Source organism: Labrus mixtus, chromosome 17 (genome assembly GCF_963584025.1).
Source record: "Labrus mixtus chromosome 17, fLabMix1.1, whole genome shotgun sequence".
Classification (NCBI taxonomy): domain Eukaryota; kingdom Metazoa; phylum Chordata; class Actinopteri; order Labriformes; family Labridae; genus Labrus; species Labrus mixtus.
This window is the reverse complement of record NC_083628.1, coordinates 22,995,952-23,056,899: the sequence shown is the minus strand read 5'-3', so window position 1 is coordinate 23,056,899 and position 60,948 is coordinate 22,995,952. Positions and strand designations below refer to the sequence as shown.

General features: G+C 41.7%; 2 protein-coding genes across 5 annotated transcripts; one reads left to right on the top strand and one right to left on the bottom strand.

Moving 5' to 3' along the window:
- The first annotated feature begins 4,069 nt into the window (after positions 1 to 4,069).
- On the top strand, positions 4,070 to 24,403 carry gsna (gelsolin a). 2 transcript variants are annotated; one of them, XM_061061775.1, is made up of 17 exons: positions 4,070 to 4,228; positions 12,972 to 13,172; positions 14,729 to 14,883; positions 15,928 to 16,089; positions 16,235 to 16,384; positions 16,461 to 16,550; positions 16,716 to 16,848; positions 17,677 to 17,981; positions 18,383 to 18,516; positions 19,575 to 19,665; positions 19,873 to 19,899; positions 21,097 to 21,267; positions 21,385 to 21,559; positions 22,181 to 22,302; positions 22,384 to 22,461; positions 22,556 to 22,616; positions 23,488 to 24,403. In XM_061061775.1, the coding sequence occupies exons 2-17, from the start codon at positions 12,977 to 12,979 to the stop codon at positions 23,655 to 23,657; spliced, it is 2,220 nt and encodes a 739-aa protein (XP_060917758.1). In that variant the 5' UTR covers positions 4,070 to 4,228; positions 12,972 to 12,976; the 3' UTR covers positions 23,658 to 24,403. The 2 variants fall into 2 exon arrangements, with proteins under 2 accessions (XP_060917758.1, XP_060917759.1); XM_061061776.1 differs by lacking the exon at positions 19,873 to 19,899.
- A 678-nt stretch (positions 24,404 to 25,081) lies between these two features.
- stom (stomatin) lies at positions 25,082 to 35,321 on the bottom strand. 3 transcript variants are annotated; one of them, XM_061061778.1, is made up of 8 exons: positions 35,167 to 35,282; positions 34,277 to 34,300; positions 33,786 to 33,895; positions 33,390 to 33,462; positions 30,531 to 30,613; positions 30,163 to 30,366; positions 27,394 to 27,528; positions 25,082 to 27,295 (listed from the first exon to the last, which is right to left on the bottom strand). In XM_061061778.1, exons 1-8 carry the CDS (start codon positions 35,225 to 35,227, stop codon positions 27,107 to 27,109), a joined length of 879 nt encoding a protein of 292 aa, XP_060917761.1. In that variant the 5' UTR covers positions 35,228 to 35,282; the 3' UTR covers positions 25,082 to 27,106. The 3 variants fall into 3 exon arrangements, with proteins under 3 accessions (XP_060917761.1, XP_060917762.1, XP_060917760.1); XM_061061779.1 differs by lacking the exon at positions 34,277 to 34,300 and having other exon boundaries at positions 35,167 to 35,321; XM_061061777.1 differs by lacking the exon at positions 34,277 to 34,300 and having other exon boundaries at positions 35,143 to 35,281.
- Positions 35,322 to 60,948: the final 25,627 nt, after the last annotated feature.

Here is a 60,948-nt window from a genome sequence, read left to right as displayed (position 1 = left end):
GTATATATATATATATATATATATATATATACTGCTATTAAGTGGCCTCTCTTTTACACTATGTGGTAGGTTAGGTCACCTGTTGGGCTTCATTTAATTTTTATGAGGAGCCAGGTCGCTTGTTTTGGGCTTGTTTCCGTAGAGCTGGTTGCTTGTTTCTCTCACGAGATCTGGCAACACTGCCTTGAAGCACACAGAGCCGACTAGAACAGCATGAGGAGAAGAACGTGAATGAAGAAGAATGGATATAAGAAAGTTTTTCAAGAAAGTAAGTATTCATCACTGCTGGTAGTAACAATTAGTTAGGTCCAGCCCCCAGCTAACAGCAGAAAGTCCCATGTAATTAATGAACCAAGTGCTCCCTGTTTGACAGATAAAAACCTAGCTTGCACACCAGTGGCGTCATTAGGCCTATTTTAGGGGGGCTGAAGCCTTAATTCAATTCATTGTGTTTCAATGTATCTTGAAGGATCAGGCAGAAGGAGATGCTGAGGGAGAAAAAGATCAACAGGCAAGGTCAAGTCAGAGAGAGCAAGGGGGATCCAGAGATGGATCAAGAGGCAGAGGAAGATCAAGTTATCACAGAGAGAGAAGGAGAGCAAACAGAGCAAGAGAGTGAAAATGATGAAGCAGCTGCAGCTACTCACTCCACTACAGGGTTTGATTTAGGTGACAAAGACACAGGGCCCAGACAGATAAAGCTGAAGAGCTACCCACAAGATAGTTTTGGTACGCAGAAGCGAGCATTTCCCCACAGCTGGTTTGAAAAGCACAACTGGTTAGAATATTCAGTCAACCAGAATACAGCTTTCTGCTTCCCATGTAGAGTGTTTGGCAAAAACATCAAACATGATAGTTTGGTCAGTAGTGGTTGCAAGAACTGGAAGAAAGCTTTAGTCATCTTTGGCAAGCATGAGATGGCACAAACACATAAGGACAGTGTCGTTGCATGGAAAAGCTACCAGGCAACTAGCAAACAGGGAAATGTTGCACAGATGATAGCATCTGCAAATGTGAGTGAGATAGTAGAGAGAAGAGAGTATCTCATGTGAATTGTTTGCAGTCACTTCTATGTTAGGGAGACAGGAACTCCCTTTTCGTGGCCATGATGAAGACAGCACAAACAGAGGGGATTTTCTTGCGTGCATGGAGCTTTTGAAGGAATTTGATCCTTTTCTTCAAAAACATAACCCCCCATCAAATGCTCATTATATCTCACCAACATCCCAGAATGAGATGATTGACTGTTGTGCCCAGGAAGTTATTAGTGTCATTGTGTCTGAAATGACAAAGTCCAAAATCTATGCCATCATGGCAGATGAGGCAAGGGATGAAAAATCAGAGCAGTTAGCTGTTTGTGTCAGAGGGGGCAGTGAAAGAACGTTTCCTAGCACTTGCAGAGATAAAGTCATTTGATGCCCAGTCCATTGCAAATGAGCTGCAGCAGCAGATCCAAAACAATGGTCTTGCAGAGCTTAAGTGTGTAGCACAAACATATGATGGTGCAGCTGTCATGAGTGGGTCCACTGGAGGTGTACAAGCACATTTTAGAAGGCTCCATCCTGAAGCTATCTATGTGCATTGTTATGCTCATGAACTTAACCTGGTGTTGTGCCATACTTGCAAGGCCATCCCAGAGGCTGTGTGTGTACTCCTTCTTCAGCACCTCCCTAGTGAATCATCATAAATTCATGGAGGCTCAGACAAGGCTTGGATTGACAACAATTGAGCTTGTGCAACTTTCAAACACTCGCTGGGCATGTCAGTTGCGATCAATCAGTGCAGTTCTTGAGACATTGTCTGCCATTTTGGAGTGCCTTTCTGCCATTGGATCCCCCATAGCTGTTGGTCTCAGAGCAAAGCTCTATAAGTTCTCAGCAGTCTATGCACTACTGATGTTTCAGTCACTTCTGTCTGTAACCGAAGGACTCCACAAGCTCCTTCAGAAAGAGACTTTAGACCTGGCAGAGGCTTTGATCTGCAAACAAGCAGTGTGTGACACACACAGATGCATTTGCCACGGAGCTGTATGAGAGAACCAAAGCCCTGTGCCACACCCACAGTATCCCTGAACCAGGTGCCAAGACAAGGAATAAACAGAGGAAAATGGAGGATTTTGTGCTGGAGGCAACTGCAGGTTCACGTACTGAATTGAACAATTCAGACACATTGTAAAGAGAGTTACTTTTCCCTTGTGTGGATAGGATGGTTGGCGAGCTTGAGCAAAGATTTTGCAGTGTAGATGCAGGGCTACTAAAAGGCATCCAGGCATGCAGTCCTAAATGTGAGAACTTCTTGAGTGAATCACACTTGAATGAACTTGCAAAACACTACAGCATTGACCTGAAAACAGAGGAGGTTCTGGTGGCCAGAAAGAAACGAGTAATCTGACACCGCACGCGTTGCCGCAATGATTGACATCACGCAGTATTTGACCAATCAGCGGTCAGATGCGCCGACAGGCAGTTGGATGCAGGTGGAGAGATGGCCTCCAAACGGCAGTATGAGTCGGGAGCAAGCAAAAGAAAGAAAAAGTCAAAACAAGAGGAGGCTCGTGTTTCACTTGAAGGTATGTTGTTGAAATAAAAAAGAAAAACTTTGTGGCATAAACACCCGAGCTGCTAGCCTGCTAATCATGAGACAGAAGAGAGGATAATTCTGTCTAGATGTGGACTGGAGATTAAATGTTCCAGCGGCCCTGATTATCATTTATTGAATGTCTTGTTAACTGCATTAATTCACCTCTGTTGAAAAAGGAGTGGTTAATTGACCAGTTGGTGGTCGTATGTTGGCTCAGGTTTATAGCCTATCATTCATGCTATCAATAGAAGTTTTGGGCTATTTTTATGGAGGCAAAATGTTGCCATCTCTTGGTGAATTTAATTCATAACAGTCATATAAGATTAGATAAAATAAGATAAATTAAGATAATCCTTTATTTGACCCACAATGGAGACATTTAAAGCGTTGCAGCAGCAAAAAGCAGTGTAGGAATATAGAACCTAAATACAAAATGTAAAAATAAGTATATAAAAATATTTAAATATAGAAATATCATCAAATCAAATCATAATGAATATTATTATTAGTTGTAGTAGTATTTGCATTAATTGCATTTTAATCTTTGTGAGGCTAGTATTTACATTAATTTCATTGTGTAATTTACCATTAAGACCAAAACAAATCTTAATAATCTGCTTGTATGATGGATTTCTTGTCATAACAGGGTCAATGCTGAAGTTTGTTACTAAGGGTGACACGGAGCCAGCGCCCAGTACGTCACAAGGGCCATCAAGCAACATCGCTTCAGCTACAGACACTACTATCACTACTCCAAGTGCACAACCAGTTGATCCTGCTCTGTGGCCAGCACACCAGACGTGTGCATCTGTAAAAGGCTTGTTCCATTGTTGATAGAGGCTGTTCATTTGATTTGTTCCTACTAATAAAGATTGTAAACCTAAATGGCAATTCGTGATACAGTCATTTTGTAATGGGGGGGGGGGGGATTCCTCAAAATAAAATTCTGCTTAGGGCCCCAATTTGGCCAGGGGCGGCCCTGTGTAGGCCTATAGGTCAGCCTTATTAGCATGTGGTGGTAGGCCTACAGTAAGACCAGGCAGGGGCAGTGTTGTACAGATGCAAACTGTGTGTTTGGAGGTGGAGGCCGGAAGTGCAGACGTAATCCTGGCAGTAGTCACAAACATATCCCTGAATGAAAGAAACCAATTTATTCAAACACTTGAGCTTTAAATTAAAACTAAATATCTAACTTTTGGCAGTAATTACTAATTTACATCATTATCAATGCACAATTTTAATAAAAACACACTTTGAAATTGAATATATAGCCAACACAAGCACCAGAAATAAAAGGCCTAAAATCAAACTATAACCTTTATAACACATTTCAAATACCTAAAACAGTTTCCCTAAAGTAGTCTGAGCGGTCATTTGAAGAGGCCGATGAGAGACAGAGAGAGAGAGATCAGTGTGCATGTGTGTGCGCAGATTTGCCATGCCTCTGCAGGCGGTGCAGCAGCCGGACCAGGGGTGTGTCATAACGGGGAGTGTCCCGGTTTACCAGCATATACAGCGGCTCCGAGCTCCCCCGCCCCGCCGACTCGACACCTCTCTACTCCCGCTGCAGCTTGAAGCACTCACCGCGGCTCAGTCAGGTCCAAACCGGTCCGTCTCTCCGTCCGTCTCTCCGACCACAACCGTTCAGGTACGTCAAAACCTACTGTCTTTCAGTGAATCAGCACAGCACAGATTACATCATGGTAATCTGATGCCTCAATTAAAGCTGCAGACGGAATGAACCGTTACTTTCCACTCTAACTGAAACTGATTTATAGCCTAAGAAGAGGCAGTGTGAACAAAGAGAAATGTATTTCGCTCTTTTCTGCATATAAAATTATTTTAGACTCCTTGAACCCCAAAAGTTATTTTGAAAACCATTCAAGGAAGTGTAAACCATTCTTTTTTTGTCAAAAGTGCAAGGCAGCCACTGCCATATATGGACACGCAGTGAAAACCCACTAACCCAGGATGATGACTCAAGATACTGTTTGGTTCCACTTTAACCAAATTAACCCATAATCCTTTAAAAAGAAGATGAAAAAATACATTTTTTAATTTCCTCTAACAGTAATAAATTGGGGAATTAACTGAGCTTGGCAGCTGTATACTCTATTTAAAGACATCCATGGTTTCCATAGTAACATACAACCAAATAGTGGGGCTGTTCAGTGAGGAAGTTGGTCACAACATCCTGAGAGTGTTGCAGCAGCTGTGATGTGAGTGCCAGACTCTGTAGTTTCAGTCTGTGTGATGAGAAAGAGGTTTGTTAGCCAATCAGAAAGCGCTTTGTCAGGTCCACACTTAGCTGTTGCACAGACAGAGATTAGATTAAGGGATGTCTGTGTGGATGCCACTGACTGTGCCTACCCCCTCTTCAGATTTAGATATAAGCCCCAAACAACTGTGTGCATGCTTTCTGTCCCCTGTGCATGCAAGAGGGCAGGACAGCTGAACTGCTGTGGATGTTTGTAGCCATGTTTATAACCAAAGTGAAGTTGAAGTGAACACTGAAGTGTTTTTCGAAGGGGACAGTTTAAAGCCTGACATTAAATCACATCTGGTGGTCCGTCCATACAACAAAAAATTAACAGCATAGGTCTTTAAACTGTAAACATGTTTTGGTCTCCTTACAAGCTGACCCTTGGGTCAATGCCTGTACCACGTCGTTCTCAGTAGCAACATCACAGGTGGCAGCACATTGTTATAAGACAGCTGAAGGAGGGTAGGTGGGTTTGTCATGACTTGGGCTGACCATTGTTTCAGTATTTAAAATCACTGAGCTACACTGCAGCAGTGTAGCTATTAGCTTAACAAAATAGAGCAGATGACACACTTGCTAACACAGATGGCCAGTGTGACCGCGCCCTTAAGTTATACATACTTTAGAGGACATTTAAAATAATTCTCAAGAAGTGTTTTGGCCTGCAAGTTATAAAGTCAATGCTTCTTAAAAAAAAATAGACTATGGCAACAATGGTTTCTATAAACAATGAAGTAGTTTTACTTGTTGAAATGAAGCCAAACCATAACTACCAGTGTGACGGATCATCTGAGTCATTTTTTTTAGTGAGAAGCCTCGTGGCTGGGTGAGGCATTAAAAAAGACCTTCTTCTTCAAACCTTAATATGTCCCGCATGAGACAGTGACCATAAAAATCTTTCCAAAACATACATTTGAAGGGATGAAGTAAGCAATCAGTTGTGACAACCATTTGTTGGAGTGGGAAATATTGACAGACTGTTTTTCAGGAGGAAAGTTGAGAGATTTTCCATAAGCTTCATTGACTACAGTGTTATTGAAGTGGAAGGGGAAAAAAGGCCCACCCCTTTAAAGCACACGTTGGGCCTTTTAGCTGCTTTGCATTCAGACCTTTATCAGCACACATTCAAGTTTTATTACATGTAAAATATACAAATGTCTGTTTAATAGATTGGATTGTTCTGTCAATCCCAAAGATGTTATTTTGTTAAAAGTATCAGATTAGATGCTTGTTTTTTTTTTTTTAAATCCGGCATGTGACAGAGTACTCTGCACCTGGCTGTACTTTCAGGTAGATTGTACCTTTAACAACCCTCCCATATCCTGTAATAACCATCTATATATCCTAGTGGTTATTCACAAAGTCATAAACATCCATTTTGAATGTCGTGGTGTTACACTGTGCAAACAGACAACAGGGAAGCAGAGTGCTTATTAAGGAGTGTTCAGTTTGTGTAGTCTGGTATCTGTTCTGAGCCAGCTGAGGGGGCAGCTGTACGGCCCCTCGAGAGACAGAAGGCCACATGCACGGAGAAAATTAGTCATCAAGAAATCCCCCTTCCTGGGGGAGGAATCACTTGTGTGAGGAAAACTCAGCAGGATCCCGAGATAACAAGATTTCACAGATTAAACTATTAAAGGCTTGTTTTCCAAAGAAGCACACCAGCAGACAAATCACAAGAGTCATCATATGAATCCACACATCTCTCTGCACAGTGGATCCAGTTTAAACATCCCTAAAGCGAAGGCACACACAAAAGAGAGAGAGAGGGAGGGAGGGAGAGGAGCAAAACATGGGGGAGGGGATCACATAGCTGAGGCTGGAATGACACACTACCTCCATGTTTGTTTGGGGCAAAAAAAGGTTCAAAGAATGTGCAGGGGGGCTACACACAATGTTTCAGAATACCTCTGGAGTCTGCAGAGTTTTGGGGTGCCCTGCAGACTCCATCTGTTTTTCCCAGCATGCCTGTGATGAAGCACTGACCACTCATCATGTGACCTGTTCTATTTAAACACATAGATATATGTGTGTGTTGAGTCAAACAAACTGCCCTTCCTTGAGTCACTTCATCCAAGTTTGAGCTTCCTGAAGCCGTTCTGGATTTATTTCAGTCGGCTGTTGCCCTTCATTCAAGAAAACTTTGCTCAAAACATTTCAATCTGTGCAAAACAAACCATCACATTCTCCCCTCCCTCTCTCTTTTTGTCATAGTGGAAAATACATTTTTAACACCGACTTAGATATTTTCAAAGTGTGAGCTGATTCAGATGCTGTCTCTCCTCTCTAATGTTTTTGTCTTTATTAAGTCACAGACAGTACAAGCAGCTAACAGTGGGATAAAGCAGCTTTGATGTGCACATACAGACACGGCGTTTCTCTCCATCAGAGAGAAAGATCACAGTCAAAGTCAGTCATATTTATTTAGTGCCACAGAAACAAAGATCCTCAGATTGAGAAGTCGCACAAAAGTGATATTTTCAATGGAGAACTGCTTCAGAGGAAAGGTATTCAGCTGGTGCTGGATGAAAAGATTTCTTGAACTTTTCAGATTTTTTTTTAAAAGCAGCTCTATTTTCAGGCAAACAGAGAGCGAGTTTTTTCAACATTTATCATGGGGATTGAATTGGTAACATTTTGTTATGAAACTTACACTACAAGCAATGATGTCAAACTTTACTTCAAGTGAAGTGAAAACCGAGGTAACAGCTTTTCCTGTTGCTCTCGATGTGTCACAAAGAGCATCAGCACAGTTTATTAAAATGTCTTTAGTTACCTCAGAATCAAATTTGACTTTCTCTGCTCTGAATCAGTCAGAGGACTCGTGTGCTCAGCTCAGCTCTCTGTATGCAAGCTGCTTTCACATTGCTGGGCGTGTCACTTTAAGTTAATGAATGGCTGTATATCAACTCAAGCAGAAGTTACTGATTTATCATCAGTTGGAACATAAAGTTATTGCATTATGATCTTTCTATTATTCTCTCAGTGCAGTCATTTAAGATGGTTGCAAAGATGTTTAAACTATTTAAAGCATCTGTGGTACTTATAGAGATGAGGATTTGTCACCAAATGTAATCATGGGATGCTGCTGGCTGTGGTCACTTGCTATACTTATTCCATTTTATAGAAACATTTCTTGAAGGGATCGTTCTAAACCTCCAGCTGGCTCACTGGCCCGGATGCATTATTGCCACAGTCTGGACCAGCAGGTCAGTTATAATGTCGAGTCCTGCACAAGGGAGGTTTGATCGATTCTTCAGCTGACTGCAGGTTTCACTGGCCCACTCTAAACGGGGGTTCTAGAAACTGAAATAGTTCATAGTTCCTGCAGTGCAAAATCAATAAAAATTGGGGAGGGCTCCAACAGCTCCTAGAACTTTTAAAAGTTCCTGCAATCCAAAAACGCCTAATGACAAGGGTTGGGCCAGAGATCTTTAAAACACTGAACTTAATGTCCACTGCTGCTCACGTCTCTGTTTTAAGTGTGGTGACTGGCCTGGCTTTTAAAAAATAAAGACGGAAGGGGGAACAGCAAGCCTTATATGTCCACAGACTAAAACTGTGCCAGCAAGCAGCACCTCTAAAGGGCTAACGCTCCTGACACATTTCATCTTGTTTGTACAGTCTGTGACAGAAACGTGGTTTAACGTGTTTTTCTGTGATTTCTATGAGTTGAACTGGCAACTTCACTGCATCAACAAGACACTGAAAAGTCAGGATGCCAGACTACCGTTGATCAAAAAATGCTTACAATACAGTTACCATGTAAACTTGTGGTTTTTACAGGACTCGGTGTAAATGAATGAAAATAACAAAACATGTGTGTTTGCTTAAGCAAAGGCACTTTTTTGTTTGGCAAACTGTTTTCACTGCCTTGAGTCTAAAGGCTAAGCTAAGCTAGTTGGTTCTTGGCTCTAGCTTCATGTCATAGAGTGACATCAAATTTCTCATCCAAGTCTTGAAAAACCAATATGCACAATTTTGAAAAAATCTCCAACTAGCTAAATAACAAAAGCAGATAACTTGTAACTTCGTCCTGTGTTGTTTGTAGTCTCAGTGACGTCACCTATTAGTTCCTGAAGTGGTGTTTTGAAGCCCATCGACAACACTGGAAAGCTAACTTTTGATTTGTCTAGAAACAGGCAAAGAGGTACAACGCGCCCACCTGCCAATCAAATGAGCCAAGTCTTAATTTAAGCAAATGTGTGCATAACTTTACATACAAAAAAAGTACAGTTTTTACAAGGTATAAAATTAGCTATTGAGACCAAACCCTTTTTTGAACCAGGTTTTATACATGTTTATCTTTGCTGTAAAAACTTTGTAATATGGGAACTAAAGGAGAGTCCTTGGCTTTTGCTGTTAGCCTCAAGTACACACTCAAAAAACTGCATTTTTTTTACTATAGTACAGTATAAGCCTCATATTGTAACACAAGATTGCAGCTTGGTCAAGATTAGAAATCAACTCCTCTGTTTTTCCAGTCAATATACTATCCTGCCTCTGCTAAGGTGGTGTAGCATTGTATTTTCTACTTTTAAACAGAGTGAAAAACAGATGACGACACGTTATCTTGACAATCCAACCTTTGTCTGATGAACAGGAACCAAGAAGAACTCTTGCTGGTTGCCTTTTAATTGACATGGCTATTTAGGAAAAGAAGAAGTCAGGTTGATTCAAACAGTGATGCACATCTAAAATGCTGGATTGTTCTCAGCACTAGATCACATAAAAGAAAACTGATCCACATTAAAAACTGTTTCTCAGTCACTGCTGTCAAATAAGCATGTGATTCCCTCCATTATTTCAATAACTGTAATGGCCAATATTCAAAGTTTCCAAATTTCATTATGTCCATGTCCCGAGATGTGAGAGCTTAGTGTTTCTTAGTGAATAATCATTTCAACCAATTTGGATTGATACCATTGTTTTCATGTTCGACTAATTAGGGGGTCAACATTGTTTATTCTTGCCTTGTGTTTGAAGGGTTAGTATAAATCTCCCTGTGTGGCCACAGACACTTTCGATCTGCTGTCTGACTTTTCTGGCATTCAAGTGTCTCCATGCTGGAAACTCCACCAGGCAACTTTAGAGCCACTGTAGGAAAATTAAAGCGTTCAGCATCCTCCTTCAAGCTATAATGACCCCAGTGGAATTGTGCAGCAGCCCCATTTTCCTTCGTCTGGCCAAACATGGAGGCAGACTCTACAAAGTCATGGTCGTTCAGATGGAGCATGACCTGGTTTGACTCTGTGGTACCCAGCTGTTTGACTACATATTTCTGTTATGACTGTTCACTGTTAAGGAGCTTTAAACCCATGTTGTTCTCTAAAGTTTAACACCTAACCCTAACCCAAATATCTATCCCAAAGTTCATCACATCAAAATCCTGCAACATGTGTCAACAAGTGTCCCATTCAAAGAGCTGGATGTTGACTGAAAGTGTTTGTTACCAGAATGACCCTCCGACTTTCCATGCTGAAACACTCCAGAGCTACATAAGAGTGCACTGAGTGTGTTACATAAGAGGAGAGCAGAAATTGAGGGGAAAAAGGATCCCCACATTTGTTGGCCTGGTTACATGAATCCTGAGCCACTTCCCTCTCTCAGGGTCAGGATCAGATTCCTGCCATGTTTGTGGGCAGACTGCTGCCTAAAAGAATGGACGAATCTCGCTCCAACGTGGACCGTTAGTCATGCAAACTGAGAGGCAGCGGGTTCAAGCAGCATTCCTGTGGAAAACTGGAATCTGTGCTCATTTTGACCTGAATGACCTACAGTTCTTTTTTTCTTAGATTTCACACTTCAAAACCTGAACTTTACATTTATTGAAAGCTATTTTGGTCGAGAATGTTGCTGGCTTCCATGTGTTTTAGGTAACACATAGTGGTTAAATAAATTAGGAAAATAAAGAAGTAATGCTCCGTGATAAGAAGGGCCCGACCGATAAGGTATTCTGGGGGATGATACCGATATTAGGGCTATAAAAAATAACGATACAGATGTATCGGCCGAAATCTTTCTTAGATATATCTACGATCTTAGAGATGAATAGATAAAGATACACACACACATTTAGTGTGTTGATAGCTTAAACAACGACAGCTACCACTGCCATCAGTGTGTGAATGGGTAGGTGTGACATGCAGTGTAAAATAGCTTTGAGGGCGCAGTCACACTGGCAATCCGTACCGTGCTCCCCAGTCCCCCGCTGGCCTTGACAGCCTGCGACCACACTGCTCCAAAACAAACCGGGCCTTAGCACGGTTACCTCTTGTACATAACTTCGTAATACAGCACATGCACGCTTTATGTTATTATGAAGTGTTCTCAGTTTACAAACAGACGGACTCGAGAAATAAAAAAAGGGACGCGCAGTCGAGTCCGCGTCTGCACATCGGAGAACAACACAGAGAACATGACAGCTACTTTACTGACTTTGTGTCTTATTTTCAGTCATTTTAATCAGACACAGCCATAAATAAATTTAAAAAATAAAAGAGACGTGTGGCCAAGTAGTCAGCAGACTAGAAAAGTGCTATATAAGCTCAAGTCCATTTACCATTACCCATATCAGAGATCAAATTAGCTGATACCGATATTCAGGTGCAATATGATCGGCCGGCCGATGAATCGATCGTGCTCTAATGATAAGTCCTAGAAGTCCCTAAAGAGAGGTCAGGCTCTAATCTGAGAACAACTCTTCACTTCAGAGAAACTCTGTGTACTCTCTTTGCAGTGTTTACTGTTGGAGCCATAATTAGGCGGTGTGGGTCAGAGCTCAATAGAGACTCCTGTTCAGTAGGTCTACACTAAACAGTCCTAAAGGTTTATTAACAAACAAAGCTATGTTTACATTTAATACCCACTGTAAACCAGAGACTGTAGTATTCATTCAGTTTTTGATTCTTTAAAAAGGTCTTTCTCAACAGATGATTTCATAGTTTGAAAACCTTTTCTACAGAGAGCTTCCAGACTCGTTGAAAACAGTTTATACCAGGATGCTTAACTTAACTACCATCTTAAAAATCTTAAACATCCACACATGCTGCTGAGAGGCCAGCCGGCACAGACGCCCACTTGAATCTCTTAAACGGGCGCCACATGTCTCAATGCCCTCAGATACGGCTCCAGGGTATGGAATGTGTTTGCATGAATGTTTGGGTGAGAGTACCTAACTTGTACTTGTCTTCTGCTGATGTGTCCATTAGGGCTGTGCAATAAATATGTGTTCAATGACAGCACTGAGATTTGTAAAGTAGTGGATATTGATCTGCTAGGTTTCTATCAGTTTAAAGGAGCGATCCATCAGTTTTACAAATTACTCGACCTGTGACGACAGTTAGTCTTCTGTGGCTCAGATGGAGGCTGAGTTTCATGAGTATCTTAGATGGGACTTGGATTTTAAATCCTAATAGAACAATACCTGAATTCACACTGGTCTGAGAAAAGGCACAGGCACATTGCATTATGGGAAGTGTAGGATTCACTGTCTAGACAACTTTGACAACAAGTGAAGTTCAAACCTGACTGAATTATGTCCAGACAATCAAATCTGTTTATTTTATCTCTAAATATTTTCTTAACTACTATACTACACCACCATAATATAATAAATAGAGTTACAAATAGCAGGGGAAACCAATTAATACATAAAATATTTGTTATTGTAGCGTTGATTGCATGCATAGTTATGATCATTTAAAAAAGGGAGAGAGAGAAATGAGAAAACATGTCAAGTTTCCTGCCTGTCTATTCATCTAATATTGCACATAGTGTTTTTTATTTTGCCACCATCACAGGCAGTTATGACAACGTCTGAATCATGTCTGCCAGGACTTCCTTTTCCTGCTCAACAGGGGAAAACACCCTGAACACAAGGCATCATGAGTGACTCACCCTGCTCACCGTTAATATCTAACTTTATCCTTAAACATTATCTTTGTATCCATGGCAACAACTCAGCCTTCAGGGCAGTGGCTTTTTATTTTCCAGAGCAAAACATCTGTCAAAAAAAGAGCATCCCAGTCTAACTTTTTACAGGATAATGCAAAGAGTTTTCACTCCATGACCATTTGTTTGTGAAGTACGAAAGCTCTACATATCAGGTGTTTGATTTTTCCTGCAGGAAGGATGGCAGCCCACCACCCAGAGTTTGAGCGGGCTGGACAGAATACAGGTCTCCAGATATGGAGGGTGGAGAACTTCGACCTGGTGCCCGTCCCAGAGAAACTGTACGGGGGATTTTACACGGGGGACGCTTACCTTGTCCTCAACACCATCAAGCAACGCTCAGGGAACCTGCAGTACGACCTCCACTTCTGGCTGGGTGAGTACAGCGAGTCTCTTATAACACAGAAATAATGTACAGGTAAATGGAATGTTCACTTTAGGATCAACACAACTCTTTAAAAGGGCGAGGATTGAAGTCCAAATTTCAGCATTTTTTCCAATTTTTTCCCTGAAACAGTAAAAAAAAAAAAAAAAAAAGAAAGAAAAGAAAAGAAAAATAGAATGAAAGAAGGAAAAAAAGGAATAAAGAGGAAAAAGAGGAAAGAAAAAAAGCAAGCATACACTTGAATTACACACACACACACAAGCAGGGCCCCTCAACACCCTCAACATACAAAATTGCTAAACGTTATTATTACTCCCTGCTTGCCTGTTTTGTCTCTGTCTATGCTGTGCTGTATCGTCGTGTCTCCCCTGTCTCCTACATACTATTGCTCTTGTCATGTCCCTCACTTGTCTTGTATTGTTCTGCATCACCTAATAAAAAAGAAAAAGAAAAAAAGAAACAATAAAAAACACAAAAAGGAAATGGACAATCTAACTCAGAGCAAAGACGTGTAAAGTTTGAAGGCATCACATTAAAATGATGACAAAAAAAGTTATCCAATGCAGCATAATTAAAGTTCAAAAGCAACAAGAGCAAAACATTCTCAGGATCCATTTTTGCTTTTTTATGATGTTTCCATCATGGACATGTGGCCAAACCTAGAATAACAGTCATCTCAGTTTTCCCGTGCACCTACAGTAAAAACCAGTTTAGCCAAACTGTACCTTTGAAGAAAGTAATTTCACTTGACAGCGTTGCTGCTGATGACAAATTGAATGTGACATATGTAACCTAGGAGGAGGTAGACTGAAGAACATGTTGACAAAAGCAAAAATAACTCTGCTGTGTGCACCGCACTTCTACTGTTGTGTTTTTTTTTCCAACTGTGTTGCATCATGCCTCTTCTGCTTACTGCCTTCATAGTGGTCAGAAGTGCAGTTATGACTTTGTATGAGCTTTCTGAAGCTTGAATGAGTGACATGGATACAGTGGAAGGTACTTTTGGTGATCACTCCTCAATAAAAGGCTATTTTGACCTAGGGTACCAAACATTTTCTAATAAATTCACAATGTTTTCTAAAGTTTGACTGTCCTTTATTTTGGTGAATTAACTTCAACCATAAAATCATAGCTGACACAGATGTAAAAGATGGGTACTGACAGAAGGCTCAGTATTTGACTCTTGACTGGCTAATTATGACGGACTTAGCAAACAGAGAGATGTTCAGATTCTTATTGATTTCAAATGCATTAGGTCAGCTTGATTGATCATGGAAATAGCATCAGCATGATCTGATGTAACCCTCTCACACTCTACTGAACTGCTCTGTGGGTCAGGATGTTAAATAACATCTCATGTTGAAATGGTGTGCTGTGATTGGACCCCCTGCTGCGTCCACATATCGACCTCCTGGCTCACAAAGTCTGCAGAGAGGGAATCCCACAAACACAATATGTGCCACCCTGTGCAGGTCTACAGTTCGGCTGCTGCAGCAGAGTAAGGACCAGGATTTAAATGGAGCACGTCTGTGGTTTCTTCCTCGTAGGTGATTCCTGCAGCCAGGATGAGAGTGGCTCAGCGGCCATCTTTACAGTCCAAATGGACGACTTCCTGGGAGGAAAACCCATCCAGTACCGTGAGGTGCAGGGACATGAGTCCAAAACATTTCTCGGCTACTTCAAGTCTGGAATCAAGTACATGGTGAGATGTCATGCTTATAGCTACAAACTGTACTCTGTAACAACTAATAGACACGTTTGTTAAAGGGATTTGTGTAGAGCATTTAAAACTTGGGCTCCTGTTTGAATAATGTTATGTAGGGCCCTCGATGATTGCAAAACTTATTAACAGTTTTAAGGTTAGATATACTTTTATTTCACCTCTTAATATACATTTTTTAAAGATTTATTTTGGGGCTTTTCATGTCTTGAGACAGGACAGTGGGTAGAGTCAGAAATCGGGGAGAGACTGGGGTGCTGGTGGCGCAGTGGTTAGTGTATGGAGGCTGTAGTCCTCCAAGCGGGCGGCACCGGTTTCAAATCCAACCTGTGGCTCCTTTCCTGCACGTCATTTCCCTCTCTCGCTCTCTCTCCCTGATTTCTGACTCTGAAAAAAATCTTTAGAAATAGTGGAGAGAGAGAGAGAGAGGGGAATGACTCCTCCCAGTTGGGGGTGGCTGGAAAATATCTAAAGGGAGGCATCCAGAAAGCATCCTAATCAGATGCCCATTATTTATTTCCTATCTTCAAAATGTTACATCCACTTATTTATGACTTCTAAGTATTTATTTTTTAAACCAAGTATTTGAATTACAAAAGTTTCCAATTGAAATCTTTCATAATTTTCTTATTTTAATGTACAGCTAAATCAAAAATAGCATGTATTTGTAACTTGAATTTTGTCATTCAGTATCCTGATTAAACATCCAGTCTGTTATGATGCAGTTAGTTTGTCAATGAAGTTACTGAATTTCACAGAATCCATTTATTTTACTTTATAAAAAGTGTAATTAGAGAAGGGTTTAACAGCACAAAAGAAACAGGCTTTGTTCATATTTTACATAGCAAAGATTTACCAAAGAAGTGCTTGATCCACGTGTACAGTACAGAATCAGCAGAGATTAGAGGTATCGCTTTGTCCACAGGGGGCGCCAAAACACACACAAACCAAAAGCTCCTCACAGGAACTCTAATGAAATTTTGTCTAATGCAAAAAAGTCAAAACTTTTTTTATCTTATCTTCCAGAAAGGGGGCGTTGCTTCTGGGTTCAAACACGTCGTCACCAATGAGGTGGTTGTGCAGCGGGTGTTCCAGGTCAAAGGTCGCCGTGTTGTCCGGGCAACAGAGGTGCCTGTCAGCTGGGACAGCTTCAACCAGGGAGACTGCTTCATCCTGGACCTGGGAGATGTGAGTCAGACTCAAAGGATTAGCTACAGGAATTATGGGAAACATGGTCTTCATTTTTTGTGCAACACAAAATCTTACTGTATAAACCCCACTCAAGTTCAACTATTCACCTTCTTCTCAATCTGCTCTTCATTTTGATGAACAGGAGATCTACCAGTGGTGTGGCTCCCAGAGCAACCGCTTTGAAAAGCTGAAGGCCACTCAGGTGGCCAAGGGTATCCGTGACAACGAGCGCAGTGGGAGAGCCCGAGTTTACGTCTGTGAAGAGGGGGTGGAGAGAGAGAAGATGTTAGAGGTGAGATCAGTGATTACTGAAAACTAATTAAGGCTCAGTATGACTTCTGGGTTCAAATCTCTGCTTCTGTCCTCAGGTTTTGGGTCCTAAACCAGATCTGCCTGATGGAGCCTCGGATGACATCAAAGCTGATGCTTCAAACAGGACGAGAGCTAAACTCTACAAGGTGAGAGTACAAGTTCAGGTAACAATTCAGATCATTTCAACTTGGCTATCAGCATAATTACCACCAATAAAACATCCTGCAACTCAAAGGTAGGTAGACATTACAGTTTTTATATTCTAAGTTATTTCACGTCCATTCTCTCATATTTTTGCCCCGTCTCTGCAGGTGTCCAATGCCAGTGGGGGCATGACCATCGCACTGGTAGCAGCAGAGAACCCGTTCGCCCAGAGCGCCCTGGAGTCCGGAGACTGCTTCATTCTGGACCATGGCTGTGATGGCAAGATCTTTGTCTGGAAAGGTGAGTAAGGGGGGGGGGGGGGGCTATATGTTCCCTGTTTGTTCATCTAGCAGAAGTCTGTCCTCTAGAGCCCTGCTGAATAGATATTGGTGGGTCTATTCTGAAGTTTCAAACCTAGTACAGGGTCAACTAAATAAACTCAAATGTCGAGGTCTCAGAAGAAATAGAATTTGGTCTTTGTGGTATTTCTCTAGAGCAGCACCACCACAAACTGTTTTGTCTTTGTACATGCTAAACCTGTTCATGTACTATAATTACCTCTTAAATATGTCTTTTCACTTTTCAACTGACACGTTCATGAAGTACAATAAAGATTGATTGATTGGTTCTGCATGCTCCGTATCAAACTGGAGAGTAGCTAGTTAGGCTTTTTTGGTTTTAAAGTAAAAATAATTGTTGAGCTGGTGACACAGTGGTTAGAGCGCGTGCCCCATGTATGGAGGCTGTAGCCCTCCAAGCGGGCGGCCCAGGTTCAAATCCGGCCTGTGGCATGTCATTCCCCTCTCTCTCTCCCTGATTTCTGACTCTATCCACTGTGCTGTCTCTCCAACAAAGGCACAAAATGCCCAGAAATAAATCTTTAAAAAAAAAAAAGTAAAAATAATTTGCAGCTCTTTTATTTCTTAATATTTATGTAATCTGAATAAAAATTTAAAAATGCTCACTTTTTATTGTTTTTTACAGGAGCCTCAAGCGGGCATGGTTCAATATATTTTATTCACTACATCCTAGCTATCACAAGAAAACTGAGTGATTACAAGATATTGAACTGTGTCCTCTTAGGACTTCCGTAGGTTTTTATACAACAATCTTCCTGCTTTCTTACAGGCAAAGACGCCAACATGGACGAGCGTAAGGCAGCGATGAAAGCAGCAGAGGAGTTCATTAAGAAGATGGGTTACCCCAAACACACCCAGGTCGAGATCCTGCCAGAGATGGGTGAGACGCCGCTCTTCAAACAGTTCTTTAAAAACTGGCGGGACAGAGATCAGACTGTGGGCCTGGGCATCGCCTACATCGCTAACAGCATCGCCAAGATCGAGAGGGTGCCATTCGACGCCGCCAGCCTGCACGACTCTGCCGCCATGGCTGCCCAGCATGGCATGGTGGATGACGGCAGTGGAGAGAAACAGGTATGAGGATAGAGACCTGACCGTTGTTCTAACTCACACCACCTCTATGACCTGGAAAGGAACTTGCTTGATTATCCAGCAATGATTTATGTTGAGAATATTTCTGTAATGTGATTTTCAGGAGTATAGAAATGAATGAAAACAAACCAGTAGAGAAGGAAAATCAGCTGCTGCTGCTGTTACACATGTCTCCTGTAGGGGGCACCAGATTTAGCTTGTGGAATCTGTGCATGAGTGAGTGATGCACCTGAGCTGTAGAGGTGTAGAGCATTTTTCACCATAATGAAGACATAACCGAATATAAAAGTGAATATTTATATTATTTATTGTAAATCCATTTAACACAACATGAATCCCTAAATATTCCAACAAACATTTTTTCTGTGGTGGTTTCTTCACAGATCTGGCGCATTGAGGGGTCTGACAAGGTGCTGGTGGATCCGTCCACATACGGTCAGTTCTACGGAGGAGACAGTTACATCATCCTTTACAACTACCGTCATGGAGGACGTCAGGGACACATCATCTACATGTGGTAAGAATGCAGGAGACCAACAGGCTGTCAGCAGATAAAACTGAATCAGGCAACTTCTCAAAATACAAACCACATGAAAGGGGTCAATCAATCAAGCAATTGTTTTTGCTTTCTGGAGGATTCAGAGAGGATAATGACTTCTGAGAAGCCTGACTGCTTGTATATTTTAATTGAAAAACAAAACCGACTTTTTTTGTTTAAGGGTCCATAGAGTTGTGCATTATTGGCACTACAGAGCAACGTAGTTTCTTCATATTGTGCATTTCCACAATCAGTGGTATGTACGAGAATTTGCATATGGAGTTACATAATAGACAATACAATACTCTCCAGGTGTCTGCAATGCCAAAAAAGGCAACTTGTTAGACAGGCTTCATACATTGTAAGACAAATGGGTTCTGTAAATATTCTTTTTTTTATTTTTATAAAATGCATTCATCACATTTGTGATCTATCTGTTATACAGAATGAGCTATGGTGCAAAAGATGTAATGTGAAACAGACATTTTGAGCACAGAAAAACTCCAAAGGCTGCCTTCAAGATGTAAACACAGCATGAAAGTAAAATCTGAAATATATGAGTTCAAGGGCTGAAATGTGTATAGAATGCACAAGCTATTTAGTGTAAGTGTCCAGTTTACAACAGTGATAATTAAATGTCCATACAGCTCAGATGTATGTATATTTTTTTAAATATCAAGCTGTATTTGACCTTCAGATTCCTGAAAGAGGAAAAACCCTCTATCCCTATGGTAACCCTAACCCAACTGCAAACGAACACAAACGGGGGAAAAGAAAAGTTCAGCAACAGAACACAGAATCAAGAAATGTCCAATAATATGAATAAGATCAAGAGGAACACATTCTCCAAATTAAGCGGTCTTATGAGCTGCTGTAGCACGGCCACGTGTTAAGATTTAACGTGCTCTCAAGTTTTCCAGGAACAGAACACAGAAGTCGTTAAGTTCATCTCTGGCTTTAGTGTGATATGGATGAAGAGTCACAGTCTGTCTTTCTTATCATGGTGAATGAAACTAATACCGTCAAATTGTTGCCAGGCAGGGCGCGGATTCCAGCCAAGACGAGATCGGGGCCTCTGCGATCCTTGGGGCCCAGCTGGATGAGGAGCTCGGTGGTGGTCCTGTGCAGGTAAAACATCTGCTGTTTGTTTGTTTCATTGTTTCATTTTCATCTTTTCATTCATGTTGTTTAAGTCTCTGCTCTCCTCTGGCTAACTCAACGCTCTGACCTCCTCCTTCCTGACCTTTACATCCCTTTACTCTGTCTCCTCTCCTGAACGGTTTCCCTGCTGCTGCTTCTGTCCTCCTTGGTTTCCTTCCTTTTCTGTGTCTTCAGGTTGTTGGTGCTCCTATAACCACTCAGGTATTCTCCCTGCTGCTTTACACCTCCTCCTCAAAAAGACTCCCACGTGTTTGTCAATATAGCCAGTGATTAAAAGATTCAAGCAGATAAATGTTTTCTACTTTGAGGAGGCTGTTATCTTCACCTTTAAGATTTCATTAAAGTGATAATTAGTTCAATCGGATTTGCAGTGAAGGCATGATTGTCGAACACAAACAGGACATTCCAGTGTGGATGTTGGTGGGCGGATCCCTCCGACTCTGTCGCCAGCTCTGTCTGCTCCACATAAATAAAGCCCTGTTCCAAAATCTGCCCGGGCACACAGTCAGATCATGACTGTGATGTAACTTGTAAATAAGATCTAAAGTTAGAGTTTGGACGTAACTGTTGACACCACTTTGATTTGTTTGGATCAGTCCTGGCTCTGAACTAACTAACATAGTCTTCTTTTTTTACTCTCCACTCTTGCATGTTAAACCATCATGTTCATGTTGTGACTCTGCTGTGGAACAACTCTCTGTCTGTGTTGAGCACTAAGGGAACTTTGCATTGAAAACACTCACTTGATTTGTCAGTTTTTGGGATGTATTTTTCACCCCTCTAACACTTTATAAAACACCTCTTAATGGTCAGTGTGAACAGAGAATCATTACGGCAGGAACAACTATGCTGAGACTTTAAACATTGCTAATGTTTCATTTGTGTTCAAATGTTTCAAACAGCTGCACAGATGTTTTTCCAGAAGGACGCACAAAGAATTAAGAGTGCTGTGAATGTTTGTACTGTAGAAATGAATGACTGCACACTTCACAAAGATCCATTATACTGCCTCCATTGTCTCTTGTTAACTAAGGACCAGTATAATTTGCTCTAATGACTGGTTTGGAAAAAGAATGGACTTCTATAAATATTTATCTCTAAATCTGCAGACCAAAGACACTCATTATTCTCTTACAGACACTGACTGTCATCACCCTGCATCTTTTGTTTTTTCCAAACCTTGACATCCACTTGGCTCAACCCCATGCTGCCATCTTGTGTCTGTAGTCGGTATTGCAGTAGAGATTTTTCACATGTTGCTGATGCTTATAAACACAACATGGGCTGATCTATATGGTGTGATTTAGTTGCATCCCAGGCATGGCTTATTTTGCAACAGGAATCACTGCAACAACCATCTTCTGATTTGAATGTGTCATTTTGCTGTTTGTGTACCAGGTGAGGGTGGTGCAGGGTAAGGAGCCGGCTCACCTGATGAGTCTGTTTGGAGGACAGCCCATGGTGGTGTACAAGGGAGGAACGTCCAGAGATGGAGGTCAGTCTGCTCCTGCGGAAACTCGACTCTTCCAGGTGCGCTCCAACTCTGCAGGACACACCAGAGCGGTGGAGGTAAGAAGACACAACCTCACTTTCTAATCTTTTTTTATGCAAGCAGGGAATTTTAAATGAACCTGAAACACACACAGTAAAACTGCATCTTAACCTACGTCATCCTCCTCCATGCAGCTTGACGCAGCGTCCTCCAACCTGAACTCCAATGATGCGTTTATTCTGGTGACCCCCGGAGGCTCCTTCCTGTGGGTGGGAGTGGGTGCCAGTGACACCGAGAAGCAGGGAGCCCAGCAGCTGTGTGACATTCTGGGAGTGTCTGCCTCTGAGCTGTCTGAGGGAGGAGAGACTGGTGAGGAAACGTGATGCACAAAGAACTACAAAATTTTTACTGTCTTTGCTTTTGAGTCAAACCTAAACCAGCTACTAGGTAATAAACTTAGAATCTCTTACTGCAAAGTGTAGTAAAGCTGTTCAAAAAGCACTTTAAGGGAAGGATTAACCGTTTTCTTTTTTCAGCTAAAGTGAGGGCTTGTGTTCATCTATGTTTAAACAAAAAAAAGACTGGGTTGCATCACTCTTTAGATGTTAGCTGTAACTTGCAATTTGCTTGCAAGCTCAAAAGAAAGCGTATTCTCTGCTAGACATTTCAAACACAAAACCTCTGGATTGATAAATAAAACAGATTCCACTTTTTAAACAGCCAGCTTTGAGAGCAAGCCCCGGGCTGCTAGAGACAAAAGAAGAGAGTTCTGACATCTGAATTACTGTGAGCCCACGCTCAGAGTTTATAAGCTTTATTTTTCAAAATGTATGGAGTTAACTGCCGATGTGAGATTTGTTAGATTTGACACAAAGTCTGTGATGTCATTTTTTAGAGATTCATTTTGGGGCTTTTTATGCATTTATTAGAGAGATGGACAGACAGGATGTTTCTCTCTTTCAACTTGAAGTGTGTCTGTGCTCCTCACAGATCAGTTCTGGGACGCTCTGGGAGGAAAGAGCGAATACCGCACCTCCAGCAGACTGAAGGACAAGATGGACGCTCACCCACCCCGGCTCTTCGCCTGCTCCAATAAGACCGGAAACTTCATCGTAAGTCTCTGGTCAAGGCTTCCTCTAAAGACGACCAAAGTACATCCAACATATGTCCTCTAAATCCTTCTCCTGTCTCAGATCGAGGAGGTGCCCGGGGAGATGACTCAAGAGGACCTCGCCACTGATGATGTCATGATCCTGGATACCTGGGAGCAGGTAAAGAAATCAGAGCTCTGACTGCTATAGGAAATCACAGAACACAGTCACTTGAGTGAATGGAACAAATGTGCTTTAAACGTTTCTGTTTTAGGTGTTTGTCTGGATCGGAAATGAGGCCCAGGAGGAGGAGAAGACTGAATCAATGGCATCTGGTATGGACACAAAAAAGAACCACGTTATCACAAAAATATCACACAATATCAAAAAGATACAAAACTATAGAGTCATTAAATGTTACGACCCGGCTCGTGGGGGGAAGGGGATGCAACATAAACCAGAAGTTGTTGGTAAATTAAAGCTATTTATCAGATAAGAAGTAAAATTGTGACACAGCAAGAAAAAGTGAGGCAAACTGAAAGGGCCAACGAGTGCTGCTCAAATCAATAACATAGTAAAAATTATTATTATTATTATTATTTATCGATTTTTAAAATGTAACCTGAAGTACATGAAGCCCTAATGTTACACACCTTTACACGTTGGATGCGATCAGCCGATCATTAAACTAGAGAAGAAGAAGAACAGAGGAGAGGGGGTGCGGCTGGGGCCGTGACACCAGGGTGATAAAGCCTCAAAGCCTCATTTTTTTAGAGGACAAAACTCCAAAGTTTCCCTTGAAAGGACCCTTTGTTGATTCCTACATTTGGAAAGCAGCTTTGATGTTAAGCAAACCAAATCGTCTCCTGACTGAATCGTGATATTTTGCCGGCAGAGATATGAGGATGGTATCAAACCTAAAAGGTTACTGTCAGGGGAAAAAGCGAATAAGCATTTTTTTTTAATTCTCCGACTAATTCTTGCACCTGTAACACAGGGGGAACACAATTCTTAGTTTAAGGAAATCAGCATTTCTAATGGCAAATGTCTCAACAAACTTTTACAGAGAGTTACTGGCAGACATTTTGTTTAACGTGTTTGATCAGTTTTAACAAACAGTCCTTTTTAAATTATATTCAGGATATTTGTAAATCAGTTGAACTCGATGACAAACACTAACTTGAATCCTGTCCTGTTCTTCCTCAGCGGTCCGTTACATCGAGACAGATCCGGCTAACAGAGACCGTAGGACGCCCATCGTCAAGATCAAGCAGGGCTTCGAGCCGCCGACCTTCAGCGGCTGGTTCCTGGGCTGGGACCACGAGTACTGGACCAGCGACCCTCTGGAGCGCGCCATGGCTGAACTGGCCCTGTGAATCCCTCCTGCCCCTCCCTTTCTTCTACCTTTACAGCCCTGACCTTAGACCGCCCTGCTCCGCTGCAAGCACCGAGCTCTATCATAAGACTTTTCAGACGCAATACTCCCTGAAAATAAGAGGGCTTTCTTTTCTTTTAAAACCTTATTTTAAGAGATACATGGCGATGAAGAAGTGTTTTAATTCACTTTGTCTCACGGGCTACAATGATGCTTTAAAACCATTAAAACACAAGCAGAGTGTTACACAGGCATCCAGTTGGGTTTTGCACTAAAAAGAATCTGCTTCTATGACTTTAGATCAAATCCATTTTTCTCACTTTCACTGTAAACCTGTCAACTAAAAGCAAAAAACACACGGCAAAACAGTGTGAGGCATCGGTGTGCTGAAAGGTTGGAAAACTCACTGCCAAGAAAACACGGCACTTAAAAGCAATACAACCAACGCCTTAATATGTGTTCAGTTTAAAGTAAACCTGCTTTTTTTAAAGGTACTGTTCAAGCTTTCCATGTAGGACACTTTAAAGGCAAGAGGTTGGCACCTTTAATTAAGATGTCTTTCATGATATTTATTTTTTTAAGTGACAGATTCATGCCCAGGAAGCTTGTGCGATGCTGTTTTAGCCAACTATACATGTTTATGGGAAACCGACGCTTTGCTGCTTGTCTTCTGTGACACTTTCTAAACGTTTCCCCAAAGTCTTCTTATCATTTCAATAAAAACAAAAAAAAAACTACTGAAACATGTTAAGTCATTACCGTCTTTGCTTTCGCAAACCACTCATCCTAAAACAGTCTGAAGAAATAAACACCATGGACAAAAATGTTTTTTTATCGTCTTTATTTCAAGTATTTGAATATATGTTATGACAGGATGAAACCAAACACAGAAGTCAAATGTACAAAAATACTCATGACAGCTAACAAATAGAAGTTAAAAAATATTCAATTGTGTCACATGATTAAAAGCGGAAACAGAATAATTACTTAAACTGAAGTATTTTTCATGTGATAACCAAATTACAGGAGAAGTAAAAAAAATAATAACTTTGAGCACAATTGTTGCTCGAGAAATTTGAAAAGGATGCAACCACTAAAAATTACGTGCGGACATGTGAAGAGAAGCTGCTGAGTGACCAGCGGCACAATGTGGTCACACTGTGGCTGTGCACATGTGACCATATGTGATCTCGTCTTTCTGTATCAGAGCCTGAGAGACTTCAAACTTTCAGCTTCTCATAAACTCCAGAGGACTTAAAATGAAATGAAACTTCATATCTAAAGTAACAGGTTTTTTGTTGTGTAACAAAAATCAAAGTATAAAAAGAAATCCAGCCACAGAAAACTATTCTTAACCTCACAGGACTACAATCCTTTATATCGATCTAGATATATTGTATATATGTACTTCTTATGCATACGTGGTAACACTACAAAGACACACAGAAGATACTGTAACGTACATTTTCCAACACTCCTGTCCTTTCATATGTCAAAAGGAGGACAGGTATTACAATAATATGTCAGTTATAAGATACATACAAAGATGGGTAACTATTTGGCTTGTTTGCTTTGATAGAGCATAATGTGATAAAGTCCTGTTGTTAATAGATAAATAAAATACTTTGTTTCATTTGAAAGTGCATAGAAATGTGAGAGTAGGTGGTAAAATGACTCTATGGCAGTTAAGTTAAGGCTTATGGCTGACAGATTTGCGATACATTTAACAGTCCCTGTTTTCACCAGACAGGAAGGGGCTCAATAACGAGAGCGACTACATTACCCACAGAACCAACTGTGCAGCTAATCGAGGCTGATCCTTAGCATTTGTCCAGCCCTCCAAATAGAGCATAGTGTATGAATAGAGAGCATACTGTAAACATATACGAGTGTGTGTGTGTGTGTGTGTTTGTGTGTGTGTGTCTGTGTGTGTGTCTGTGTGTGTGTCTGTCTGTGTCTGTCTGTGTCTGTGTCTGTCTGTGTGTGTGTCTGTGTGTGTGTCTGTGTCTGTGTGTGTGTCTGTCTGTGTCTGTGTCTGTGTGTGTGTCTGTGTGTGTCTGTGTCTGTGTGTGTCTGTGTGTGTGTGTCTGTGTGTGTGTCTGTGTGTGTCTGTGTCTGTGTGTGTCTGTGTGTGTGTGTGTGTGTGTGTGTGTGTGTGTGTCTGTGTGTGTGTGTGTGTGTGTGTGTGTGTGTGTGTGTGTGTTTCTGTATGCCACTCTCATGCTGGTTATTGTGATGAAGTAAACTCTACACAATCCACCGAGATTTCATCCTTCAATCTTTTGCATCAATTTATCTCACGACACTAAAAATGTTTACCTGTTCAGTCAGGTAAAAAAAAAATTGCCTGCTACACGCTAAAGAAGCAACGTTCACGTGGCAATTAAAATACAATTTTGGAGTGCTGTCCTAATTGTTTTTCTTGTTTGAACATTTTCCGGGATTCAGCTGCCAGTTGTTCTACGTTGAAAAGAAGTTGAGCGTGTTTTCTCCTTCAGTCTGGTAATGCACCATATTTTAAATACTTAATGTTTCAAAAGGCAAAGTTAATCTTTAAACCAGCATACCAGTGTTTCTGTCTCTCCCTTCCCTAAAGTGAAGAAGGTTAGGGGAGCGGCTGAAGTACAGAAACGTAAACTGTACCTCCTGTCCTGGAGGTTGCATTGTCAGTTCATTGTGTTGGAGTTTTACACCTAAGTCAAGATAAAGCATGTAATGGCACCTCTAAGAAAACAATGAGTTTACTTTTGACAGTAGGAAAAAACTATATAAAATAGGCAGGGGTCTTAGGGATTAAAGGTTTGCAGCATATGATGATAATGATGAGCTGGCAGTAGTTGCAGAAGGAGAAAAAAGAAGCACAAATGTATGTGTATGTGTGTATTTGTGTGTCCGGTTGTAAGGCCTCTTATGCAGCAGGCACTTTGCTTTCATTACATGTACAACTTTGGATTTGGGGCTCTTTCTCTGATTTTGACACATTAGAAGCATACAATGAAAAATACGTAAAACTGCAGGATGAAGGCTTAAGCTTCTGCTGCAATGTGACCATTTTTGTTCAAATCTCATACAATACTTTAAAAACATCCGTCAGGGCGATCTGAGCAAAGCAACAATGTTCTTAATTAAACATTTCATACCCGGCTTTTTGCCTCAAGTCGTCTTGTTTATCTAAAAGCAAAACAAAATTACAATTTTGAAATGAAGTAACTAAGTCAGTTTGGGTTGCAGTTTTCTTTCTTAGCTTATAATCAAAGCAGACTTTAGATCCCTCAAAACGTGGGTAGAAGTGGACTGACTGCTTTAGTCTTTAAGGTGTGTTAAAATGCAATAACATATTTTTATATTTTTTTATGTCGCTCAGCAGACAGAATCTAAATATGTGTGTGTGTGTGTTTGAGTAATGCATATTCTTGAGAGAGTGAATGCATTTTTTTCCTGAGACTTCCCTCAGTGTTTGACGAAGGCCTGCATCATCTCCAGCGGCAGCGGGAAGATGATGGTGGAGTTCTTCTCGGCTGCGATGGTGTTGAGGGTCTGAAGGTAACGCAGCTGCAGGCCTGAGGGCGACTCTGAGATCACCAGAGAGGCCTCCTTCAGCGCCCGTGAGGCTTTCATCTCCCCCTCGGCCGCTATCACCTGCAATAGAAAGCAGAGGGAAAAGAATAGTGATCAAGATAGAGGCTGTGATATAGACACCTGTGTGAATCTTCTGAGTGGATCTGCTGTGACCTCACCTTGGCTCTGGCCTCGCGGCTTGCCTCCGCCTCAGCAGCCATGGCTCTCTGAAGCTGAAGGGGCAGCTTGACGTCTTTGATCTCCACTCGCTCCACCTTGATCCCCCAGTCATCGGTAGCATCATCAAGAGTGGACTGAGGAGACAGGGAAGCGAGTGTTACACATTTGTTTACCATGTGTTTTTGAAGGTAACTCTAAAAAGGCTCAACCAAAATAGATCATTTTGTCAGCATTTTGTAGAAACTAGAAATGTCACGAAACACTTTTTGTGGTACAGGAAAAGTATTGCATTACCCGAAACGTTAAAATTTGAATACGTCTGATTTCTTTTCATATACACTCCCTTGCATCTTTTTAATATTGTCCTGCAGATGGCGCTCAACCTCACGTTTCTCTTGTAGTGAAATACAACAGAGAGCACACTTGGTCTTAAGGTAAAACAACTGCTACAATATAAGGATGCATTTAAAGAATAACCACAATAACATTTAATCTTAAAAACACAAACTGCCAGAGTCATAGCACATTTGTCCTTTTATTTCTACATTTAAATGTTGTGGACAACTGATGAGCGAGTCGAAAATGAAAGGTTGTTTTTTCACCGAGCCCCCACTGTCATGACAAAACGGCTTTATTTACTCTCAACAATTTGACCACTATTGACGGTTATCTGAGGATCAGCTCTACATGAGGAATTAAAAGGACATCAAAGTCGGTGTACATTTAAAATGATTACAATATTCTGCAAAAGTCGCCCGACAACAGAACCCAAGAGACGCTGAATGAGTTTGGAAAGCATTAAAAGAATAGCTTGGGTTATTGGTTTACTCACTTCTACCTTCTAAAAATGCATGCAACAGCTTCTCTAAATGTTTGTAAATATTAGTAATAATACTTGTGAATAATATGTTGTAATTACTGGGCAGGGTGGAAAAGAAATAGAAGGGTGAGTCAAAGGGGGTTCAATTCCAGTAGAGAATCAATGATAAAATCATCACCATAATTACTTTTTCTGGTGCAAAATTCTTTGTAATTTCAGTAGTTAACTTCATATAAATTATCTATAATATTATGTATATATCAAGTATCAAAGTACTTAAATCAAAATGAAAGAAGGAATATTGAAGGCAAAAGATAGAGGACTAATTTATGCAGTATTAGGACTACTTATGTACCTACAACACATGCTGCTGTTTAAATGTCACGTTAAATTCAATCTCACTCCAGGCCAGATGATGGCAGTAATGCACAATTTGCCTTTTTGAACGGCCTGCACAATACAAGGAAGGAAAAAAAAAGTGGTTCTTCATTGTATTTCAGTGGGAATGCTGAACTTACAGAGGAAAAACTGTAGATGTTAGAGTGTATAATAACTCCAAGTACTCCAAATATTAGACATTGTTAATGTCACTGATCACTGACAAACCTTGTGACCGTGTGCATCAGATGTAAATATGTTATCATTTACAGAAGCAGAAATGAAATTAATAAATGGACTAAGAGTAAATCTAACAGCTGTGCTCTACATCTAACACAGCATTACCTAAGGTTTTCTAAATATACAGATTGTACACATTTTATCTGCAGTTTGTTAGTTTCAGTATGAGTCCAGGCAAACCTGGCTCTAAGCAGGCAAGGTGGCACTGTAATCCTCCATTCTGTTTCCTCTTCCACTCAGTCTGTGTTATTGGAGCTTCAGAATATTGCCTACATTTCTTTTGACTGACTTCATTACAGGTTTTTCTGTTGGAAGGTTTTCTGCTAGACCCCCTTTTTTCTGGGTCTCGCCCTGAAAATGTCACAGAAACTTCACCTTACAGTTACATAATATGAACATATCGACAAACACAGACATTCTGCTCTACAGCTGTAACGGTGCTGTGCTGTAATTCTGCATTTGTCACATGATTGAACACCACAACAGTGTAATATTGGTGTCCCAGTGAATGAATTAAAAGTGCAGCTCTGATGTTTACAGCTGCTGTGTTTTACCTCCGTTACTACCTCTGATGTCGGCTCAGCAAACAGAACAACTTAACCCCACCGATGTGCAGTGATTGATTTACACTGACAATGGGGTATAACAGAGGATATATGCCACATGTATATCCCATTCTTTAAAGGTTCAGATGTTTGCAGAAAGCATCTACATCAACAGTTCTTCTTATAGTTGTTCGATGTTCGGATTATCTATTATTGAGTGGTCATAAAAACAATTTTACTTCAAGCTCTGGCAATCTAAAATTATTTTATTGTAAAAAATTAACTCTGTAACCACAACAACAATCATTTAATCACATGCTCTGAAAAAAGTGTCCCATGCAGACCGAATGAAATGATTGGATGCCCCACCTTTCACATGGACTCAACCAGCATCACAACTGAGGTTAAGCATGTTCATTTTGTTTGGGGGGGGGGGGGGGGGGGGTAACTTTATACATTTTTAATTTGGATGCTTTAAAAATCTGGCTGACTTTTCTTTTCCAAAGTTGCCTAGCCCACCTACAGAATTCAAGCTGCTGCCACTTGACAGAATGTACTTCCACTCCTCAGACTGCTCTGTGTCATGACTGTCTGATGAAAAGTGCTGTGATTACTAGTGTCATTTAAGACAATCTTAGTGTACTGATAAGTCATTTGGGCATGCAGTAGGTCAACGGATGGTGAGTTTAAAGAGAACCCCCTGCTGGACCACAAAGCAAACTACCCTAAACAGGATTGGATCAGAATTCCAGTTAACAGTGAGGATAACATCTACTGTACTCTACCTGCATGCTGTGTGCGATTTCCTCCCGGTCAGACAGGATCTCTGCCAGGTTCTTTGTACCCAGGACGTTCCTCAGGGTAGTCTGGGCCAACAGCCGGGTAGCAGCATCTGCATTAGTGATGTTAGCCACAGCCAGGGTAGCATTCTGGACCCGGTAGTACACCACACCATCAACACTCACTGTCACAGAGTCTTTGGTCAAAACCTGAGAGCGGGAAAGGGATTGAACAGGAAATAAAAAGTATGAATTGTTAAGTGGCTCTATTAGATTAGTGGTCGGCTCCATCAGGAATCTGCACAATTACCTTTGAATTCCTGTGAATGTGGCAATGTATTTGTTTAATGTAATTGGAAGTGTGTGTGTCATACCTCTTGCGGTGGGATGTCGAAGGTGATGGTGCGCATGTCCACGTTAATAAAGCTGTCAGTGCACGGCACGATGAAGAACAGCCCTGTGGAATCACAAGAATGCAAATAGTTTTAACAAAGACTAAAGCTGCTGTAAACACAATAATGAGCAAGCTTCTACACAAATGTTTGAAAACACCGTGATGAATGAAAGTCGGGCACGGGGCCAAGTCAAGCTCTCTTTATAAGACTGCAGCTGTGCTGACAGCGAGGCAAAGCTGCGGATATTTGCAGCTTTCATAATCCCGTTTCAAGTCACAATGATTAGTGCATTAAACAATACTAGGCATGTGCCTGAGTGAAACAGACATGTGCTAGGTGTGCAATCATTTAGCAAACATTAATGCTGCCACACCATTTAGAGACGAGTGGGCTGCATTTCCTGTCAGGATGTTGTGTATTTAAACGGTGAGATCACAGCCATCTGTTCAGGAGGGGAAATTAAGACAACAGCAGTCTCCTCACTCCGTTTCTACCATGACATTTCCAGGAACAATCATATCTCCTGTTAGACAAGAAAAGAAGGCCTTGGTTGCTCTCACAGACACTGTAAACCATCATATTGTGCAGTGGAAAATTCCACTCCTGAAAAAATAAAAAGCTCTGTTCATCAATAAAAATCTCTGCTGATGGCAGAAGAAACGTGTTTACAGATGGGAAATGTTTCACAAACACAACCATTTTATAATAAGCTATTCCCACAAGCCTTTTTTTCTGACTAAATATACAGAGAAATGTTCTAAAGCACTATTATATAACAGATGTTACAGCTGGAGTCAGAGCCAGACTGTGAGAGTGAGGGTAAGGGGGCATTACGGGAAACCAAATGCTGAATTCAACTTTGGCATTGGCTCCTCCTTTCTCTCATGAATGTGGAGTGTGCTGGCGGAGAGCTATTATTACCCCACTCTGTCATAAACAGGAGTCCCCTGGCACTCCATGGAGTCACATATCAGCATTTTGAGAGGACACTGACTGTTTTTTTTAAGATCCTGTTAAACAAGAAATCAAAGAAAGTGAGACAGTGAGTTATGAGATGTATGCTAATTTTTTGCTCATGGGAGTCCATATTTTTTTTACCTACACAAATACAATGACACACGACACATCACTAAGAAGAGAATGATGAAGGCACTCAGACATAAAACAGACAGATATGCAGAGGAGTGGCCAGACGTATGGCTCTGTGGACCCTAATAAACGGAGCCTCACTCAACTAGCATGCACTCGTGCTTATCTATGATTAACTTTTAGGTGGGGCATTCTCTTGTTGTTATTATTAGGCCTAAATATTTTTCCATTTTTAGTTCTTTTCTTTGTACCATGAAATGGGAAAGTACTCTAAGCCTGTAGAGATAATCATGACAGCATGCAGGCTTCTGCCGTTTGTCTGCAGCTGTGTTCTCACCATCTCAATCACAATTGTCTTACCAAAAGAATATCATAAACCTGGTTAGGTGTTTAAATGCAACATAGTTCTACTAGAATAAAACAGTCCAGGTAGCAGCATATTCAGGTTTCCCATTATCTGGACAAGAGCTTTCTCAGGTTTTCACAACCAGTTTACATGCAAAACGCATTAAAGGTCCCATATTCTTCTTTTTCTGGTTTTATATGCTCTTTAGTGTGTTTTCCAAGTGTCCTGTGCATGTTTAGGCACATCTATGTGTAAAAATTCAAAGTCTGCGGAAACGCGGCTTCTCCTACGTCCTCCTGTTAGCTGTAGCATTAGCTGCATGTAACGCTCGGTTCTAGCCCCCCTCGATAAAAATTTGTCAGTGCGACGTCATTGTCAGTGTGAGATCACTGATCTAAGCCCATTGGCTCGTTGTGGCAAGCCCAGCAGCTCATGTTGAAATTTCCAAGACGCGTGCTGAGCAACTGACCAATAACGACAGAGCGGACCGGCAGACCAATCAGAGCAGACTTGGCCCACGTGGCGCTCTGCAGTGGGGGCTCAGCAGAGCGTAGCTGACGGACTCAGAGCGTAGAGGGAGCAAGGAGGAGCAGTACATGAAAACAGACACTTTTTTCAGACTTTATCTATTGTGAACGTACAAAAGTAGGTACATAGATTAAATATACGAACCCCAAAAAGGGCATAATATGGGCTCTTTAAGAGGATTCTGCAAGAAGCTGATCATTACCAGGATATTGTGGATATAAAAATACTCCAGTATGACACGTTCTTACCATGAACATATGGTCCAACTGATGACTGAGGCACTGTAACTAAACAGTATCTCTTTCAAGCTAAATGGTGGTCAAACAAGAGGCCCACACTCTGCACAGCCTTTAGCTTCATGTCTCTGCTCTGCATGCACCATGCCACTCGTAAAAAAAAAGGATGTCAGTCTTTTATTGTGGTTTCCTGAAGCCAGTAAGCCACAGGTTGTGGAATTTAGTTATTTCCTGTCCTACTTTGTTACAAAGAAAACAAAATGTAAACATTTGAATTCTCAGCACTGAACAGCTCTGAACAAGAGCTCCTTTACTTCCAGACAGAGGTGCTGCTCTGAGTATTGGAGAGTATTTAACAGAGGCATTTTAAAGTCCCAGGTGCTAAGTAAACACCCTGGTCCCTTCTAAGGGGCCTAGACTAGTGTCTTGGGAAAGTTCCTGTGTCTGAAAATTGTCTGAAGAACTAGATGTTAGAGTATAATGAAGTTAAAGGTTGGAGGAAATGGTAGTATCTCCAAAGCTCTGAACCAAATTGGGGCATGTTTGTTGAGAAATACACTTGCTGAAATCAGACGTATAAATAATTATTAAGACAACAAACATATTGTTTAAAAAAAAAACATGGTAGTGTGGTCTCACCTGGACCTTTGGCTCCTCCTCGCAAAATGCGCCCCAGGCGAAATATAATGGCTCTCTCATACTCCTTCACAATCTGTGCACATAAAAAAACATAAATGGCTTGTGTAGGAGTCCTTCCTTTCTCGTGGTTCAACATTGTACAGATGTGGTATTGAAATAGTTTGATGTATATTGACTTGCTCATGGTGATGCCTTTAAATGAAGTAAATGATAATGGTTCACTGGCTTCTAAAGGTTGTTAGACATCATTTTACAGAGGATGAGACTGCAGTAAAAAAGCACTGCCAAAACAGTAAATACACAGAAGAGGACAACATCTGTTTTATAGGTTTGACTTTACCAGCCTGTTCTGTCAGTGCAATGAAAAGTAAAGGCTGTCTCTATCTACTAGCTGACCTTAATGCACATCCAAATGGAGATGGGCAACGTGAGCAGAGTGAAGAGAAGAGAAAGCCCGATCAACAGCCAGCCACATAACCCAATAACGTTGTCTGAATTCTCCAACCCTGGGGAGAGAAGAGAAAAACATGCACTTAGATTCATTAATAGGTTCATTTGTGGTAATGGAGTGCAAAACACTGGGAGAAGATCACAAGCAAGCCCTTTCAGATGTGCATTAATTTTCTCTTTGTTAAAAGCTACATTTCAAATCTAACAACTGAGCTGATGTAATCCATACAGGGAGAAACCTGTGCCTACCTGTACTCACACACACACACACACACACACACACACACACACACACACACACACACACACACACACACACTGCTCTTGGGCATTTGTTAAACAAAACACCTGCAGCCATATCACCTGCCATGCTCTGGCAGCATACTTCAGTCAAATTAGATAAGTGGCATGCAACCATTTAATGAATGAGATCGTACCTTCAGTATCATGTATGTTTGGACCTACAGACAGAGTTAGAAGTCAAAACGCAACTTTACTAGTTGCAGTGAATTTTCAGTAACTTCATATTGAAGAATAAACAGTAGAAATTCTGAAGTAGATGACTCAACTATTGTAAAGTTAAACTAAGGTAGCAATTGCCCAGGGTTGGGCAACGGCGGCCTGGGGGCCACATGCGGCCCCCATCAACCCTCAATGTGGCCCTCAGGTCAATTTTTACATATCAATTAATTGGAAACATGAAGAAAAGATGACAAAATCTGCCATGAAATAGTGAAAACCAGAAATATGTCCATAATAATATTTGATCACTGGTATATGTTGAGATAAATGTGAGACATAATTGACTGTAATCGTTTTCGTATACTACAATTTGGCCCTCTGGCAGTGAGAATTAAATGAATGTGGCCCTTGCTGTGACCAAAGATGCCCATCCCTGAATTAGAGTATAGCTGGTCTGGAGTATTGCTTTTTTCCTACTACAATGGTCAATTATTTAATGATTAATATGGGCCCACATGGGCAGATATGGCCCTTTTCAACATTTAATAAACACGGAATATTAACATTACCCAGTTTTAGTCCAGTAACATTATTCCCAGTGACAGTAATTAGCTGAAAGAGCCTTAATTTGTTTTAGTTTTAATATGTTAACTGCTTGTTGTTTCGCTTCGTTAGTACAAAACTACATTTAAGTTACAGATAGTGTTTATATTCAGGCTACTTCACGCTTAATGGTGATAAACAGTGAAGCTAATTCACGTTAGCTTTAAGAGGCTGCTACCATTGCTAACGTTTCAATGCTAGCTACGCCCTCTTGGTTTATATCTTCCCGTAATAGCACACTTATAAAGAGACAAAGCTATACCTGCTTGACGTTCACGTCTTCTTGCTTCTTTCATTGCAACTTCTTCGCTGTCGTTTTGCATGCTTAAATAAGGATATTATATCTCACTAAGCAGAGAGGAATAATTGTCGCTTTGTGTTTACTGGGATAATCAAAACACTATGTAACAGAGCTCCTCCTCCGGACGTGTTTAACCCTACGTTTTGACTTGTAGGTTACCGTCGGGTATGTTTAACCCTACGTTTTGACTTGTAGGTTATGTGGCGCAGAGAGGAGGAGGCCAGAGGGTGTAAACAGTACATTACATTTAACAACAGCAGGTCATTTTAAAATTGTTTTTCCACTAGAGCAGCATGCAACCATCTGTTAGTCAAAAATGTCTACAAGTCTATTTGTTGTTGTGATAGTCTGCTCCGAACTTCTGTGATGAAAACTCAGTATTACAATCTGCACATAAAGAATGTGCAAAAATATCAACACTTCTGGCCCACAACTACTACAAGCTGCTACCTCCTCTAATAGCCTACTACATTAATAATTATAAAACTTTCTTCCCTTCCTTTAACTCCCTTATAAAAGAGGCCCCCATGATATAGCCTAGGCCTACCTTAAAATACCACAATACTGGTGCATAAACTGCAAAACTAGAGAGAAGAAAATCCCCAAACAAGATAGTTGTTAACTCGAACAAGAATATCAAGATGTGTTGGAAGAAAAAGGACTAAAATTATGAACGTAACTGATGTAAACTGTGACAGGCGAAGTAAGCTGCATTTTATATGCTGCAGACTGCACACACAGCAGACACCTGCAATGTTTTTGGCTGAGGTCAGGGCCTCAGAGGTTTTTAAAGACTACCCCAGATACCAGCAGTGAAGAGGGAATATAGCTGCCTTCTCTGTGGCAGCTGGCATCTAAACTAGCCAGCACTTTAAACAAGCTAATCTCAGATATCTATTTATAGTTCACAGTGCAGGAGAAGTTAGCAGCTGGAAGCAGCTTTTAAAATCCCTATCTATCTTTCAGCCTTTTAAACCATAAACAGCAACACTGATACACAGTATTTAGTCTTACATAATCTGTAACTTAGTTATGGGAGTGACAATGGGCATAACAACTTGTGTATGGTGGCAAAACATTTTAATGTGCGCTGCTGCCATGATCAAATTGAAACCTTAATATCTACAATTTCAATTTGATTTCATCCATCTTATTGTTTAATTACTGTTTTGATGAAGAAAAACACAATTCAGGATATTGTGCTATTTTTTTAAACCAGTTAAAATGTTGTGCTTTTTATTTATTCTTTCAATAATCAAATAACAAACAAAAGTGTCACAGATGCTGACTGTAAAAGGTATTTAAATGAAAATACGTCTAGCCTAATAGTAACCAATTGGTTTCAGTATTTGGCAGTGGTTAAGGAGGGACATAGTAAGGCTGCCTACAAGTCATGGTGCAGGGCAAACATTTGCCTGGACACAGCAGTCACCCCATATCATGCTTGCTGGCTCAATTGTGTGTGGTTTTTATTTAATTCATGTGACTGGGTTACTTTATATTTTGAATTATTTTGAATTCATCTTTAACATGCCAAACCAAAAGAGATAGAAGCAGACGTATCCATTGGTCATATGAAGCAGAATGAAATAAGGAACATTATGTTACAAGGAAGAGGAAATTTTAGGCACTTTTGTTTTCTGTAGCTATGATTACTGTTACGACCCTGCTCTTAAGGCCTGACGCAATCACGAGAAACTTACAGCTTTTAACCAAACTTTGCAAGGTTTATTACCAAAATACCACCTTTACCACAACAAAAAACAAAAACATGGGGCCAGTCAGGAGCTAGGAACTAGTTTAATTACAACAAGGCAATTCCATAAATACAATATATTTAAATGTGAATCACATTAGATGTCCATTCAGCCTTTGAACAAATACCTCATAGAAAAAAATGGATGGAAATAAAGACAGAGTAAATCTTAATATCACAATTCTGTTCTGAAATGTACTAGAAATGAAGCACCCGTTGAGTATATAGATCACTGGAAATCAGTTGGGGATTGCTTCAGTTCCTTTATTTTTGGACTTATCTTTATTATTGTCTAACTATTTCTGTGACAGACCCCCGTGTTGAGTTCAGGTGGTGGCCTGGGCAGAAAATCCAGGCAATTCCAGTAAGTGTGATTATCCCGGAAAAGCAAAAGGGACGGTGGCTATGCATGTTGGAGTGGCCCAGAACTCCATCCCAACTAATCCTCTTTTAATTAGGGTGAGAGAAGACGCGAGACCCCTCCTGGATTAGTCACAGCAAATTGACAAAGCACCAAGCTGGGACCAGTGTACAGGACTGGTGGCCAGTTAGGTACAGCGTGGACCCTCTCGAGCGTGGAGAAATGTTCTCTCGTCTCCCTGCGGCTACCTGGAGTTTGCTCTTTCTGCTTCCATGCACCAAAGTGTCTTTGGTCTCTGGTGAGCAGGGAGGATAAGTTACAGCATATGATTCGCTCATTTCCAATCCTTGGTCCATTTTTCACTCTCACTTGATAGGCTACTATATCTGCGGTCACACTTGCTCCCTATTATCCACCCTTTTTACTAATCCTACAGGGTACTTTGCCATCCTTGTTACCGCAGCCCATCCCTAACTATCTCTCTTCATGCTCTGCCTGTCCACTTTTTCATACCTCCTGCTTTTCTTGGCCAATCGTGGAGGTTTAGCCTCGTGCTGATGGGGACTGAAGTGAACAAAAGAATCAATCAGGAGCCAAATAGTCTGTGCTGCAAACTTAGATCACTGAGCATGTACAGATAGGGTTTACACAAGCTAGTTAAAAGTATCACGCTAAAAAGCATTGAAATCATAGTGCTTCATGTCTACATGCAGAAGAATCTTGTTAACAATAACTTAATTCACGTTCAATACAAAAGTACATTTTTAAAAACAGGCGTCTATTAAAGTCAAATCTGATGTCATCCTGTGTTTTACTTTCTGTAGACAAGTGAATGTAGACTGCAAACACATTGGGTGAGTGCTTGTATAAGAGACCACTGGGGGTCACTGAGGTGGTTCCATTGAGCGCCCTGCTTATAGAGCGACAAACAACCGGCAACAACAGTCAGCATGAGTGAATTAAAGTGTGCAGGAGTTATCCAAGTGTCAACATTCAGCTTTAACTTTACTCAACTAAACAAGAAACAAATCAATTTTTATATAAAAGCTTGAAAAGTCCACAGAGGCCTCAAATAAAGCAGAGAGGTACACTTTTAAGTTTGTCAAAATACGCCAAGAGGAATCTTAACTAACCGTCAGAAGGCTGCGTCTGTATCGATCGGGCTTCACAGGAGACATCTGGCATCTGTGACACGTGCGCTCTAAACTTTTAAGGTTTCTAGTGATGGGCAGGTCGGTTACCTGTTGACGGTGGCAGATGATGAAGTCTGTGAACAGGTGATTTGCATCACCTCAAATGTATTACTGAGTGATATTTAAAACATGACATTTCTGTCAGTCAACTTTTATCTAATGGACATTTAAAAAAAAAAAATTGTCAGTTTAAATGAAAATCAGGGCAAACTTTTTTTTCTCAAATTCTCAGAAGAAACATTGAAATGACTTAGTCAATCGTATGAAAGAAAAGTTCCCATGAAGGAAATAACAGGATAGTGTCCTATAAGTCGTGTTCATGATATAGTGCTATATAATTAAAATTGACTTTGAATCAAATTATGGAAAAACACATGATTAATGAATTAACTCCTCATAATAATATAATGGACTGATCTCTCATGAATCTTAAACACTAACTGGAAAAACTGCCTAATCAGAATCAGATTCAGCTTTATTGGCCAGGTATGCTCACACACACACACACACACACACACACACACACACACAGGGAATTTGACTTCAGTGAACTGTGCTCTATATGTACAAAAAGAACATTAAATATGAACAATAAACACATAAAAAAGAAAAGACTAAACAAGACTAAATAAGACTAAATAAAATAACAGTGCAGTGGTGAGTAGTGAAAAAATACTGGGATAAACATGATAATAAAAATATGTAATTATGTATCCAGTGAGTTAGTTTACATGAGGTTAAGTTTTTGCAGTATTTACATTAAGCTGTGCATTTAGATTGGTTTTAGATGAGGATGGTTCATGATAAAGGGATTGGTCTGTATGACCTTAAGGTTCATTAGACTGTCCCTCTGATCTTACAGATGTTTTTTTGTGCAGGTGTTTCCTTTTCAGCTAGACTGCCTTTGGACATATTAACATGAAGAGCCCAATGGAGTTACATTTTTGTTTTACCTGGAGGCAAAAAAAGACTTGTTAATTGGTTGAACTGTGACTAGGCAGAAGTTGACAATGAAGTGTTTTATATTGGAAGAAAATGTAAAAAGGAAAGAAATCTCGCCTTTGGGTATATTTCCAATGACATCAAAAGAAAAAAAAAAGTTGTGAAAAACTGATTCATGTATCAGAGAATATGTAGCTACACAATACTTCTGACCAGGTGACCACAGAATCATGAATTCTTGTTTGGATTTAAAAATAAGGAAACGACAGAATAATCGACATGTTGCACCTTCACCAATACAAGCCTCTGTCTCCTTCCAAAACCTTGCGGATAAATGTCATGGGAAAGCATCTGATTGTTTTCACTGTTCTGCTTGTTAACTGCAGTGATTGATCAACGTGAGAGCAATATGATAACAAAGACCTACAGCCCTAAAATTAAATGGCACATAATGAAGATCTCTCTTTTCTTAATTGCAGGCTATTTTAAGAGAAGACAAAATATCTGTTCAGAGAAACGTTGTTTTCAGCAATCTTTGGATTTCACTGTAAATGTATGGTTGACAATTGTAAGCATCAATCAGGTTTTCTTTCCTCCTCTGGACATCAGACAGGATCACTGGTGCTGTAAAGGAGGACGTGAGGTGATTGGTTAATAGAAATGGACAAACTTTAGTAAATGTCTCTTCCTGCCTTGCTGTCTGTAACACTGGGTGGCAGTGTGCACCTCTACACAATAGGATTTCACCTTCTGTCTCCAGCAGAGGAGCTGAGTCTGGAAGAAGTGACTCTGAGGTTATTTTAGATTTCCACAACATGGTTTGAGTCTTAAGTGAAACATAAATTCATGAATTAATTAATACCAGTGCACCCTGAAATAAAGGCCTCTGGCCGGAAAGATGAGGCCAATAACAAAAATGTCCTTTACAACATTTATTCATTTTGTTGGTTTTTTTGCCTGAATCTCTCTACATACTAAATTTATATTTATGAAATGTACGAAAATGTAATAAAAATATATGAATACAGACTTTTTCAAGCTAATTCTTTTTTTTCTAAATCTTGCTTCCTGAAGGAGTTCATTTTCTGTACTTAACTTTGTAGATTTTGAACCTTTAAAAACCAAAGCCTTTTTAACATCACATCAAACTGCATGAACAAAAATCAACAGAGATCAAAATGCATCATCATCAACTTTTACACTTCATTTTTAACCCTTATTTCATAGGTAGACATTAGGTTTGTGCTTACGTTTAATATTTTGTGTTTCTTATACTGAAACCTCCATCTGCATTAGCATCCTGCAAAGACATAAAACTTTGTATATAGAGCCTAAACTAATTCACAATGCAGCCTTCTCTCTCCAGCAGCGGTGTGTAATCCCAGCAGGCTGACAGTCACATGCAGAACAGGCCTGAGGGATTTATCGACTCTACATGAAGGAGCAAGCAGGGTCAATTATAAAATCACACTATATGTTTTATTCTTTTGTATTTTGGGTGTGTGCTCAGTTCCACAAAACAGAAATACAACATAAGGAAAGAAAATAAAATCAATTTCCATTATTATATATAATACCAGATTATCCTGGAAAAGTCTGCAACAACTGTGAATAAGCCTCCGACGTATGATGTTACTCCAAAAGTTGACAGTGAAGATTGAGGTCACAGAGGTCAGAGCAGAGATAAGCTGAGAACTTGTAAATCCTGTCAATCTGTTTTCAAATTACTGCAGCAACAGCATGCGAGGTGTTGTTTCCGTGTATTATGGTAATGTAATAGCAGAGGCAGGCCTTGGTCTGCAGCTCCTGTTTGTTCGCAGGTACCGCGCTCGCTGCGTTTGGCATTCTGCTCCACTTCTCCCACTGAAATGAGTTCTCTCTCTCCTCTCTAAACTTGCAGAGGATGCGGCGCCCACACAGCTGTTCTCCCCTGAGCTGGCGTACATAAAACATAAAAGGCGAGCCTATATGAAAAATGCACAGAGCGCTGGAATATAATGTGCTTGATACCCTGCTGCTGTCGGGCAGGCGAGGGATAAAGAGAGAGGCCTGCCCTGGATAGATTCCTTTTCTGCAGAATTCGTTTGACTGCAGGCTTGGATGGCTGCCTGAGCAAACATTTACTCACTGCGCTCAATCCGTGGATCACATTACAAAGATTGATTGTTCACTTGCCTCTCACCCTGCACTGTTTCATTGGCCAATATGAAATCAAATGGGATTCTTGAAAGAGGAGAATCTGATGGGTAGACTTGTTATTCACAGAATAAGTGACTGTGCTTCTCAGGCAGACGTGAACGAGCCGAGCATGTGCGCGTGTTTCGAGCAAATTCCTCCCATTGTTCTAGTGTGTTGGAGATGAATTGAAATGTTGAGTGCCAGGCAGTGAAAACAAATCAAAATGATTGTTACAGTTGAAAGAGTGGCACGCTGCGCCCGTGTTTCCCTCCCTCATATCACCATGTAAATTAGCCGAGCCGCCTTGTGAACTTGCAAGGCAATTAATTTGTGACACACAGGTGCCACGCTACCTACCGCTGCGTAATTGCAAAGTTCACAAAAAAAGCGAAATTAAACAAGGCAAACAGTGGATTGTGTGTGTGCTCTTTGGAGAATTTGTAGTCCAATTAAAGCTTGGTGGGTTTTGAATTGTGGTGGCGCACACGCTGGTGCCAAAACTTGGCTCATAATCATCATTTCAGCTCGAGCAATTGCCAAATATTTACTCAGTTGTTTTTAGGGCCTCTGGGTACTGTATCAAGAAGCCTAACTAAGAAAACAATTGTTCAGCAGGCAGAGTGAGAAACTCATAACCAAAGTATCCAAGAATGCCTCCAGGTCCCTGGATGTTGAAAACACGATCGAAACAGAAATTACTCTCAGTTCAAGGTGACCCCTCAGCTTTTACCCCAGTCTTTTCCGACCAAATACACCAGCCAAAGAGAATCTTGTCCACATCATGTGATTCTCTGCAGCAGGTGGACACAATCCTTTTTCTGTTTTAATCAATAGGAAAGTGAAAGCATGGAAAAAAAATGAGCACGGACAAAGCTAGAGATGTTGGTGTGTCTAAACTGCTCAAGTGGAAGTAAAGAGCCAAGATCAGGTGCGTTGACCTCCGGGGACGGAGGGGTCAGTGAGCAGGAGGACAGAGCTTTCTCCTCAGCTAACCTGCTTTCAAAATAACCAAACTGCTCCCCGAGACCCCGAGCAGCAACAGATTAGCCCCCCTCTGCTGCATCGTGTCCTCTCCTGCCAACACGCTCGCGCTCCCTTTTCCCATTTCCCCTCGGTGTCTTCCTCCCATCATCATTTTCCTCCTCCCCTCCTCTCTCTCGCCCCCTCACATCGTTAGCATTTAGATAGTTGAGAGCAGAGGAGCTTGGGTAATAGGCTTTTCCCTCTCCTCCATCCCTCTCTCTCTCTCCTCTTGCTCAAATCAGCTGAAGTAAGAGGGATTAAATCAAAAGAACAACAGTGATGATGAGAGAGATGCAAGGGAGAGAGAAGGGGGGGAGTCAAGGGGGGGTTAGGTGGGGGCGGCGGTGCATAACGCTTGATCGGCTATGAGCTCATTAACCCGGGCCTTGGCAGAATTGATGTTAGAGGTGATTGGAGATTATCACATTTAGGAGATACTTCATCCCCTTATCTGTCTCAGCCCCCTCCTCTCCCATCCTCCTTCTCGCTTTCACTCTTTTTTTTCCCTCCCTCTGTGTTTCTCTTTCTCTTGATTTCATCCAGGTCAGTTGTCCCCCCCAGTTCGATTCCCTCGGTGGTGCGCGGGGGGATAGGGGGCCTCACGGATACCATCAGCACTAGCTCCTGTGTCTGCTTGATCTCCTAATTCTGCTTCATTTAAACTTCATCAACTGTTCCACTGGACCGGAAGCAGAGAAGAATGAAAACAGCTTATGTGGAAACAGCTTTCTCTCCCTCGCTCCTCTTTTGTTCTTCGATCTGATATGATATTCCCCAAAGCTTCAGCAACAACCCCAACCAATGCCCACACATACAGACACACACACACACACACACACACACACACACACACACACACACGCAGTCACAAACACACACTCTCTGTCCGTCCTTTGCCACCTTCCAAATACAATCTTGTTCATGCATATTGCACTGCAAAAAATGTCTGCCCTCATCCTACCACAGTTTCTCAACTTAAAGTTGGGTTCAGAAAAGAGAAGACACACATCAAAATGTCAGAACATTTACATTTAACAATTTTCAACATGAACATCACCAGGACTTATTAGGTAGGGATATTTGGAGAGAAAAAAAATCTCTGACCTAATCAGCTGATTGATGAGGATTCTGGGCTAGTTGTTTTAGTATTTCAATAAAACGACTACACATGTCTGGGCCGTGTAAGCTCGTCATCGTTTACAGTCTGACTCGACTTGAGATGCAAAAATGGAGCTGAAGTGGGGAGTTCAGATAACATTTTTACTATCAAAATGTTACTTTTAGTGACTAAATGTAACTTAAGTGAAAATATTGTCTTATAGAGATTTACTAAAAGCTTAATAGATGATAGCTGATAGGTGCTATAAATGTGTTATGGTAGATTGATTACTTCTCTTTTGCTCTACACATGAACTTCTACATTAAAAGCCATAAATCAGAACACATGTGACCCCAAATATCTTTCATAGTCAGATGCAGTATGTGTATATTCACAGATTATTGAAAAGCGATCACTGCTCTTGTGATCTTTGAAGGACCCAGAGTCTTCTGGTTTTGACTCCTATAAGGGTATTTTGACTTTTATTGTTCCTATTCTTTTAATTTGTCCCATGTAAGTCTTCAAACTGGCTGCAAGTACAATAGTGGATTGCTGTAGTGGTACTTTTTTGAAAAAAGAAGAGAGAAAATAAATGAAAATTGTTAAACTTTTGTTTTTTCACTGTTAATTGTGCAAGTCAAGATATTTGACAATGTAACCTCAAAGAAGTCTTTGTGGAAGTCTTTTTTTCTACAATTCCTAGACAAAGTCGATTTGTACTCAAAACTGTTCATAACTATAAGAATAAATCCAGTTTATAAGAACATTTTTAATAACATCCTGACCATCAAATGGACAGGTGTGACAACAACCTCTGATTGTAAATATCCTGATAGGCTATGTAATAAGATAGGTTGTGCAATATATCCACTTTATATGAATCACTTATTTGAAAGTCAAAGTGAGAACACCTGATAAATCCACATTAGTCTCTTACTCACAGCTATGGTAAGAATGATGATATTAGTCTGCTAAAACACAGCTGGGTCATAATTATCTTTTATATGCTCTTCCTTCGTATGGCTACCTCTCTGCAATCTGTTTGATGAAATTGCGTCACTGCATTCTCAGATTAAATCAATTACCTTTTTAAAAGACACCAAAAGAACTACGGCCATAACTACAAAGAATAAGGCTAAATGTCTTCTCAATGGGGATTAGATTTTTAGGAGTCAATATAAAAAATTTTTTTTTTGCCCAGGTCCTTTTTGTAGTGTGCCACCAAAACCAACCTGCAAAACTCAGACATGCATACAGATTGAGAGAAGTCACTAATCCTGCATGCTCTGGGCGCCACGCTCACCCCTCCCTCCTCCCTTCACACTGGGAAATTTAGCATGCCCCCTCGGCTGAGGCAGAAAATGAGATTACTGTATTTAAATGACTATGGTAATGGTGAGCATGCTGCCGGGCCCCTGTAGGATAAGGGATTTCTCCTGTGCTCATTGTTAGCAGTTTTGCAAAGTGCCATCGTCCTGCTCAGGCTCACAATGGGGATGTCATTTAAAAGACATTTCTCTTTCTTTCTCGCTCCCCCCTCGGTTCTTTTTATGCCCCTCTGTTCCCCTGTCAGCCCCATGTACCAGTCCCCAGGAGGGCCAGTCACCGTGTGTGTGTGTGCGTGTATGTCTGTATGTCAGCCTTACAAACCCACCAGTCCAGACATAAGGTGAATATTCTTGATTCAAAGCCGCGCTACAGTGATTGGATACGGTCAGTCTGTTGGAGAAGACATAATCCAATCTATGTTTGTAATGAAGTGTACTCTCTGAGGACTGACACCATGTGTTCTGAAGAACGCAAAGGCCAGGTGGCAACAAGGTCAAGTGTTCGGTCATACCTGCACCATTCTGAGCATTTTCCAAGCCCAAGATTCCTCATGTTGTCCTTAAGAGTCAACCTTTGGATAGAGAGGTGTGCTGTAAAAGTGAAGTCAACCTGCAGTGAGAGAAATGTAATGTTTTTGCCCTTTTTTTATCTTGCAAAATACGCTGATCATCCCCATCATTTAAACCACCTGCCTGGGGCGCCCCGGTAGCTCACCTGGTAGAGTGCGCACCTCATGCATCAGAGCTGAATCCTGATACATGAAGTTGGATTCCAACCAGGGCCCCTTATTGCATGTTATCACCTTGTTCTCTGTACCGTGCCTTTCCTGTCTCTCTCCTGCTGATTCCAGCAGAAAGCAGAAGTGCCCCAAAAAAAAAAAAAGATAAAAGAATTTATAAAAATCTTGATAAAACACTGGGCTTTTAGTGTCAAAACTTTCTTGAAATGCCAAACCAGTTCTGACCAATCAAAGCCCGCAGTCCAAAAGAGTCAAGGTCCTATCTGCAGGATTTCAATGAGATCCAAATTGATTTTTCAGTTTGTGAAAGAGGCCAATCCCATAAGGGAATACCAATGCCTTCAAGGTGTTTACTTACATTCATGTTTCTGCAGGCTTTGACTGGATGCAGGAAAACCCTGAACCTACCTGCAGCTGTCAAACAACTATTAAGCTTAAATAAAGGCCTTGAATCAGATATCTGAATGAAAGTTCTGCCAGTAATCTGTTCTCAAACGTCACTTCTCCACACTCACTTCATTCTTGCTTCTCAAGTTACGAGCAAGCGGAAAACTCCACTATTAAAAAATTAAGCATGAATGCAAAACACTGCAATTACTCAAGCGTCCATTCCTTGGCTGTGAAGCCAAGGAATCCCCTTTAACAGCTAAATATGTTGAAATGCAAATTTTCACAGCAGAAATAAACGTGTTTAGAGCCTGCTTCAAAAATAAATGTTGGTATCCACAGCTCATTTCTTTATGGTACACACTGTATGCAAGGCAGGGAGCTTTTTGTAAAAACACATGGGTTGTGATTGTATTAAGCCTAAGAGTTATCCATACATTTTGTAACTAGGGGCAAGGCTAAGTTGACTGATATGCTGATGCATTCTCACTGTTTGTCTGAAGGCTTAAGGCTCAGCTCCACTGCTTTGCCTCTTACTGAATTGACTGAAAGTAAGTTAGTCTGCATTTCCAATATGGCGACTGCCATCGTCAGGCATCATATCGCCTCTTCAGAAACCAAAGGGTGACATCACTGAGACCATGTCCATGTTTTATACATTATGTGGCTTCTAGTCTGACTGTAAACAATGAATTGATGGAAACAGAAATCTTTCATTGCTAACCGCTGACTAGACTTAGAGCTTGTAGTTGTGGGATGAAAGTCAGTGTGTTCAGATATTTGATCAGCAACTGCGTTGAAGTAGTTGGTACAAGTAATAACCAAATAAATGCAAGGACTCAAGGTTTCCTTGCAGAACTTTGCCAAATAGTTACATCCATAGACGGCTTAGAAAAAGTGAACGTAGACAAAGTGGCATCACACACTAGTTTGTGGACTGCTGATTTGAAGCCTTGACTTTAAAAATTGTGGCAGTTGAAATCTTGGTTTGTTTACTTATACATTTACTGATCTGATGCCCGACAGGACATGTCAATGAACAGTTTTCAAAACCACCATGAATAACTATTATGGGTCAAGACAGACATTAAATGCCTGGTGCATAGCCATCCTTTCAGAAAGTTGCCATCCAATCAATCCAATTCTGCTTTCTTTGTGGCTCCATAACAGGTTCATGCTTTATCCTCCTTTTCTCTCTTTTATTTCAGTTATCATTGAGCATGGGACACTTATTCAAGTTAATGTGCTAATGTTGAATATCAGGTCAATATACAGTGAAACGGGAATGAGCTTTAACAAGGGAAGATGTTTTTCAATAAGGAACACAGAGCAGAATAACAGAGACACCGAGGAGGACACAGGAGAGATGAAGCAGAGGAAGAAAGAGGAATGTGCTCAGAGGGACGGCAGGACGCCGACTGCGCTCTCTAATGTTGCTGTTGCTTTTTCCTCTGCGTCACAGAGCACTTCATCATAGGTGGGTTTTTCTCCAGGTCCCGTCCCCTCTCATCCTGCCCCCCCTACCACCATCCCCATCCCCTGTCCCACTCTGCCTCCCGGGCCCCCCCGCCGCAAGCCTGATCTATTGGTTTTCAGCAGCGCATGGGGCGATAAATCATGGGAATGGAGGCCGGCGATGATTAGGTTGCGGGTCGCAGAAAGAGCGGGAGAAGAGGGAAGAAGGGACGGATGGATTGGAGAAGGAGGAGGGGTGAAGATAGGCCCAGCAGCCTTGTGTACCAGCAGACAGGTTACTGATGGTGTTTGTTTCTCCCAGGCCTGTACCTGTGCAGGGGGCAGATTCTCCTGGGTGTTACATAAAGGAGCTATGGGTCTGCCGGGGCCTGACGCAGCCTGGAGGACACATAAACTGAGCCGGAATTACCCAGGCACTGAGATATATACGTGCACAGCAGCATTGCTTATTCTGGCCCAAGCCCATTATATCCACTCTGCTCCCGAGACGAAGAGGAGGAGGAGGAGGAGGAGGGGGGAAGCAGAGAAGGAGCGGAATGAGCCCATGGGAACAGAAAATGTAGATTAATACTGTTGCATATTTTACCACAATTAAAACTTCATTTGTCTAAACGTGTGGACTTTAGCCTCATTTAAGCCTCGGCGACTTGGTCGTTTTTTAACCAGAGAAATTAAGAGATTGACTGAGAAACATTTAGCGCTCACCAGGAACACACACTCCAGCTGGTGTTTTTTTGTGACATTTTCAAAATGCATAGTTACACCTTATTTTTCCCCAACTCCTGGAAATTGAGCCCCCTGTCAATTACAGACACCCCCACCAACTCTGATTATATAAATACTGGGAGGGATGGTGATGAGATTTGTCCGGAACTTGAGCAGAACTTGAGTTTAATGCCTCATTGAGAAAGATTTGCCAGTCAAGCACCCTTTAGCCTGTCACCTTTTCTCAGGTAACAAATCCCCCACAATGCACTCAGCCGCCACGTCTGGGGCTGAGGAGTCGGAGAAACACAAACATGAGCAGAGATGATAATGAACAAGCTTGTGTGTGTGTGTGTGTGTGTGTGTGTGTGTGTGTGTGTGTGTGTGTGTGTGTGTGTGTGTGTGTGTGTGTGTGTGTGTGTGTGTGTGTGTGTGAGTGAGACAGAGAGCGGGGATGTTCCGCACAAGCCCCCCCCCCCCTCACAATGTACAAGTCAGTTTTACCGCTCGCCCATTTAATGGTTGTTCTCTGTTACTGTATGTTTCATCAGCGGCGCAGGGTGGCAGGTGGGAGGGATCCTGCCTTTGGAGGAGCGGAGAGGGGCTTTGTTTGCTTTAGTTTACACGCTCGCTTGTTGTTTGTTGCTTGTTGGCGCGCCAGCTTTCTGCCGTCAGCCTCGCTATCATCGAGTCTGACAGCTCCGCGGCCATGTTTTGAAGGGAGAAGAAAAATTAAAAGAAAGACGTTGGTGCGAGAAAAGGAAGAAAGGATCCAGGTTCTGCTCTTTAACATCCACTTCCAAGATCTTACAAACTGATTTTCCTTTTAGGATTTTTTTTTTTGGTTTGAGGTACAGGATGAGGCTACATGAGGCACCTTGAGAGCTAATGTGGGTGATTCTCGTCTTTTTCTTGGGTGCAGGAGGAGAGGAGGGGGGCCTGGGATTACAGAGATGATCCTGCCATTCATCCTAGCTCTGAACAGAGCCCCGTCTTCCCTCCCCAAACCCTGCTAATTCCCTTTTGATGAGGCGTGCTAAATAAATCCTATTTCCACGCCTTTATTCCCCACCGACTCCTGGAGCGTAGATCAGGGACGCAGATTTTAGGGGCTTCTGCCGCCGTTTGGGACCCACAATGGAGCCCGTCTGCATGGCGGCCCATTCCGTCCAGTTAGCCTCATTATGCTTTCACCCCAACACATGCCCAGTGGCCCACAAACACACACAAACACCAGCAGACTGACACCTTTACACATGGAGTTTCAGACAAATACACCATGATGGCTTTGTGCAATTGTTAGGACAAATACCGGACATCATGTCATGTACTTCAAATTTGTGGTTGGAGTGTGAAAGGATACTCCAGGTGACTGTGTGTGTGTGTGTGTGTGTGTGTGTGTGTTTGTTTGTGTGTGTGTGTGTATGTACAGTACATCTCCCTCCTGTCCTGTCGGCCCTTCCATTCTCACATGCTGAGCCCCTGCGCTTGGCTATGACGCTAACAAGCTCCTCTGTCTCTCCAGCTCTGTCTAAACTGGGGCCCTGTTATTAATGGGGACCAGCTGGGAGTGGTGAAGGTACATGCACAGCCAGACAAAGGCCCATATATAATCATAAAGTCATAACAAACGACCTGATGTAAATGAGGATGGGGGTGTTTTGGAGGGAGGCTTTATTTGGAGAGAATAGGGCCACAGAAGCTTGGGTGCAGAAAAATGGAGAATCAAGGTGTCATTTGACATCAAAATGGCCAGTGCCCTCTTGGCTTGGCTGGCAAAGACCCGACCCCCACCTTTGACCTCCTCCTGGATACGCCAGACTTGGGGGTCAAGTCTTGAGAGGCAGAGCTGAGTGCCTCTCCAACCGCTCACTTCTCTGCTGATGGGGCGGTTAGCTGGAGACGGATGCTCCTCCGTACGTGTCCAGGCAAACAAAAGACAGCTTTTCCAGACTCTCTGCGCTGATAGCTTGGCCTCTTTGACATATGGCACCTCTAGAACACATTTCAGGACCTGACCGGTGCTGCAGAGTGTGGGAAGAATCTTTTTTATTTAGGGCGAAGTGATGATTACGATGTTATGTTCTGTTAGCAGTGAGGATCATGGCTTTGCTCTTCTGCAGTGTGCATGCATTGGCGTGGCTTACTCAGACACATGCTTCCAATTAGCAGGGCTTCTTCATGTAAATGCGTCATAAATTATCCCCCCTGCCTCGGGATTAGGTGCTCATAAAGAGAGTTAGCATCTCAATAAAAAAAAGCAACCGTTGTGTACGGAGAGCAAATTAGAGGGGCGGTGGGAGGGTAGAGGAAAAAATGCAAAAAAGATGGAGGGAGGATGTTACTGTGAGCTGAACTATGAACTGTCCAAACTGCACACATAAAATCCAGCAAGACATTGTGCTCTATCAGGGCAATTTAAAGGGTGACATGTTACAGAAAAGTACCTGCTGACATCCAAACTCTGTAGTGTAGTTTCTTGTAGTTTTATGAAGCGGCTGAGGTAACATGCTGGACAAACATACAGACTAGAAATATACAGAAAAAGGCCTTATTATTATAATAATTTAACTTTTCATCGTATCTATTATATTTTAAATTACATCATAATTCATTTCTTATTCATATGAAAGAGACATTGTTTAGGTTCTCAGAAACAACTGAAATTAAAAAAGGCAGAATGTATTGACATTGACCAACTCCATGTTGATGATGGAGACTGTATGACAAGAGTGAGAGCTTAAAAATGACTATGTATGTATTTTTCTAATTATATAAGAGCTATAATCTGTTAATATTCTTTAATAATCTAGTTCTTTATCACAATCGAAAAAATATTTTGAATAACTCAAATTAAGTTGTATCATAATTTTTTTATAAATTATATGCAATATGTTAAAAGGCACAAGTGCATACACCGCATTTTTAAATGACTATAACATATTTGTGATCTTCTGGGTACGAGATATTTTATTCAGGCTTACTTTTGAAGCTAAGAAAACTTATTGATAACATGATTATTTTCTTATAAATACTGTTCCCATAGTTTTAGTTGTTTTATTTCCTGAAGAAATCTTGAATTGTGTGTATTCATAAATAAACCAAACGTGCAATTACCAAAATAAACTTATCTATAATTTAAAATCAAGTAGTTAATTCTTATGTTTCATTTAACTCTATCTAATGAATCCTAAATTAAAGTAATAGTATTTGTCATGTTCGAGAAAACAAACCTGAACAATGTCAGGTAGTAATCTTATTCATGCAGACCAAAGATATGAAAATAACTTTCATCCTAAATTTACTATTAATTGAATTATTGTCAAAGTTTTGATCAGCGATTGCACAATAAGTTGATGATTTCTTTCATCTGTTAGATGAAAGGAATAATTTCAGTAGTTCCCAGCGCTTAGTGTGACTTCTGTCAATTGATTGGCCATTATGTTAAAACTTTAGATATTTAACGTGCAATTTTTTAAAGTAGAAAAGCAGCCAGTCATCATGTTTTGCATTGATGGCTTAAAGTGACTTTTCCTGGATTGACTGGGAAAATTGTTGTTCATCACTGTGACTGACTTTACTAATTTAAGCACCAGTCAGACACAAATCTAAAGTCTGGCTCTTTGAGAACAGAAGCAAAACTTCTCATTTTTCAGTATAAGCATTTAAATCATGAAAACAACAAAGCTCCCTATAGCTCACTTTTTAAATATACTGCTGCAGAGGAGCTCTCCTCATACAGTCTTAAGTCAATCCATGACTTCTGTGTAAAAACACGACTTCTCCTAAAGAACACCGGCTGTGATATATACATGACGGGATAATTTGATGAAGCAGTTCAGTCCAGCAGACAATAGACACGGCATTAGGCGAATTAGGCCGTTTGGTTTGTGCAAAGGTGCAGGGTGAGCAAGGGTTTGTTGAATTCTGCCGGGAACGTAAAGCGTCTGTAAACATGACGCACAAAGAGTCTTAAGGCTCTAAACCTCTGGCCACACTGGCCGCACAATGGACTGTCATATTGAATTGGCCCAGAGCTGTGGGAGAGAGGCTGTTTAAGACGACGCAGGGTGGGAGTTAAGCTGAGAGAGAGCCCGGCGTGACAGACACTTGTCCATGTAACAGCTCTGCAGAAACTCACACCGGGCTCTCAACAACACTCTGCTTTACTGTCGATCACCAAGACACTCAGCAACACCGGCTGTCAGCCGCACATGTAATATAAATGCAATCACAGTTTTTCTCTGATATATATATCGACCATCTCAAGAGGGGCAGACAGATACTCACACACATGCACACACACTCACACTCTTCACTTTTGAAAACAGCACCATACAGACAGTCAATAACAGAATGGGGTGTGAGATTAAGCCTAAGCCCACCTTCTTTTCATGTGGCAGAGCAGCCGCTGCCCCGAGATCTGGCACCAGATGGCGCTGTGCCGGTCGGTGCCAGGAGATAATCGGGACAGATCGGGCCGCATTACTACCCATTATCTTCTAATTATTCTTGTGTGGAGCGCTGATCCTGCCGTTTGTGTAAGTGGATGGCACAGAGAGCCTGTCGCCCCCGGCAGCACGAAAATCCTCCCCACTTCCCTCACCCCTCTGGGGATGGAGGGAGAGATCAGCCAGGGGAGGGGAGGGAGGAGAAGGAAGGAAGGAAGGAAGAAAGGAGGAGCTGGTAGGTAAGGCAGCCAACCTGATAGAGCGGAGATACTTCTTTGTGAATATACCTCAGCGTCCAGTATTTATAAAGTGACACCAGTGATGTAAGAGAGAGAAGACCCCACTGACCCCCTCTGACGGTGTCACGTAGAGCAGCATCTTAACCAGACGATGAACAGCCTCTTCTCCTCTGATGACTCTATAAAAGAGTGATAAGGATACAGTTCAAGTCTCACAGGCTCCATTTGCACAGTGCCTGAATGGAAACAGGCCCCATCCCCCTTACCCCAAAGGATAGCACTAACCGCGCGGAGGCATATGGCCTACCATGTGCTCGGTCCCACGTGCACACTCTTAAGCGCGATTCTACCCAGAACATCTTCGCTTAATTATCAGCATTTTGTTCAGCATCCTCCTATTTTGCATATTAATATCTGTCAGCTCAGCGTGTAATATGAGAAGATGAAGGCTTAGGCTACGCTGAAATACCACCGCAAACACAGGCTTCACTGAGCAAGAACACACAGTACATGTTCAGCCCGTCAGGTCCCGCGGGGGGCAGAGTCCACCATGATGTGTGTGTGTTTTCAATACCTTTTAACCAGGTCTCCAGTGTGCACGTATGCATGTGTGTTTGTAGAGTGTCAAAATCATGAGGCTAAGTATGAGCTCTGTGTGTGTTTTTTTTTTTTGTTTTTTTTGTGTTTCTGAGCGTGCACCTGTGGTTACGCACGTGCGTCACAACAGACATAACACACAGCGGTAGACACATGCGTGCCCGTGGCATGTGGGAACCAGCCTTCAGACTGACATGTTCTAAAACACGGCATTGTTGATCAATCTCGCCAGCCCACAGGCCGCACAGCGAGGGCATGTACATGCAAATGAGAATAGCTAAATGCCACTGAGGGGGCAGGAGGGGGGGGACAATCACTTCAGCTGACAAACTGCACAGGAAGGGGGGGAAGCCGTTGGAAGGAGGAAGGAGGGGGGCATGATATCCAGAGGGAAATATTTAATGCAAGGTGATCTAAAGAAAATAAAGACCTTAATAAATAAAGGCTTAATTACATGAGGGGGCTGTGAAAGATGAGTTTATCTTCCCGCAGTTTGAAAGTCCAGGTTAAAGAGAAGCATCATAACATCTACTGCACACATCCTTTTTCCTAGAAGTGAAAAAAAAAAGTTCAGTGTGTGTTTCTGTGTGTGTGTGCGGCAGCAGCAGAGAAGCACAGAGCTGTGATTAAAATGTAAGAGAGGCTACCGCTAAGACCCCCGAAACCATTCTCCGCCAAGCCGGGGTCAGGTCAACTGATCTGGGGGGCCACTCGGGCAAATCCCAAACGCAAACATAGCTGAAGAAAGAGCCGAGAAAGCGCGAGTAGGCTGGTGGTAAAAAAGACTGATAGAACGCGTCCATGGGAAGATGAACAGCCAGGGAGATCATGAAGGGAGAGCTGATTAACTGGCTTTTAGATCTCTGGGAAATATCCGAAGGATTGCACCTCGAGCTCCACAAATCCTGACCCTTAACGCTGAATCCATGAACCCCGGGAGCCCCTGAGCAACAATGAGAAGTCTATAAGCTGTTCCAAGCTGCTCCATTGACGGTTCATTAAGCAACAATGAGGACAGATAACCACTGCATTGCTGTGTTGGTGGCTTTCAATGACGCCCAGAAAGGGCTTTTAGCTTACGTCACCCCAGCTTTGAAGCGCAGGGCATTCCCCTTATGCTAAGCCGAGGACAGTGCATTCAAGAGGCAACGACTGAAGCAGGTGTTTTTTCATCTTTCACATGTGGTTGCAGTGTGAGAATGTTAGAAATGTCAAACCTGCCATCAACTTTTTTTTTATCTCCATATGAAGGTGAGAACTGCTGGACGGCATCAAGGGGAGAGGAAGAGAGGAAACCTCTGTGTTAGCATGAGCCCGAGGCTTCATCCCGCTTCAGAAGGCCTGCTCCCTGATCAAAGATGGAGCAGCAGGTCAAAGATCACAGGGCAGCTGGGAGAAGTACTGTGCGGGGATTGTCCTGTAAATGAAGGCTGCAGGTTTGATTCATGTAGTAGCCAGCATGCCAGCGCTTGTTAACGACAGATCTTGATGTGCTGAAGTGAGAGTCGCCCCCTGAGTGTCGTTGAGTGTCCGCGGCTAACCATCTTCGTAGCTCTGGTGATGTGTGATTCACAGTTTGAATCCCATCATCTCTTAAATTGATCGATGTTGAATGGTGATGTTGTGATCCTTGAAATTATCGATATCATTTGACATCACTCAATTCTGTATTGTAAGGCCACTTCAAATTTTGGTTGTATTGAATGTGATTTCTGATATTACATTTTGTACAACACTATTATTATGAATAAATATCTTCTATTTCAGTCTACTTTTAATGGAAAGTGCATATCATAAACTTCTCTGGTGTAAGCATAAATAAGCCAGGAGTCTACTAAACATAGTAGCTTGGGTACCATGGCTGTAAATGCAATCAACTAATTTAAATAAATAACCATGAGTTAGGCATTTCAAATACAGTGAGCAGAGAAATCTCAGACCTGGGCAGCAATAAAGCAGACTAAGTAAGAAGCACTTCCTGTTTAGATATCGCCAATTATTCCTTATTAAGTTACACCTTTCCACTGAAAATGCAAAATATCACTTTGTTTGAGTGTGAGAAGAAACCCTCTGACGTTTGGAGGATGTGTAAAGGGAAGACATAAAGAGGAGTACAGGAGCACTATCAGAGACTTTGTGGACCTGTGTGACCACAACCATCTCCAGCTTTACATCAAAAGACTACAAAAATGGTCGTAGGTTTTCCAAGGAAGAGGCCAAAACCATCACCAGTGAATATCCGAGGTACTAAGGTGAAACTTGTTACTTGTACAGATACCTCGGAGTACAGCTGGGCAGTAAACTGCACTGGTCCGCCCACATGGAGGCGCTGTACAAGAAGGCTAAGGTCCTTTAACATCCGTAGGCCTCTATTGTGCACTTTTTATCAGACTGTTGTTGCCAGTGCCGTGTTCTTTGGTGTGCTGGGGAGAGGGGACTCGCACAGCAGACAAAAACAGAATCAACAAAAACGAATCAGAAAAGGCTGATCCGTAATCGGGATCTTCAGCAGGTCACAGAGGCAAGAACACTCCCAAAAGTGAAGTCCACTTTTAAAAATCCTGCACACCCCTAACACACCCTGGATGTGATTAAACAGAGTACTTTTAGTCACAGGCTGATCACACTGAGGTGAACAGCTGAACGTTACAGGAAGTCCTTTCTCTTAGCTTTCATCAGACTGTTCAGTGAGGAATAACATATAATGCATACACCTGTGGGCAGGACAGTTGTAAGTGCTCATATTCATTCATAAATACACTTGTATATTTATACATTTGCATTGAGTTTAAGATTTTCAAAACATTACCAAAATGTTGCTCACTGAATGTTAATCACGTTCCTTAGATATCTTATAGTTACAATTTGTAAATTTTAGTCTGTTATTTAAAACTGATTTGAGTATTTTTTAAGTCTTGTTTTAAAAGGTTTTTCTATGTATGTGTCTTGACTGATTACAGCTGCTGTGCAATTTCCTGCAAAGGATTAATAAAGTATCTATTTGTCTGTCTATACAGTAACACCAAATATGCATCTCTGACTGGGTTCACACCAAAGCTACAGAATAACCACTAGCCAACTCTGTGCATGTAAACAAGCTAACTAGCCAAAAGTTTTCAAAGCTTGCATCATTCACAGTTTGTCAGTCTGCATGTTAACAGAATTTTTATTTTTTATTTTTTACAAGATATGTACACAACTTATCTAAAAAAACAAACTGTGTTTTGGATCAATGGACAAAGCAGGCTTACTTTCTGAATGTTAATGTCGTCATTTTTACATTTAGATGATGGGGAGAGCTAAATGTTTACACCAGTGACCTCAGGAAAGCAGATTTTCAGTGCTGTTGAACTTTCAGTGAGCATAGAGTCTCAAAATGTGCAGCTGGGTGGTTTTATTTTTTTCTTCATTTATTTGATTCAGGTCAGTAGGCGGGGCAGGAGAGGAAAATATATTGAAGGAATTATCAATCCTCCTATTGGCTTCAAAGACAGAAATTGAAAGCCCCATTTCGTCCCCCTTACCCCAAAGGAAAGCGCTTCCCCCTCGTGTTGAAGGCAGTTGGGGACCTTCAGTGAAAAGTAACTTAAACTAACTTTCAACAAAATTCTGCTTTGCTATGTTTCAACACAGCAGGGAAAATGTGGATATAATTCCATTATACAGCAGCAATTTAAGCTAAAGTATCTGAGTTTCATATTCAATTGATTTCCCTTGCAAATTTCTACACACGAGGAGAAAGGGCTCTGACGGTTCAGCTAAGTTCATCTGTGACTTTTCCATGTAGTTTCATTCCTTTTTTTTTTTCATTCCACGAGCTGAAGACTGCAGGCTAACATCGGCTGAGTAAAGTTCAATAAAACTTTACACTGCCAGGCAAAACTTTATTTTCAAAATGTTAATATTTTTAAATTTGTATTGCAGGCATGTGACAAGAAGACTGTTCAACTGGATCTATGGTTAGTTTAGTAAATGTCTCGGTGATCTTCTAACTCAGAAGTCAGTCTTTCTCACTCAGTCATTGGTAACAGGGCCACCAGCAACTTCAAGTGCAACTTTAGACACAAGACCTGACCTTATGCTAGCTAATGCATCAGTTAACTCGGGCTCTTTAAGGTCGCTTTGGTGTGTCAGGGCCTTAAATGCACCTTTTGTTCTCTTTTCGCACACTCAATAGCTTTTTCATTGAACAAAATGTGTTTGTAGCTCACAGTATAAAAAAATCTGAAGTATAGAAAGCATCAAAAGCTCACCCAAGACTTGTTTATACTCTTAGAATCAAAATGTACATTATCCAGATCTTAATTTGGCAAATGTCAGTCTATTTTTAAGACAAAGGTTCTTAAAAGCTAGCTGTGTTTGGATAACATTCAAGAGGTTTTGCTTACTTTTGTTCCTTTCCTTTTTACTCCTCAGTGTATAATACAACATATTCTTTTGGTATAAAACGAACAGAGACATATTTCTAACGCTACCTAGACCTGCTCCTAAGTCTTTCTAGATAAGAGCACACTAAAATGCAAAGGAAGCTAATCCTACGTGTACCTGCGCTCATTGGTGCCCTCTTCATACATGAAACACTCCTGCCTTTGATTCCAAGGCCTCGACCCCGACACAGCACCACACAAGGACACACAATAGTTCACCAGACACCTGTGTGTGTGCTCGCTTTAAAGAGAGGAGGTCGACCTTCCCATGAGGGTTTGTGTTCTCTCTAAGATCCTGGTTCAGTGGGAGTAGCGAGGTCCACCCTCCAACAAGAAGTCTCTTCTTTTTTTTTTCCTTGTCAATCAGTGGCGAGTCACGACCTGTGTGGCGGTAATCAAAGTGAATAGACGAGTGAGCCAGGTGGTAATTGTGTATTATTCAACTTACTGGGAGCATGCCACTTGCTTTAGCCTGTTGATCGCTTATGTATAATTTAAGGCAATCTGTGCATGTATTATAAATGACCAGGGTTTGCGAAGTGGCAAACAGAGTGCAATTAACGTCCCGGAGCTCAGAGCGTGCAGGTTGACTGTCTTTAGCCCATTTCTCGTTACTCATTTCTACCCTTTTGTCCTTTTTTATCTCCCTCTTTCACTTTAACTTCCTTCTTTTTCCTCCCCTGTTCCCCAACCTCTGCTGTCTCCCTCTTTCTCTGGGAGTCAACTTTATAAAGGAGTCTGAGTGAGAGTGAGTGAGTGAGCACTCTGGAGGCAGTCAATACCTTATCAACTCCTGCCGAACGCTGACACCTTGACGTCCTTGACAGCAAATTATTACTTTTTCATGACGCAACCAGGTGCAATTACAGCAACATCTTTGCGCTGTATCCTGCTGCTCCTGCAACTGTCAAAAGGCGTTCCTGGTGGGATCCTGGAGGAGCTGAGACATCAGTCTCTCGGTCCCTCCCAGATCTCTGCAAAGACAGACAGACTGACAGACAGGAGCGAGGTGGGGGGACGGAGTGCAAAGAGAGAAAAATAGAGGGAGCCATTCAAACAGGCCCAAAGATTCAGTAAATAGTTGCATTCTACTTAAATTCCTTTTCTGGGAGCACTTTGTTTAGAGGGCTGTTGACTGACAGCGAAAATGTGCCATGAGTTTTGTTGTTGTTGTTGCAGGTAGCGAGCTAGCTGTTTGCAGCTCCTGCTAGCAGCCTGGTAAACAAGCGTGTTTGTAATGTCATCACACGCGCCCCGCTTTCCCCGCTTCACATTGTAAACCCTGTAGGCTTGATTATAAAGTTTAAGCACACTTTAGCGCTCAACAACAGTGAGGGAAAAAAAACACCAGGTAAACCTCAATTAAGACTTCAGAGTGTCACTTTTTCCCCGTAGCGCGGCAGCAGAAGAAGAGAACACAAAGAGCCCACAAGCCTGTGATGCCACCCCTGTGAATATGCCGGGGATGCTGGGTGGTGGGGGAGAAACTTTACCATCCTGGAGGTGGATGTTGCCTCATGTCTCTTTGTGTGTTTGGTGTGTCCCCTGGTTGGGAGCAGAGGGGGGGAGACATGTGGGTGGTGCTGGCAGTAGTGTGTGTGTGTGTGTGTGTGTGTGTGTGTTTGTCGGTATATATGTGTGTCATGGAGTAGAAGGACAGGTAAGAAGAAAAGAACAAGCGGTGAAAGCGCTTCAGAAACACCTGAGAGTCTCGCCTTTCATCTCAGACTCATCATCCACTGATCCTCACCTCACCCCTTTTTCCTGCCTTCCTTCCTCCCCCACTCAGCCAATTTCCACTTTCCCTTTAACACTCCTTTGCACATAGTTTTTTTTAACACACACACAATGACTTATGTAGGTAATGACACCTCAGTGAGCTATTGGTTTTCCTCGGCCCTCTGTGTGTTTTTTCTCTCCCCCTTTCCCCCCTCTCTCCCTCTCTCTCTTCAAGCACTGCTTTCCCTCTCCTCTTTTCCCTCAGGCCCCCCCCCCCCCCTCCCCTTTCTCTTTTTTCCTGTGGTGTCAGATACAGATTTATTCTGCCTGTGATGTGTGTAGAGCAGAGGACTGTGAGTGAGTGGGGAAGGGGTGTGTGAGGGGTGGGGGGGTGGGGGGGCAGGGTCAACGGGGGAGGAGGTATGTGTGTACAATAAGAGATAAGATCATGGCTCCCCAGGGGCTTGTTTGGCCCTGTACCCGATCCATCAAACGCCGGCTCCAAGTGCCAAGGTCAACTCTAATGAGCATTTTCTGGGGGTCTTATTCTCTACGCCGAACACCCCCACCAACTCACACACTCGCACGAGCTTACACACTCTGTCTCAACACACCTTGGACATTCCTGCTTAGCTGTGGGATGGATGCTTGTGACAGGAGATATAACATGCTTGCATACATCCCAACAGGTATTTTACTGTGACAGCCCTGCAGGAGGGCAGGTGCTCAAGAAGGCCGGACAAGCTGAGTGATCAGTGTCAGGAGTGAGCTGCGGCAGGTGTGGGGACGAGGATTCAACCTTAATATTATTTTGAGGGTAAAGCATCAAGTATCAGAAACTTTTTTTTCTTTATGAGTTTTCATTAGATTTTTTAGGCAAAATTCTTGTACAGCTGTCAGAGTAAAATATTAGGACGGATGCGATACCATTTTTTTAAAAGAGAAAGACTGCCCTTGCTGAACTTGTGTTGTGGCTTACACCGAATACCAAATAGATTCCAATGTCATAAAGAATATATTAGAATTATTTACCAGCTGTGATCCTGTACTACTAACCTCATTTGGCAACGCTCGTGCCTACCCTCTAAACTCAAGCCTTACATGCTGTACAAAATGTTTTTA

What these genes read in the sequence shown, in the direction of transcription:
- gsna (XM_061061775.1), top strand. Translation starts at nt 12,977, where the DNA reads ATGGCAGCCCACCACCCAGAGTTTGAGCGGGCTGGACAGAATACAGGT. An exon ending in CAAGATCTTTGTCTGGAAAG is followed by an intron (nt 16,849 to 17,676) that starts GTGAGTAAGGGG and finishes GCTTTCTTACAG; the next exon opens with GCAAAGACGCCAACATGGAC. An exon ending in GTCTGAGGGAGGAGAGACTG is followed by an intron (nt 21,560 to 22,180) that starts GTGAGGAAACGT and finishes TGCTCCTCACAG; the next exon opens with ATCAGTTCTGGGACGCTCTG.
- stom (XM_061061778.1), bottom strand. Translation starts at nt 35,227, where the DNA reads ATGCAAAACGACAGCGAAGAAGTTGCAATGAAAGAAGCAAGAAGACGT. An exon ending in AAACATACATGATACTGAAG is followed by an intron (nt 33,896 to 34,276) that starts GTACGATCTCAT and finishes TTCTCTCCCCAG; the next exon opens with GGTTGGAGAATTCAGACAAC. An exon ending in CCATTTGGATGTGCATTAAG is followed by an intron (nt 33,463 to 33,785) that starts GTCAGCTAGTAG and finishes TTATGTGCACAG; the next exon opens with ATTGTGAAGGAGTATGAGAG.